Source organism: Carassius auratus, chromosome 34 (assembly GCF_003368295.1).
Source record: "Carassius auratus strain Wakin chromosome 34, ASM336829v1, whole genome shotgun sequence".
Taxonomy (NCBI): domain Eukaryota; kingdom Metazoa; phylum Chordata; class Actinopteri; order Cypriniformes; family Cyprinidae; genus Carassius; species Carassius auratus.
Window position 1 is genome coordinate 716,199 of NC_039276.1, and position 72,089 is coordinate 788,287.

The 72,089-nt window shown below is 39.2% G+C and overlaps 2 protein-coding genes and 2 long non-coding RNA genes across 5 annotated transcripts; 2 read left to right on the plus strand and 2 right to left on the minus strand.

Moving 5' to 3' along the window:
- Positions 1 to 7,446: 7,446 nt before the first annotated feature.
- On the minus strand, positions 7,447 to 28,558 carry LOC113052889 (NACHT, LRR and PYD domains-containing protein 12-like). Of its 2 annotated transcripts, none has more exons than XM_026217342.1 (12): positions 28,537 to 28,558; positions 24,328 to 24,409; positions 24,045 to 24,158; positions 23,672 to 23,785; positions 21,763 to 23,571; positions 21,283 to 21,456; positions 15,854 to 16,024; positions 13,699 to 13,872; positions 10,656 to 10,829; positions 10,180 to 10,353; positions 9,440 to 9,609; positions 7,447 to 7,739 (listed from the first exon to the last, which is right to left on the minus strand). In XM_026217342.1, coding segments are annotated over exons 1-12 (3,165 nt in total). In that variant the 5' UTR covers positions 28,544 to 28,558; the 3' UTR covers positions 7,447 to 7,737. The 2 variants fall into 2 exon arrangements, with proteins under 2 accessions (XP_026073127.1, XP_026073128.1); XM_026217343.1 differs by lacking the exon at positions 28,537 to 28,558 and adding an exon at positions 24,567 to 24,722.
- Positions 28,559 to 39,017: 10,459 nt separating this feature from the next.
- Positions 39,018 to 57,057, minus strand: LOC113052890 (GTPase IMAP family member 8). The gene is made up of 6 exons (XM_026217345.1): positions 56,955 to 57,057; positions 54,667 to 54,713; positions 42,618 to 43,241; positions 41,216 to 41,809; positions 40,406 to 41,023; positions 39,018 to 39,917 (listed from the first exon to the last, which is right to left on the minus strand). Exons 2-6 carry the CDS (start codon positions 54,677 to 54,679, stop codon positions 39,139 to 39,141), a joined length of 2,628 nt encoding a protein of 875 aa, XP_026073130.1. The 5' UTR covers positions 54,680 to 54,713; positions 56,955 to 57,057; the 3' UTR covers positions 39,018 to 39,138.
- Positions 57,058 to 65,759: 8,702 nt separating this feature from the next.
- LOC113053717 (uncharacterized) lies at positions 65,760 to 66,698 on the plus strand. Its single transcript, XR_003277282.1, has 3 exons — positions 65,760 to 65,800; positions 66,506 to 66,573; positions 66,660 to 66,698. It is a non-coding gene; the product is annotated as an uncharacterized LOC113053717 (long non-coding RNA).
- Positions 66,699 to 66,888: 190 nt separating this feature from the next.
- Positions 66,889 to 67,919, plus strand: LOC113053718 (uncharacterized). The gene is made up of 3 exons (XR_003277283.1): positions 66,889 to 66,954; positions 67,057 to 67,269; positions 67,358 to 67,919. It is a non-coding gene; the product is annotated as an uncharacterized LOC113053718 (long non-coding RNA).
- Positions 67,920 to 72,089: the final 4,170 nt, after the last annotated feature.

The window sequence follows — 72,089 nt, forward strand, 5'->3', positions numbered from 1 at the left end:
ATGTGTTTCTCTTGAGGACTCAAACACGACTCAAGAAACAAGGACGACCTCTTCTGCATCAGCTGAGCTTAAAACAACATATGTTAACATCATATCTGACAACCACTGCAGGGAAAAGTGAGGCAAGTTGTCACAATATGTTCCTCATGTGTATATATCTGCAAGCCAATTTCTGCACAGACACAAACCTCAGGGCTGCAAGACCTAAACATCTCCACGGTTCTCCAGCTGGTGACATATACAGCTCATTTACACACTTTGACAGAGGGGCATGTTGTCACACTAGAAATAAAGCAGTGCAACATAAGCAGAAGGCCTAACTGTAATGAATAAATTATAACCATCAAACATGATGATCTCCAAAAGGAAGCAGCTGTCAAGTGCCCCCAAACCCTCTAAAACCATCAAACACACACTTTGGCTGGATTAATGACAACAGCAGTGTGTTCAACTACATATTCAGGTCTACCTTTAAACAGTGAACGTGTTAAACCCTGCAAATGGACTTCTAGAAACACTTTGAATGAATCGAATGAATCGAATGAATCGGCGTCTCGTTTTCACTGAACCGGTTCATCGTCTGTAGAGATTCAATAAAATAAATCAGACTTCAAGAAAGCTCAACAAATCATCACAAGTATAACTAACTCCTCTCGATCACTAGAGGTCAGTGTTTTCATGAATAATACACCACAGACACTAAACCACAAACACCAGTGACTCAGACTGACAGGAAGTTCATGTTGCTTTAAAGAAACAGCTCGTTTCCTGCAAACACATTGAATAGCTTAAATATTTAAACATTAATTTGTTGACAGTGAACACCAACGTTTGCAGAAATCATGATCTACAATAATAAAAAAACATGACCTTTATATTGGATATGTTCTATTATAGCTTCACGAGCACACAAATAAATATGAGTTTAAGAAAAACAAACAAATAAATGCTGACTTGCTAATTAGATGAGAAACATTTAAAGTCAATTGTGTAACTTTTGATTGCACATGTTTGCGCATTGGCAAAAATTAGCACATATATTGTTGAGATTTCTTCTGAAACTCCACAGAAGACACTAGTGCGTTTTTTTCAGAAACATCTCAGAAACCAGAGATTTTAGATGAAGTTGGATCTCCATTAGGTATATTTTGAAGCATGACTGCTGGTTTCAGATGGTCCTTAGCTGGTCATGACCTGGACATATGTTGGTCCTGAGCAAGAGCTAGTTGCTTCGGACCATCTTACAGTTTTTTTCAGTCGCTAACAAGCATTTGTCCAATCAGTTGTCACATTTTCAAAACTCTAAACACAATTAGCACAGCATCTGTCTATTGTGGCCATACCATTCACACATTTCATGTCGTTTTCACACAATATGGAGTCATTGAACACATTTCCACAATACTTACATTTTCTGAACAGACAAGCTATACCTCCCAACAAAATTATGGATCGTTTTTGTAGTATTTACAAATGTTAACACACAACATCACACAATAGCAAAAAAAATGTTCCAAACCTTAGAGACAGTATAAAAACCTCTGCTTCTGCAATGACATCAGTTCAAAAACAATATATTTTAGCTGATTTATGTTGTGTAAATTGGGCCAACCACAGCTGATTCCTATCTGGCTTAGACTCAATGGCAGGGGTTATTTTTTTCTATTACATTGACACTTATACAATAAAAGGAGGACTTTGAAGAGTGATGTTTTTGGAAACAGAAACAGAAAAAGACAAACACTGTAATGTATGGACGAGGAAGAGTAAGAGCAAGGGGCCCAGGGAGAAGAGCAGGAGCAGTGAGAGGAGCAGGAGAAGTGAGAGATGCAGTGAGAGGAGCAGTGAGAGATGCAGTGAGAGGAGCAGGAGCAGTGAGAGGAGCAGGAGCAGGAGCAGTGAGAGATGGAGTGAGAGGAGCAGGAGCAGTGAGAGATGCAGTGAGAGGAGCAGGAGCAGGAGCAGTGAGAGGAGCAGGAGCAGTGAGAGATGCAGTGAGAGGAGCAGGAGCAGTGAGAGGAGCAGGAGCAGTGAGAGATGCAGTGAGAGGAGCAGGAGCAGTGAGAGGAGCAGGAGCAGGAGCAGTGAGAGGAGCAGGAGCAGGAGCAGTGAGAGGAGCAGGAGCAGTGAGAGATGCAGTGAGAGGAGCAGGAGCAGTGAGAGGAGCAGGAGCAGTGAGAGATGCAGTGAGAGGAGCAGGAGCAGTGAGAGGAGCAGGAGCAGGAGCAGTGAGAGGAGCAGGAGCAGGAGCAGTGAGAGATGCAGTGAGAGGAGCAGGAGCAGTGAGAGATGCAGTGAGAGGAGCAGGAGCAGTGAGAGATGCAGTGAGAGGAGCAGGAGCAGTGAGAGGAGCAGGAGCAGTGAGAGATGCAGTGAGAGGAGCAGGAGCAGTGAGAGGAGCAGGAGAAGTGAGAGGAGCAGGAGCAGTGAGAGGAGCAGGAGAAGTGAGAGGAGCAGTGAGAGGAGCAGGAGCAGGAGCAGTGAGAGGAGCAGGAGAAGTGAGAGGAGCAGTGAGAGGAGCAGGAGCAGTGAGAGATGCAGTGAGAGGAGCAGGAGCAGTGAGAGGAGCAGGAGCAGGAGCAGTGAGAGGAGCAGGAGAAGTGAGAGGAGCAGTGAGAGGAGCAGGAGCAGTGAGAGGAGCAGGAGAAGTGAGAGGAGCAGTGAGAGGAGCAGGAGAAGTGAGAGGAGCAGTGAGAGGAGCAGGAGCAGTGAGAGATGCAGTGAGAGGAGCAGGAGCAGTGAGAGGAGCAGGAGCAGTGAGAGGAGCAGGAGCAGGAGCAGTGAGAGGAGCAGGAGAAGTGAGAGGAGCAGTGAGAGGAGCAGGAGCAGTGAGAGATGCAGTGAGAGGAGCAGTGAGAGGAGCAGGAGAAGTGAGAGGAGCAGTGAGAGGAGCAGGAGCAGTGACAGGAGCAGTGAGAGATTGTTTTTATTTTACCTCCCCCCCCCCCTCCTTTTGCTGTTGTTGTTTTTTTGTTCTGAATGCTCTTATGTGTTTCATGGATATTTTGTTCACTGTAGGCAATACTGTCAAACCTTTTCTGTTCTATCATACTGTGTTTCTACTGTACCTCCTGCAGTAAACAGTAAAGGAAAAAAATAACTTTTTTACTGGAATGCTTTTAAATGTGAACATTACTGTACATTTGGACATACAGTTCCTAACCAAGACATTTAGTGGAAAACAGTGAATTGCATGTTTTGCATGCAAATACCTGTAAAACTGAAACATAAAAGTCTATGCAGTTTTTGTAATGTCAACAATAGCCAGTATTTTGAAACCTGGTGTACTTTGATTGACTGCATGTATCTTGTGAGGTGAAAACAAGTGTTATTCTTTGACAGAATAATTTAGTCTTGATAATAATTTAATAAAGTAATAATAAAAAAATAATAAAGTAATAATAATTTAATTTTGAGTCAGATTTCCAGTGTTTTGGTAAAGTTGGTGTGTGCAGAGAAAGATGTGTTCTGTTTTGAAATGAAGATTTATTATATATTTAACAAAATGTGTTTTTGAGAAGAAAATTATCCATTTGGCCAATTGTGTTTTGTAGGTGTTAGTCTGTGTTAAGAGTTTAGAAAAAGTATCTGAAGTATGGTTAAGCGCTTGTTAGCGATTGAAAAAAACTGTAAACAGCTCATGACCAGCTAAGGACCATCTGAAACCAGCAGCCATGCTTCAAAACATAACGCTGAGATGTTTGTCCAGTGCTGAGGCTGTGCTGAAGCTAAGGTGCTGATCCTGGAGCAACACCATCATGGCTTGTGGGGCAGCTGTGGCCTAATAGTTGTTCCCCGGGTGCTGGATATATAGCTTCCCACTGCTCCGGGTGTGTTCACGGTGTGTTCACGTTGTGTTCACTACTCACTGTTGTGTGTGTGTACTTGGATGGGTTAAATCCAGAGCACCAATTCCGAGCATGGGTTACCATACTTGGCAAATGTCATGACTTTCACTTTATCTGATTACAGCAACTATGAAGTTCTTTAAAGCGCCTTTATAATATTTGTCTGATTGTGCACACCTGGCAAATAAAGCTAATTTTGATTCTGATCAAAACAGCTGCAAAAATGAGCTGTTTTTTCCCGTCCTCCACGGTAGAAATGTTTGAGAGTCAGTATTTGTAGTCAAGGTTTCTTAGAGAAATGTTTGTGCAGCAACGGACTATAAATCTGCACAAACTTCACTTTCTTGTAAAATGTTGCCATTTTGAATATAATTTTCTTTTTTTTATTATTAACCCTGCCAATATTTAAAAATATTATATTTAGCTTCCTTGTTAGTGCGTCCGCCTCCCATGCCGAAGACCCGGGTTCGAGCCACGCTCGGAGCGAGTGCGAGGAGCGTCAGAGAGGACCCGGGTGAGAGGGGAAACATTGGTGCCGTGACCCGTACGGGAGTGAGGTTTAGGGGGGTGAGTGTAACGGAGGCCAGCGAGTAGTGCTGTGCAGGTAAACCTCACTCCCCGATCTCAAGAGACGCACTAGCGACAGACGCTAGTGGCTGTAGCCATTTAGCCTCCTTGTTAGTGCGTCCGCCTCCCATGCCGAAGACCCGGGTTCGAGCCCCGCTCGGAGCGAGTGCGAGGAGCGTCAGAGAGGACCCGGGTGAGAGGGGTTACAAAAACAAAAATTAAACAGTTTAAGTGCTGCCTTAAATTTATGTAATCAAACTAGTCAAGGTAATTTTGTGTCATTTCAACTTAAATTACCTATATTAAATTGACTTCAAAAATCAAACTGAATCTTGTATAGGCTAAATTAAACATTAAGCTGAAACAGGTTAAATTATTTTGAGGTGTTAAATTAATGGAAAAACATAAGTTTCTAAGACTTACAATCTCCAACTGGAGTGCCCATGTTCTCTGCTAGAGGGCACTCCATCCCAAACCTATGCCACTCAATCCCAGACTCCATTTCCATAACCATCTGCCTAGGAACTTGTTATCAGACTCCATCCATTCCCAATCAGGAGGTCTATAAATGTTGCATTACACTCTCTCGCTCTCTTTTACAATCGATTCAATGAACACTTCAAATCAAACAGGATTTTTTTTTTCACAAAAGTGACAACCCAAGAAAGCAAAGTAAATGGTCTCTCATTTGTAGGTTGCATTGACACCTAGCGGTGGATGCAAGTAAAACAGTATAACAGTATAATCTCACCTGAAAATCTATATAGCCTGCATCAAAACGAGCTTTGCAATTATGCACCCGAAGACACGGGTTGAAGACCCAGCCAGTGACGTCATGATATGGTAATTTGTTTAAATTCATACCTACGCAATCACAATCACCATCACCATTTTTTTACACTGAAACTTTAAACAATATATATATATATATATATATATATATATATATATATATATATATATATATATATATATATATATATACATATATACATACATACATACATACATACATATATACAGTCTTGTTCAAAATAATAGCAGAACAATGTGACTAACCAGAATAATCAAGGTTTTTAGTATATTTTTTATTGCTACGTGGCAAACAAGTTACCAGTAGGTTCAGTAGATTGTCAGAAAACAAACAAGACCCAGCATTCATGATATGCACGCTCTTAAGGCTGTGCAATTGGGCAATTAGTTGAAAGGGGTGTGTTCAAAAAAATAGCAGTGTCTACCTTTGACTGTACAAACTCAAAACTATTTTGTACAAACATTTTTTTTTCTGGGATTTAGCAATCCTGTGAATCACTAAACTAATATTTAGTTGTATGACCACAGTTTTTTAAAACTGCTTGACATCTGTGTGGCATGGAGTCAACCAACTTGTGGCACCTCTCAGCTGTTATTCCACTCCATGATTCTTTAACAACATTCCACAATTCATTCACATTTCTCGGTTTTGCTTCAGAAACAGCATTTTTGATATCACATCACAAGTTCTCAATTGGATTAAGGTCTGGAGATTGGGCTGGCCACTCCATAACATTAATTTTGTTGGTTTGGAACCAAGACTTTGCCCGTTTACTAGTGTGTTTTGGGTCATTGTCTTGTTGAAACAACCATTTCAAGGGCATGTCCTCTTCAGCATAGGGCAACATGACCTCTTCAAGTATTTTAACATATGCAAACTGATCCATGATCCCTGGTATGCGATAAATAGGCCCAACACCATAGTAGGAGAAACATGCCCATATCATGATGCTTGCACCTCCATGCTTCACTGTCTTCACTGTGTACTGTGGCTTGAATTCAGAGTTTGGGGGTCGTCTCACAAACTGCCTGTGGCCCTTGGACCCAAAAAGAACAATTTTACTCTCATCAGTCCACAAAATGTTCCTCCATTTCTCTTTAGGCCAGTTGATGTGTTCTTTGGCAAATTGTAACCTCTTCTGCACATGCCTTTTTTTAACAGAGGGACTTTGCGGGGGATTCTTGAAAATAAATTAGCTTCACACAGACGTCTTCTAACTGTCACAGTACTTACAGGTAACTCCAGACTGTCTTTGATCATCCTGGAGGTGATCATTGGCTGAGCCTTTGCCATTCTGGTTATTCTTCTATCCATTTTGATGGTTGTCTTCCGTTTTCTTCCACGTCTCTCTGGTTTTGCTCTCCATTTTAAGGCATTGGAGATCATTTTAGCTGAACAGCCTATCATTTTTTGCACCTCTTTATAGGTTTTCCCCTCTCTAATCAACTTTTTAATCAAAGTACGCTGTTCTTCTGAACAATGTCTTGAACGACCCATTTTCCTCAGCTTTCAAATGCATGTTCAACAAGTGTTGGCTTCATACTTAAATAGGGGCCACCTGATTCACACCTGTTTCTTCACAAAATTGATGACCTCAGTGATTGAATGCCACACTGCTATTTTTTTGAACACACCCCTTTCAAATAATTCAACTAATTGCCCAATTGCACAGCCTTAAGAGCGTGCATATCATGAATGCTGGGTCTCATTTGTTTTCTGAGAATCTACTGAACCTACTGGTAACTTGTTTGCCACGTAGCAATAAAAAAATATACGAAAAACCTTGATTATTCTGGTTAGTCACATTGTACTGCTATTATTTTGAACAAGACTGTATATATATATATATATATATATATACATACATACATACATACATACATATATATATATATATATATATATACATATATATATATATATATATATATATATATATATATATATATATATATATATATATATATATATATATATATATATATAGACCTACCTACCAACCTTTTTAAAAAAAAATTGTACTGTTACTTCAAACCAAAATATTTTTAAGGATGGCCTCATTGTGAAGTCTTGTTTGTGTTATGCTGCATTTATGAGAGCTCTCTCTAGTTACCGTTTTATGGTTTTGATATTGTGCCTGGTTTCCTGGATTTCCCTTTTTACCTGTGTATTTGGATCACAATTGCGGATAACCATTATTAAAGCTGTGTTTATTAATTTGGTTTGTAACACAAGTACACTTTATTGTTCAAATCATCACAGGGGCCAGATTGGACATCTGATCTACATTGTAGACAATATCGAGTAAATCCAAAATGATTCTGAACTCAGTTTCATGGGCCATTACCTATAAAACAAGAAAGTGAAAGACAACATTCATGTCAGTACGATGCTGTGTGTCTATGTGTCTTTAATCTCTGGTGATTGTGTGACTGTGATGTGTCTGTAGCGCCTCTTATACACCATCAGCTGATTCTGAGGAAACTGGACTGACGTCTAAACACAGAGTCCTACAATAAAACACACAGACAGTCACATATGAATATGTTGTCACATCACATCAGCAGATAAATTTCAGAAAAAAACACAATATATTTATGACAGCCATTCCACACAGAGACAATGAAATAGATGAAAATACAGTAATCATATATTTATAGATCATCACAGAATTAAACACAGTTTAGAGTACAGAATTGGAGCTGAATTATTAGGGTCCAAGCACAGAAGGATGCTCTTGAGTGATTGGCAGCCCATAGAACCACTTGTGGGACAGTTGTAAATTTGGCTCACTTATAGAGGACAGTCTCAACATTTACCATAGCAAGTTTGGAGTCAGAAAATTCCACTCATGTTTATGCTAATAATGCACAAACAAATTTGGATGAATCTAAAGAAGACAGGTAAGTTAATATGTCTTTTCAGGAAAAACATCTTAGAAACCAGAGATTTCAGATGAAGTTTGATCTCCATTAGGCATGTTTTAAAGCATAACTGCTGCTTTGAGCTGGTTTAAGCTGGTTCTAGAATATATATTAACCCTCTGCCTATATTTAAACATATTATATTTAATATAATTTATGTTACGAGTCGAATGAGACCCAATTTTCCCATGTCAGCCATTTTGGCGATCTGCCATTTTTTTCTCTTTTTTTTGTGAAATGCTATATTTTATTAACACATTGATGTATTATTATGAAACTTATATGCTTTTTCGGCACCATGCCGTAATGGTGAACTGCCTGTCCACTATTTTGATTTATGTTGTAAACCTACTTTTGCTTACTCCTACTTGACTGTTAGTCCGATTTTCATCAATTTTGAATGTTCATCTTAGGACCTTGCTGACCAAAATTATGATTTCGTGTCAATATACAAAACGGTATTAAGTGAATCAACAAATTTGGTGAAAAGATGCCAAACTGCATCTGAGGCTATATCTTTGCAAAGCTTTGAAATATTTACACCAAACTTTGTATGTGCAATTGTCACCTCACACTGACCTCCCCATTTCAATTTTGTAACAGCGCCACCTAATAGCCAAGAATAAGAAACCATTATTTAACCGTTAATTAAACAATTTCAAAAACTGCAAATCACTTTTGATTGCATTAGGCTATTATAATGAAACTGTTCTCAAAACATTCCTTGAGTCATGTTGACAACACACATACCAATTATGCCATAGTAAGAGGAACTTCCTGTTTACCATTTTGATTTATGTTGAAAACCCAATTTTTCAAACTCCTCAAATGTTTGTCCAATTTTCACGAAATGTGATTCAGATCATCTTCAGACCACACTGACAAAAAGTCAAGGATTTCGTGTTGACAGATAAAACCATTTTTGTATAAAAAGCTAATTTGAGGCATGATACCAAATTGACTCTGAGACTGATTCTTTGCAAAGCTGAAACATATTCACACCAAACTTTGTGTGTGCCATTGTCACCACACACAGAACACGTCACATCAATTTGATAACAGCGCCACTTATTGGTCAAAAGTGATAAGCCAATAAATCAAATTAGTAGTGTGTGTATTTATGATATTTCAGCATTTTGACTAAAATCATTTAAAAATGTTTTTAATTACTCATTGTTGCAGTTGGTCTGATGCTTGCTTCTTTAGTGCTTGGGCCCATAATTGCTGCTTGCAGCTATATTTAACTTTAATTCCATTTTTAAATATTTAAATAATAATATACTCACAACAGTATACTGTCTCCAGTTTATAATGTGGATTATCTTTCAGTAACTTCACTCCTGATTCTCCTAGTTTATTCCCAGTCAGATTCAGGTGTCTCAGGAGTGAGGAATTTGATCTCAGAGCAGAAGCCAGAGCAACACAACCTTCATCTGTGATCCCACAATCCCTTAACCTGTAGAGAACAATGACACAGTGTTAATTGTAGTTGAAGTGTGTGTAGTTTGTTATTGACTCTGGTCTCAGAGCAGGAGAGGATATATAATGACAAGCATTGCCACAAACTGCTGCTCACAGAATGAGATTTCTGAATGTTGATGCTCAATATCTGCTTGTTTTTTTATTAAAGAAATTTGACCAGCTAGCATATGCATCTTTATCCAATTTCTATTCTAACTACTTGGTTTATTTAAAAAAGAAAATAGAGCCTTTAACCTAGCATTTTCAATTTTTTCTATTTATTTTATTTTTTATTAAAAAATAACCCTCTAACACTAATATTTTTCTATGCTATCTATTTATTTTCTTTGTATTTATTATTTAAAAAAAACCTTGCTACATATACATATGCAAGAGCAGAGGCTCATGTGATGTCATGGAGATAAATGCAATTAACTTCATATTCAGTCATCAGAGTCAGTTGTGCTGGCATTTAATTTGTTTATTGAACATTTATTTTAAATATTTAGTATTAACATTTACATTAAAGGACAATGACATCAGACTATCAGAGAGAAGATCTTACCACAGTATCTCCAGTTTACAGTGATTACCCTTCAGTCCAGCACAGAGACGCTTTACTCCCAAATCTTCTATTTTATTCCAAGACAGATCCAGGTGTCTCAGGTGAGAGGGGTTTGATCCCAGTGCTGAAGCCAGAGCAGCACAACCTTCATATGTGACGCCACAATCTCTCAACCTGTAGAGAGCAATGACACAATGTGAATTGTAGTTCAAGTGTCTGTAGTTTTTTATTGACTCTGGTTTCAGAGCAGGAGAGGATATATAATGAAAAGCATTGCCAAAAAACTGCTGCTCAGAGAATGAGATTAATGCATGTTGATGCTCAATGCTGCTGTTTGAAACTGTCATGTGCCTCAGTACTGAACAGATATATTTGTGCTGAGATTTTGTGTTTATTGATCATTTATTTCACAAGCGTTAGTCTTAAAATTAACAATAGAGTACAAAGACATGAGAGAATCAGAAAGATTATCTTACTGCAGTTCCTCAAGTTTACAGTGAGGATACTTTAGTCCATCACAGAGAAGTTTCACTCCTAAATCCCCTTTTTTATTCCAAGACAGATCCAGTCGTCTCAGGTGTGAGGGGTTTGATCTCAAAACTGAAGCCAGAGCAGCACAACCTTCATCTGTGATGCCACAATCTCTCAACCTGCAGAGAACAATGACACACTTTTCACTCTCTCAGATCAGATCAGTTTATCTGTGAATCCATTTGCAAAGAGAAAGTACAAATCAATATGTGATAGACTATAGGACTGAGATTTAAAATGTCAAAGTCTCATTAAAGAAAGATAAATATTCATTTTTTACACTGTCAGTATTTTTTAAACAAAATATCTGTCTTATGTATACATTCATTCATATCAATATATTTAAATTACACTATTCATTACACAGCTGTATTTTATCCAGTGCTTTTTACAAAACAGTATGAAATAACACATTCTTTGTATATGATTCTATTAATTATAAACAGATTCTGCCCTAAAGTGTCCTACAATAGTGTCCTTCTTGAAGGTGCAGGAAGACAGTCACAGTTTTGAGTTTGGGAACAATATGAGCTGCATGTGGTTGATTCATCAGCCATCTAATCAACGTGAACACACCACATACAATTTCAATTATGGGCCTGTTAATACCTGTTAGGCATGCTATTTAAATTTTTTTAAGGGATTATGACATGAGAAATCAAGTATTATTATTATTATTATTATTATTATTTGCTTTTTTGGACAGAACAGTTCGTGGACAGGAAGTGAAGTGGGAGAAAGAGATGGGGGATGGGATCAGGAAAGGTCAACAGCCGAGACTCAACAAACTCTCACAACAGACTCAATCAAATTTAATAGCTTAAAATGTCCTCCAGACAGTGCTGTGCATGTGCTAGTAAGTCTGTGTTAACAGAAGTAAAGTTTAATTACTTTAACCAAAGGAAAACCAGTCTCCTCTTGGCTTATATTGAAATCCTCCGACATTTTTCTTTACAAATCCTAATTTTGTACTTCTAATTAGTGACTGTTGTTTTGTTTTGTTTTGATCTCTCCCCGTGCTTCTGCATTCATCACTTCTAAGCAGCTCATGCATAAAGCCAACCTCATACTAACAATGTTAGACAGTTTACAGTGTAATAGCTTGAACAATGTACAGTCTGTGCGAAATATGAGTAGTGCAAACACATTTATGTAAAGTACTGTGAACAGTGCAGTAAGAGAGCAGGTGCAGGTTAGATTGTTGGTGTGGAGTTCAGAAGTGTCACAGCCTCAGTTAAGAAGCTCTTCCTGAGCCTACTAATGTGAGAGCATAGGCTCCTGTAACACCTGCTGGATGGAAAGAGGGTAAATGGTCCATGGTTAGGTTAAGAGGCTTCATTGATGATCTTCCTTGCCCTGCCCAGGCCACGCTTGTGATAAATGTTCTCAGTGGAAGTTAACTGGGCGCTGGTGATCCGTTGAGCAGTTTTCGCCACCTGCTGGAGTGCTCTGTGGTCAGATGAGGAACAATTTCTGTACCTTACTGAGATGCAGTTTGTGAGTATGCTCTCAATTGCACAGTGGTAGCATTCCACAAGGATCTTTGAACTTTCCTAAGGCTCCGTAAGTAAAGGCACAGCTGTGCCTTTTTGACCAGGGTGGAGGTGTTCAGTGTGTTGTGTGCATGACTCCTAGTCTGCCTGAAGTCCACAATGATTTTTGTCTTCTGGTTGTTTAATTCCAGATTGTTGGTGACACACCACACATCCAGGTGCTGCACCTCAACCCTGTAGGATGACTCTTCATCAACGTTGATCAGACCTATCACTGTGGTATCATTTGCGAAATTGATTTTGTTGTTGGAGCCATAAACAGGAATGCATTCATGTGTAAATAAATAGTAGAGAAGAGGCCTCAGTACACAGCCCTGAGGAACACTGGTGTTCAGGTTGATGATGAAGGAGGACAGGTTATCTAACTTAACAGACTGAGGCCTGTTATTCAGAAACTGTAGAATCCAGTTGCAGAGGGATGTGCTGATTCCAAGCTGGCTGAGCTTGGAGGAGATTACAGTGTTAAATATGCAACTGAAATCAGTGAACAGCATTCTCACGTGTATTTTAACTATCCAGATGGGTGAGGGCAGAGTGAAGTGCCATAGAGATGGCGTCTTCTGTTGACCATTTGCGGCGACAGGCAAACTGGTATGGTCTAGTGTAGCAGGGAGACAGGATTTTAAATGGGTTACAACCAGCCTCCCAAAGCACTTGGCAATGATGGGAGTTAGTGGGAGACAGGACGGAAGTCGTCGAGGTAGTGAAATACTTCAGTACTAGCACTATGGTGGAGGTTTTGAAACTAGTGGGGACAGTTGCCTGGGCCAAGGACAGATTGAAAATGTCCTTGATGCCTCACCAGAGCCAATCACCAGCACATCATGTTGCACACTTACCGGCTCACTGATGTTGATAAGATTTACCTCTTATAGGTACTGAAAGTTCAAACGGCACAATTAAATCGGTTCAACACTACAACACTCTATGAACTTCATGTGCTTGTGCCTCTCTGACTGTGTTCAGAAACGTTCTTTCACACAGCGTGTGCAAATAACCAAATAGTTCTCTTTGGTTGATGATTGTGTTTCAACAGCTTTAAATCACTTGATTTTTAACCACAATGCTTAAACGCAGGTAAATGATATGTTTTTGTGACCAGGAACCACAGCAATGTCATGTAAAAGGGACAATAAACGAAAATCTCTAACAGTCGACAAATTTCTATTTCTGTATTTGCATGCCTTAAAATGAACTATATAGCAAAATCTCTAATGGCTTGGTAACAATATATATGATTGTTTGGTGGGTCAAAAACTGGAGCAGCAGCTCATGTGATGTGATGAAGATGGATGAAATGAACTTCATCTTCAGTCTTCAGAATCATTTGTGCTGTGATTTAGTGTGTTTACTGAACATTTATTTAGCAAGCTTTAGTCTCAGATTAAAAGATTAAAGGACAAAAGACAAGAGACTATCAGAGGGATTATATTACCGCAGTATCTCCAGTTCACAGTGAAGATCCTCCAGTCCAGCAGAGAGCAACGTGACTCCAGAATCTCCGATTTTATTCACCGACAGATTCAGTTCTCTCAGGTGTGAGGAATTTGATCTCAGTGCTGAAGCCAAAGCAGCACAACCTTCATCTGTGACGTCACAATCATTCAACCTAGAGAACAATGACACACTCTTCACTCTCAGATCAGGTCAGATTAGCAGTGAATATATTATTAAAATGAAGTACAAACTTAAACCACAAATCAACATGTTTGATGGATCATTGAACTGAGATCTAAAATAAGTTACATAGCACAGAACATGACTATAAAACATCTAATGACTCATTCAAGAAAGATATGTCTAGTAACAATTTGGTATAAGGACCAATTCTCACCATTAACTTGTTGCTTATTAGCATGCCTATTTTTAACATATTGTCAGTGTATTAGTTAGTAATAGTATATTACCTATAAAGCATATACTCTGAAAGAACATATTCCACATCCCTAATCCGACCCAACACTTTATAAACTATTAATAAGCAGCAAATTAGAAGCTTACTGAGGCAAAAGTTGTAGTTAATGGTTTGTTAATAGTGAGAATTGGACCTTAAAATAAAGTGTGAATATATTTCTTTATTGCAATGTACTTTTATGCAGAATGTCTTAAGTAGACTTTTATGCAAATCTGTTTTATTAGACACACTATTTACTACATAAATAAAATTTACAGTACATTCCAAAAGTTTGGAAACATGATTCATACATGTTTTTAATGTAGTCTGCATTTATTATTATTATTATTATTTATTATTATTATTATTATTATTATTATTATTATTATTATTATTATTATTATTATCAGTAAAACAAGCATTGTGAAATATTACAATTTCAAAAGGCTGTTTTCTATGTGACTATCTATTGATCTATTGAGTCGTCTGCTTCCCCCTTCTAATTATCAGCATCTCAGCATCAGCATCTCCCCATGCATGCAAGCTGGTGTCCTCAGGGATCTAGGAAGGGGTAGTAGAGGTACTCCCGCGCCACCAGAGCAATGAGAACCACACATGTTATATGGCTGTCGGGCCAGGATTCTGGGTCTTTTATCCCCAGGAGCGGCCGTGGGAACAGCTTTTATATAAATATAATCTTTTGTAACATTATAAATGATTTAACTATCTCTTTTGATCAATACACAAACACAATATCTTTTTTATTGTAGAAGGTCATGGTTTCTGGGCAGCTCAACTGTTTTCAACATTGATTATAATCAGAAATGTTTCTTGAGCAGCAAATAAGTATATTAGAATGATTTCATGTGACTCTGAAGACTGGAGTAATGGTGCTGAAAATTCAGCTTTGATCACAGCAATCAATTACATTTGAACAGATATTCACATAGAAAACTGGTATTTGAAATTGTCATTAAAAAAAAAAAAAAATTACTGTATTTTTGAACAGCCTTAATCACTGTCACGAATCCGGTCTATAAATGTCAGCCTTCCTCAAAGCACTCTATCTCGGCTTCAGATGGTTCAAAATGCGGCAGCCAGATTGTTGACAGGAACAAAAAAGAGGGAGCATATTACTCCTGTTCTTGCTTCATTGCACTGGCTCCCTATCAAATTCAGAGTTGATTTTAAGGTCCTTATTTTCGTATATAAGGCACTGTACAAGTCAGCCCCGGATTATATCTGTGACCATATCCAGCCATATACAACCTTTAGGTCATTAAGATCTTGTAAATAGCTTCTTTTATCTGTCCCTTGTTCTCGTTGTAAATCCAAAGGTGACTGAGCTTTCACTGTTGCTGCCCCTAAACTCTGGAACAGTTCACCCTTTACTATCAGGGCCTCTCCATCGCTCTGTGTTTTTTAATCAAACTTAATGACTCATTTTTTCACCCTTGCTTTTGAGTGATGCTGTGTATGTAACTTTTGATGTGTTTTTTTTTAATATAAATTTTTACATTTTATTTAATTTTATTTTACATTTTATCTCTTTCCCCTTTAATTTTATATCTCTGTTGCTTTTTAGGTAACATTTTATTGTAATGTACATGTTTTGGGGGGGGGGGGGTTGTTTTTCACTTCACAAATAATTTACAGTGTCATATAATCATATAATCATACAGTCATATAATCTTACCACAGTTTTTCCAGTTTACAGTGAGGATTCTGTAGTACATCAGAGAGCAGATTGACAGAATTTCCCAATTTATTCCCAGTCAGACTCAGGTGTCTCAGGTGTGAGGGGTTTGATCTCAGAGCTGAAGCCAGAGCAGCACAACCTTCATCTGTGATGCCACAATTACTCAACCTGTAGAGAACAATGACACACTCTTCACTCTCTCAGATCAGATCAGTTTATTTGAAAGTAAAAGAGTAGCATACTGTAACTTGAGTGCTAGCTTATTTGAGTTTGATAACTTTTGATATTAATATTCATATTTTTAAGATGAAATTAATAACATTTGATATTTTTTGTGTGTGATGACATCACACAGAAGCAGGACCTACAGTTTGCAATATTGCTTGGAAAGCTGGCTTTGGGAAAGCAACAGCAAGGCAGAAGACTGTGGAAGCTATTAGTGTGCTCACCTAACAATACAGAAGATACGAGAAGCCATGCTGGACAACAGACTCTCCTCACTCAGCACACAATTAACTGACCTCCCAGCTCCCGCAGCAGATGACAGACTCTGCTGTAATATAATGGTCACTTTCATGCAGAAATGTTCCTTTTATATGTGACCGAGTGGATAATAAGGATGACGTATGGGGTGGGGCACATGTATTTATTTTGTCCTATAAATAGAGCAAAGGTTGGCAGGTTGCATAGCTACGAGCTATATCACACAGCGTTTCTATTTCACTCTATCATGCAGCATTTCTGTTCCACTCTATCACACAGAGTTGTCATTCCACTCTTGGATAACAGCAGAGGTATGTCAGTGTGTTACATGGTCAGGTTTGTTTATAGAGATAATACTAATGTAATAATTGGGTGATTTAAAAGAATTGTGTATTTTGAATGTTTATAATGCAGTGCTGGATTTGTGTTGTGTTTTTTTATTTATTTATTTTTTTTTTTGATAGAGTGAGGTGGGGCCAAGAGCCGCTGTTGTAATTTTTTTCCATGGGAAGAAATCCCCGGTGGCATATTAAGAATTAAATGTGATCTTTGGACATTTAAATTTACATTCAGACATTAAACAGACACTTTTATCCAAAGCGACTAACAAATAAGGACAATGGAAGAAATCAAAATCAACAAAAGAGCAATGTTATGCAATAGCTATAACAAGTCTTAGTTAGCTTAATGCAGTACACATAGCAAGGATTTTTGGGAAAGCTAGTGATAGATGCCTTTTTACTTTTGCTCCCGGCTGATGACCCTGTAGCTACCCAAACTGCACTAGCGGAATTGCGTCTGTCAGAAATGCCTAGCGTGGAAGGCTTACCTGTGATTAAACCTAGGTAACCTGGCTTCCATGTTTGTCAGTTGTGATGTTAAATAAAGCTTGCAATATGTCAATATATAATTTACAGCTAATATTCATCTCATGAAGTAAATCACTATATAATATCTTATTCTTTTGTTGGTCAAAATGAGAACACTTTTTATAATTTTCTGAGTCATGAAAGAGTCTGGTTTTGTGATATATTGCCTTCTTTCTTTACTACTTAATTTTTTCTCTGCCTAGATGTGTTTAAATTTGACAGACACACACACTTCAGTACAGACAGAATGTGGGTTATTGCATTTACATGCTGTGCAAAATCAGATAAGAGGCCAAAAAACTAACTGTGTTGACCAGTTTATGTTTACGCTGTTTATGAGCCTACGGGTTACCTCTTTTCCATGATCACATTTTTAGACAACACATTTTCAGGATTTAATACTCTAGATTTAATACTGTCACATGAAATTGATGTAGATAGTGTTGAAATTAAGCAGCCAAGTGATGATATCTCAGATCATTATTTAGTTTTGAGCAAAATTGTAAACAAACTTGTTACAAGTATGGAAGAACCATCACTTCTGCCACAAAAGTTATCTTTCTGATGTATCCAAATTCCTTAGCATATCAAAAACCTCAGAACAACTTGATGATGTAACAGAAACTATATACTCTCTCTTTTCTAGCACTTTAAATACAGTTGCTCCTCTACGCTTATGGAAGGTTAAGGAAAACAGTTTGACACCATGGTATAATGAGCATACTCACAACCTAAAGAGAGCAGCCTGAAAAATGGAGCACAGCTGGAGGAAAAGAAAACTAGAGGTATTTCATATTGCTTGGCGGGAAAGTAACCTATCCTACAGAAAAGCATTAAAAACTGCTAGATCCGATTACTTTTCTTCTCTTTTAGAAGAAAACAAACATAACCCCAGGTATTTATTCAATACAGTGGCTAAATTAATGAAAAATAAAGCCACAACAAGTGATGACATTTCCCAACACCACAGCAGTAATGACTTCTAAAATCGATACTATTAGAGATAACATTGCAACCATTCAGTTGTCAGCTACAGTATCGCTGCCCTATACAATCTAAGCTGCCCTATACAATCTAAGAGTTCTTACCAGAACCAGGAAGTATGACCACATTATCCCAGTCCTGTCAACACTGCACTGGCTTCCTATCAAACATCCAATTTTAAAATATTGCTTATTACTTAATGATTTAAAAATATTGCTTATTACTAAACAATATAAGGAAATCTTCTCTGATCCGTTGAAAATAATGATCAATCAATCGATTAGCAAGGGTATTTTTCCAGCAGCCTTAAAACCTGCGATTGTCACCCCGATATTTAAGTCTGGGAACAAACAAGACATGAACAATTATCGTCCGATAAGCATCCTCCCAGCTGCGTCAAAAGTGCTCGAGAAGATGGTGGCAGAGCAACTTACCACCCACTTTGAATCACAAGCTCTTTTAAATCCAATGCAATTTGGTTTCAGACAGAAATACTCAACAGACTCTGCCTGTTGTTACTTCCTGGAAACTATCAGGGCATATGTGGATCGCGGAAGGGTGGTGGGAGAAGTCTGCCTTGATCTGTGTAAAGCTTTTGATACTGTCAATCACCAGACACTTTACAGTAAATTATATCAATATAGTCTCTCTGAGCACACCCAAAATTGGATTAGATCTTATTTGAGTGACCGACATCAGTGTGTACAAGTGAATAACATCCAATCTGCTTTCAGAGCCACTTCGATGGGAGTGCCGCAAGGGTCTATTTTGGGACCCTTGCTTTTTAGCATCTATATAAATGACCTCCCTACAGTGTGTTCGGACGTTGACATAATCATGTACGCTGATGATACGGTTATCTTCACTTCTGGGGAAAACGAGCTTGAGGTTGCTGACAAATTATCAAAAGAGATTCAAAAAGTTGCAGAATGGTTACATACATCTTGTCTGACCTTAAACGTTGATAAAACGGTCTCAATGTTTTTTTTTTCAAATAAACGTAAATTACAAGTAACTAAAGAAATTCAAGTAAATGGACAAACAATTAAAAATGTAAATGAAACAAAATATTTAGGTATAATACTTGATTCGAACCTTGGTTTTAAAAGTCACATAAAAAATCTTAGTAATAAATTGAAATTTAATTTGATGAACTATAAACATATTAGAAATTCATTAACTACGGAAGCCTCAAATATATACCTCAACACTATGATTGTTCCACATCTTCTGTATTGCATGTCTAGTTGGTCTCAGGCATGTAAAACATTGTTAAAATTACTTTAATCATTATATAAAAGGGCCATAAAATTCCATGATAAAAGCCTCGCCAGTACCATCACTGTAAAGTACAAAGTAAATATAACATTTTGAGTTTTGAAAACCTTAATATAATCACATTTCTGCTTTATTTAAAATTATCCATAACATAGCTGCCCCCCCTTTAAAAAAATTTGTCACATTAAATTCAAAGAGGATTTCTAGAGCCACACGGTTGACAGTCAGAGGCGAGTGCAGCGTTCCAAAACGTAGAACCACACATGGTCAACAATCATTCTTTCATAAAGCAGCAAACCTTTGGAATATTCTTCCAAACAAAATTATCTCATGCACAAACTATAGTACATTTACACGCCTGACCAAACAGTGGTTATTATTAAAGCAAACCTGTACGCACTGAATTGACTGTGATTTGAACGATGTAAATTCTGAGTGAGTGAGTGATAGATTCCTGAAGTGGAGTGTGTTTTTATGATGTGAGTGAAGTAATGATTTTATGTATTATTCTGTACATATTTTATGAACTTTTGTACGTAGGGCCTATAACATCTACCTGTCCAGGGACTGCGGGTGGAAATTAGCATTTTTTAGCTATAACCTGGCACATGACATCTCTTCTTTTTTAGACTAATATTTTTTTTCTGTGCATTGTCCCTGATCAAAAAAATAAATAAAATCAATTACTTATAAAGCCCTGAATGGTTTAGCACCTCAGTATTTGAATGAGCTCCTTTTACATTATAATCCTCTACGTCCGCTATGTTCTCAAAACTCAGGCAATTTGATAATACCTAGAATATCAAAATCAACTGCGGGCGGCAGATCCTTTTCCTATTTGGCGCCTAAACTCTGGAATAACCTACCTAACATTGTTCGGGAGGCAGACACACTCTTGCAGTTTAAATCTAGATTAAAGACCCATCTCTTTAACCTGGCATACACATAACATACTAATATATATTTAATATCCAAATCCGTTAAAGGATTTTTAGGCTGCATTAACTAGGAAAACCGGAACCGGAAACACTTCCCATAACACCCGATGTACTTGCTACATCATTAGAAGAATGGCATCTACGCTAATATTAGTCTGTTTCTCTCTTATTCCGAGGTCACCGTGGCCACCAGATCCAGTCTGTATCCAGATCAGAGGGTCACTGCAGTCACCTGGATCCAGTACGTATCCAGACCAGATGGTGGATTAGCACCTAGAAAGGACCTCTACATCCCTGAAAGACAGCGGAGACCAGGACAACTAGAGCCCCATATACAGATCCCCTGTAAATACCTTGTCTCAGAGGACCACCAGGACAAGACCCCAGGAAACAGATTATTCTTCTGCACAATCTGACTTTGCTGCAGCCTGGAATTGAACTACTGGTTTCGTCTGGTCAGAGGAGAACTGACCCCCCAACTTAGCCTGGTTTCTCCCAAGGTTTTTTTTTCTCCATTCTGTCAACGATGGAGTTTCGGTTCCTTGCTGCTGTCGCCCTCTGGCTTGCTTAGTTGGGGTCACTTAATCTACAGCGATATCGTTGACTTGATTGCAAATAAATGCACACCCACTATTTAAACTGAACAAAGATGACTTAACTGAATTCAATGATGAACTGCCTTTAACTATCATTTTGCATAATTGACACACTGTTTTCTTAATGAATGTTGTTCAGTTGCTTTAATGCAATGTATTTTGTTTAAATGCGCTATACAAATAAAGGTGACTTGACTTGACTTGACCACATGCATTTTTGTCTTAATAAGCACATTCAGATTTAAAAAAAATGTGTCTTACAAGAAACATGATCTTACCACAGTTTCTCCAGTTTACAGTGAGGATTCTCCAGTCCAGCAGACAGCAGCATCACTCCAGAATCTCCTATTTCATTCTTAGACAGATTCAGTTCTCTCAGGTGTGAGGGGTTTGATCTCAGAGCTGAAGCCAGAGCTGCACAACCTTCATCTGTGACGTCACAGTTACTCAACCTGTAGAGAAAAATGGCATACTCTTCACTCTCTCAGATCAGATCGGGTCAGATTTGCAGTGAATATATTATTTAAAATAAAGTACAAACTTAAAACACAAATCAACATGTTTGATTGATCATTTAACTGATATCTAAAATATCAAAGATAAATATTACAAAATATCAGTGGTTTAAAAATTAGAAATATTAAATAAATTTTTTGGACAACTCTGGACAAAATCTGCAGCATTTAATATTTAAGAGCTTTTAACTTTGATTTTCTTAATATTTTAACAGTTAAGTGAACGTTCTCAGTGGTACTTACTGAACTGATCTGGATTCCCTCATCACAGGCACCAACATCTGAAGAACTTTCATATTTTCATGTTTATTTTTTCCTTTAACAAATTTATCAAGACAAAACTCATTCAGGTCCTCTTCTGATGTCAACAACACAAAAACTACAGCTGACCACTGAGATGAGGAGAGTTTGGTTTCCTTTGTTCTTCCAGGTTTCAGATTCTGTTGTATTTCCTCCACTAGTGAATGATCACCTAGTTCATTCAGACAGTGGAACAGATTGATGGATTTCTCTGGAGAGTCAATGGTCCTGATCTTCTTCTTGATGTACTCAACTGTTTTCTCATTGCTTTCAGAGCTGCTTCTTTTCAGTGTCATTATTCGTCGTAGAAGAATCTGATGAGACTCCACTGACAAACCCAGAAGGAACCGCAGGAAAATATCCAGATGTCCATTTTTACCTTGTAGAGCCTCGTCCACAGCTCTCTGATGCAGCTCAGATAATGAAACACGTTCTGATGAATTGTGTTGAAACCAGTACTGAACTTTAGACCGTAAACTCTGTTTGGTGATTGGCTCAAACACATTTCTGTTGTGGTTTGTCCAGGAGAGGTGCACATATAGAGCTGCTAGATGTTCCTGAATGCTCAGATGAACAAAGCAGAAGACTTTCCCCTGATACAAGCCCAACTCCTCTCTGAAGATCTGAGTGCACAATCCTGAGTACACTGATGCTTCTCTCACATCAATGCCACACTCTCTCAGGTCTTCCTCATAAAAGATCAGGTTTCCTTTTACAAGCTGCTCAAAAGCCACTTTCCCCAGTTTGAGGATCATGTCTTCATCTGTCACCTTCTTCTCATAGTCCTTCTCATGTTTGATGTCGGTCTGAAGGATCAGGAAGTGTGTGTACATCTGAGTGAGAGTCTTGGGAATCTCTCCACTCTCTGCTCGACTCAACATCTTCTCCAGAACAGCGGCTGATATCCAGCAGAACACTGGGATGTGGCACATGATGTAGAGGCTCCTTGATGACTTCAGGTGTGAGATGATCCTGTCGGCCAGACTCTGATCACTGATTCTCTTCCTGAAGTATTCCTCCTTCTGTGGCTCAGTGAAGCCTCGTACCTCTGTCACTCGATGGACACACTCAGAGGGGACGAGATCAGCTGCTGCTGGTCTGGAGGTGATCCAGATGAGAGCAGAGGGAAGCAGATTCCCCACAATGAGGTTCATCAGCAGCTCGTCCACTGAGGCTGATTCAGATATATTACACAGTTTCACTTCACTCTTAAAGTCCAGAGACAGACGACACTCATCCAGACCATCAAAGATGAACAACACTTTATATTCATTACTGGATATTTCCATTTCTTTAGTTTCAGGGAAAAACACATGAAGAAGATCTGAAAGACTGAGTGTTTTGTCCTTCATCAGATTGATTTCTCTGAAAGGAAGTGGAAATATGAGCTGGACGTCCTGATTCTCTTTCCCTTCAGCCCAGTTCAGGATCAACTTCTGCACAGAGACTGTTTTTCCAATGCCAGCGACTCCCTTTGTCAGCACAGTTCTGATGGCTTTGTCTTGTCCAGGTAAAGGTCTAAAGATGTCACTGCATTTTATGGCTGTGTCCTCTGTTGCTGCTCTCCTGGATTGTGTCTCAATCTGTCTCACCTCATGCTCATTACTGATCTCTCCACTCTCACTCTCTGTGATGTAGAGCTCTGTGTAGATCTCATTCAGGAGTGTTGGGTTTCCCTGCATCACTGTTCCCTCATACAGACGCTCAAACTTCTTCAGCAGATTTGATCTAAACCTGTTGAGGACTTCATGCCTGGGAAATTTAAATACTGCATTATTAAATAAGCTAATGAGCACAGTTTCGTTTATGTATTCTGTATCATAAACAAATACTATTTTATGGAATATTATACCTGAGGTCAGTCTTTGTGTCTTCATTCTTATTATCTAATGGCTGATTCACAGATGCATCACTCCTCATAGACACACAGCTGCATTCTGCTCCTGATCTATTCTGATGAACTGAACTACAGAGAGAGTAAAGTGAATCCATTAAATTGCCATTTTTAACAACGTACATTTTCATTTATTATTTAAACAATCACTTTAAAAAGCACATGTTAATTAACACTATTTTATTACAAAAGATGAACTTACTGCTTTCACAAATGTGTCTATGTGTAACACTATATATGTTAAAATATCAGATAAAGATACTCAAAGAAAAATATAACACTATTTTGATAACATAAAGTGACATGTAATAACATTTATATACAAATGTACCTGCAATCAGTCTTTGCATCATCACTCTTAAAATCTTTTGGATGTTCCATAGACCAATCACTCCTCATAGACACACGGCTGGACTCTGCTTCTGATCTCTTCTGCTGAAATGGACTATAACACAACAGATTTAATTAAATTAAGTATTCTTAATAAAAAAAACACTCCAAGAGAAGGCTTTTTCAATAAAATCATCATTTTAACTTTAAAACCACCAGACACAAAAGCACGATGGAGGCTCCCATCATTTAAGGTGATTTAATACAATGTTTATTGAAAGTACCTGCATCGTGGAGAAACATCTTCATCTGCGGATGTTTGTGTGTCATCCATGATGAAACAGAATCTGATCTTCAGCACTGACTCTGAATGGAAATGACAAACAAACACAATAATTCAGCTGAACAGATACAGAGAGAAACAGGATATGTATACGCGGTATTCACTCAGATACACAATGTTGGAGGAAATCTGAAAGCGGAAGTCCCCTGTAAAGTAGAAACATGAGCTCTCAGCACTTGCCTTATTCACACACAGATTCACAGAATCACCGCATTTCTATGAAGCAGCTACACGCAAAATCATGGCTTAGCTTTTATAAAGGTTCATATGAAACACTTTGATATTCCGTATAGAATCGACTCTGACTGTTCAAATGGAGAAACATGAATTCTGAACTTTTACTTTCACTTTTATTTGTGACGCGGACAATGATGTGATGGCGAAGTTATTTTCAACTGAAATATTCGCTGGATATTCACTTATAGTGCTTAAGGGAGAGTCTTTAAACTCCACACACAGCAGGAAAATGTTCAAATAAGGTACACGGTTTTGCATACAAAAATCATAAATAAATAAATAAAATAAAGGGGCAGAGTCTATTAAATATTCTTAGTTCCGTATATTTCAGTGCACTGACTTCATCTGACCAGTATAAATACATACTTTGACTGCTTCACTACAACATCCCATACTTTGAATTTCCAAAAACATTCCCTCTTATCTCCTATTCATGAACATCCATCAAAACCAAAATAAGGTTAAACAACAAATGTGCATAAGCAAGGAAAATAAGAAATGTAAAGTATAAAAACATAATAACAGTAATACATCATTCAATGATTAAATAACATTAATGATAAAAAATAATCAAATAATACATTACATAAATGGGTAATGATTATATATAGGTGTATGATTATATGCTTAAACAATAAATGAATAAAACAAGAAAATAAAACAACAGAAATGTATGATTGCTCTTTTAAAGTAAAACACAATTTGCACAATTTGACAGTATATTTGACGAGTATATTGGACAAAAAAAAAAAAAAAAAAAAAAAAAAAAAAAAAAATATATATATATATATATATATATATATATATATATCAAATATATGAGACATTTCTCATTAAATAAAATGATTTATAAAATATTTAATTTACTATAAATTAACATTTAAGATGTTTTATTAGATTAATATAACTAAATTATTTTCTATTAATGCAACCTCCTCATCTACAGGATTCTGTATAAAAGTACATGCCGTTTTTGTCACTTTGACAATATATGTGCAATGAATGAATAAAAATGAAAAAAAAAGATCAAGATACATAAAAAAAAAAAAAAAAAAACCTGAGCCATATTGTCCATATTGTATCTGTGGCTTTACAAACAACCCAACTAAATGTGTTACATTTTTATTTATTTATGTATTTATGCAGGTTGGTCTTCCATATCTGCAGTGTATTTAACCACATATTTAGGCTAACCTTTAGTAAACATTTTAAAAGCTGCGCATGGACTTCTGTGAACACTTTGAATGAATCGAATGAATCGGCATCTCGTTTTCACTGAACCAAATCATCGTCTGTAGAGATTCAATAAAATAAATCAGACGTCAGCAAGCAGTTTCGGCCCAAATCCGGCCCAGATCTGGCCCGCGTGAAGGGCATGTGGACCAGATATGGGCTGAAACTGCTTGCTGTCTGCTTCAAGAAAGCTCTTCAAATCATCACAAGTGTCACTAACTCCTCTCGATCACTAGAGGTCAGTGTTTTCATGACTAATACACCACAGACACTAAAACACCAACAGGAGTCACTCAGACTGACAGGAAGTTAATTTGCTGTAAAGAAACAAGCAAAAAACTGCTAATTTGATCATTAGATGAGAGACCTTTGAGTCCATATTGAGATAATGAGACTTTTGATTGCAGATGTTTGTGTATTGGCAAAAATTAGCACATATATTGTTGATATTCCTTCTGAAACTCTACAGAAGACACTTGTGAGTTTATATGTCATTTCAGGAGAAACATCTGAGAAACCAGAGACTGATCGTGTTGCTTTATCAAATCGAATTAAACGTTCATTATCCAAACATCATAAATTAATCATTCTGACTATGCAAGTAAAAGTATATAGTAGGATCATGTATCCTAAAATGCAGTAGAAATTATAATAATACCAACTTATTTGTCAAGATGCCTCCTTTGTTCCTCAAGACAAAATCTGGTCTGGATGAAGTCTATCAGATTTCCCTGGAGAGAGACTACTGGAATATTACTACATTGAATTATCTACAGGGGCTTGAGAAGGTGGCTAATAACACAAGCTACTTCTTGAGCTGGTGAAGCAGTGAAACGCAGAGATGTTTTGTTAAAGGAATAAACCATGATCCTACACAACATTAGCCAGTCTAATAAGCTCAGAGATGGTTTGGCCTGTTATGGATCACGTTTCAGATAAATTACATCTTTCTTCGACGTCCAGCATTTTTTTTTATATTAAATCCTAATTTGTTCCACTTGAACGGACTAAACAACTCAAACTCAACTTAAATTGTGATTTTTCAATTGAGTGTTCAGCTACTGCAGCGAGTGGCCGTATCCGTCTTCTCTAGAAGAGCTCTTGATTGTCACATCCAGTTATTTAAATGGCCTTCTAGAGGCCAGGAGCTGGAGGGGAATAATATCCTTTGGCTTTGCTTCATGGCTCCAGCGCTTCTCATTTATTTTTATGTGGAGCTGCATTGGCACCTTTCCACCGTGAAGGTAGTCCAGAGGAGCCAGACTCCCGAAGCCGTACAATGAATCAGTGCATTAGAGTTTAATAAAAGTGCTCAATCGCTTCTTTCTGCTCCACTTGGCTGTGACAGCCGATGACGGGGGTAAGTGAGCACCTCTTCAAAGTTAAACAAAGCCGTTTTGTTTAGTCGAGACAATATAGTTAAATAATGAAATGACTTACTTCCAATTACAGCGCGAGAACTTTATTATAACCACAGGTTTGTGTTCACATCCGTGCTTTAAAAGAGTCCCAGAGGGGAAACTCAACTGTAAATGTCTGGACTCCTTTAGTCACACTATATGTTCATGAAATTAGATTTTCAAGTGCATATTGAGTCAAAGTCAAACATTTTCGGCAAAATGCCTCATTCATATAAAACTTCTGTTTGATTATTTCCCCCATTGCCATTTATGTGTTTTGTTTATGTTTATGGTTATTTCTGCATTTTGTTAACTGTTATTATTGTTTATTTTAAATCATTTTTGACAAGTCAACACAATTTGTCACAGTCAGTTTCAAAATGAAAAGGTGCTGCCTTTACTTTTTAAGTACAGTTGAGATCATTTCAACTTAAATTACCTTTAAATTGACTTAAGTTGAATCTCGTGTAATTTAAAAAGTGAAGTTGAAATTAATTAATCTGATGAGTTAAAATAATGGAAAACCACATAATTTTTACAGTGTAGAATGTCGAAATGAAACATTTTGTGGCATGCAACCAGCGACCTGGTGGACACGGCCTTCATTTGTTATTATTACTGATAATCAGTGTTGGTCATCTTACTTTAAAAAAGTAATTAGTTACAGTTACAAATTACTTCTCCTAAAATGTAACTGAGTTAGTAACTCAGTTACCACATTGTAAAAGTAATTAGTTACTCAGTAAAGTATCTGTGACATTATTTTTGTATGTTCTATAATGCTATTAAGTCCTATAACATCTTTAAAAATAAGATGTTTATATTAACTGATTGAAGAATATAAACACTATAAGTATTTTAGAAAATGTATTTATTTGAACTCAATAGATTGCACCCTGCCATATGATATGCATAGAAATAAAACATATACAAAATAAATATTGAAAATAAAATTCAAGTGCAAAATTAAGACAAACAAATTTAAACTTGGGTAAAAAGAAACAAAGGGAAACCTAGCCATTAGAGCAAATCTCTGTAACTGTATATTAGGCCTAAAGTTACTAGTCTTTATAAATAAACCGCATATTCGAGTTTAAAACAACTACATCGCATGAAATACTTTTAAAACTAGATTTATTCGCGCAAATCGCGTCTGGTGTGAACAAAGGATTAAATATTCAATAAAGTAACATGTTAGCATGTATTGATGAGGTGATTCATATGATTAGAGTTGCTTGAGGCAGACTCAATACAATAAAGTATTTTTTTCCTGGACATACCGTGCATGTTACAGAAACATTCTTGCCTTTAATTCCCGGCACTTCCAGTTCGAGAAAGCCATTATCGCTGATGCCGTCTTGTGTTTAGTGGTTATCAGAGCGTGCAGTGAGGCGTGAGCAGGGCACCGCCCACCCAGCCAATCATTATCTTTTTTTGCAACGGTGTCAGGCAGCTGATGTGCAGTCACTAGCTAAAGCATGACACCTCGCGCTTTATTCAACCAAATTGTAGTAACGCGACACTTTACATTCTCAGTAAAGATAACGGCGTTGCAATGATGGGAAAAGTAATTAATTAGATTACTCCGTTACTGAAAATTTTACTCTGTTAGTAACACCATTATACTTAAACGCTGTTACTCCCAACACTGCTGATAATATATACATTCACTACACATGCTAGTTGGGTATACAAATTTATAATTAGATTTTTTTGTAAACCAAAAAATGTTGGTTCATGGTTCATGATGTTGTAGCACATAACACCACTAGGGCAAATCACTATTGTAGCCTTTTGTTTGTAAAACATACTGCAGTGGAGATACTTTACGATGTGATCAACATAGCATGCACTCACACTTTAAAAACAAACAGCTTTTCTATTCATCAACATCGCGAATTCGATCGACAAACTAACCAGATGTGGCATACACGAAAAAATCAATCAAAAATGGCAGCCAATCAGAAAACGTTGTGGGTGGGGCTTTCTCAATGAGGCTCCGCCTTCTTAACAAAATTATAAGAACATAATCTAAATCATAAACCATTTTAACATTATTAAAAATACTGAGTGACTGAAGAAATCTTTGTCATGAAATACACTTGTTTGTTCACAGCAAGTTCTTTCAACATTTAAGCTTCTTTAATGTTCAAGATCTGAGGAGGAAAAGTATCCATTATTGTCACTTTTGGAATAATGGAAAATGTGATTTTGCCATTTCACTTAAATTTTTCCTAGACATAGCAATTTTTTTTATATAAATTGTCCAGAAAACAAGAAAATTTAAGTTTATTGGCCCTCAACTAAGCTGAATGATACTAGTTGAAATAAAATAAGTTTATTTTTTAAAATCATTTAATATTAATTTTATTGCAATTTTTAGTTTACTAACCCTGATATGCACCAATATGGAAATGCATATTAATAAACATCAATTGTTACCTAAAGAGACATTTCTTAATAATCAGTTTTAATAACACAGTTTTTAAAGTGCCACATTGTCACAATGTCTGGGTTGTGTTCCCTGGGTGTCCACTAGGTGTCCTCCGTTCCCACGGTGTTGTCATCTCATCACTTCCTGTTCCCTTATTTGGTCACCTTCCTCCTTGTTTTAGTTAATTGATTGTTCCCCACCTGTCTCCTGTTAACCCATTATCCTTCTGTGTATTTATACCCGGTCTGTTTGAGTCTTTGTCATGGAGTCCTTGTCGGATGGATGTTACTTTCCTGAGTCTGCTTTTCCCGTGTGTTTTGGTTTGTGTTTATGTTTTGGATCTTCTGGTTTTGACCCGGCCTGGACTGTTTATTCTTTTGGATTGCCCCTAATAAACCTGTTTATCCGCATTTGGATCTCTCCCGTGCTTGTATCACCATACGTGACAGAAGGACTCCATCATGCAGAGATCCAGCGGTGTGAGATTTCGAATCTGTTCCCCAGCCACCATGGAGGAACGGAGGGGGAGATTCCGGAAAAAGGGAAGTGAGGTGGGTGGCCTGGCGCAATTGTTTTGGACTTTGGCAGTCGGGTTAGATTACAATGATGAAGCACTAAAAGACTTGTTCAATAATTGCCTGGATGATCCTTTGCCTCAATGGGAGATGAAGGGGTTGGAGATCCTGGACTTTTGGGGGTTTACAGATTACCTGCACCATCGTGCTCCGTGGGATGCAACAACCCCACCTGAGTTTCCAGACAAGACTGCTGCCAGCCCAGCGCCACAGCACAAGATGGCCGCCAGCCCAGCGCCACAGCACAAGATGGCCGCCAGCCCAGCGCCACAGCACAAGATGGCCGATTCAACGCCTGAGTCTCCAGACAAGGGGCCACCGACTCGCCATCATAGAGGGCGGAGGAGGAGGAGACAGGCGTCTACCATTCCTCAAAGCCCGGAGGACGTTCCTGAGCAGCCCACTGTCGTCCAGGAGGACGTTCCCGAGCGGGCCGCTGCCGTCCAGGAGGACGTTCCCGAGCGGGCCGCTGCCGTCCCAGAGGCGCTGACCGATGCTGACCGATGACCTTCCAGAGTCAGGGCTAGTCACCGATGACCTTCCAGAGACAAGGCGGGTCACCATTGAACTTCCAGAGTCAAGTCAAGTCACTGGGTGGTCTGCTGCTCCACCCTGGGGGACTCCGGCCTCAACCACAGGGGCGTGGTGGTCATCTGCTCCACCCTGGTGGACTCTGGCGTTGACCACAAGGACGTGGTGGTCTTCTGCTCCGCCCTGGGGGGCTCCCGCTCTGACCACACGGATATGGTGGTCTTCTGCTCCGCCCTGGGGGGGCTTCATTTTACTGTTTGTTTCTTGTTTTGTGTCTTCACTCCTGTCCCTGTTCCCCTCAGTTATTCTGGCCCTCTGTCCCTCCCTCTGAGCCTCCACCTGTCCGCCTCCCTCCTGGTCTCTGTGTTGTCTATCGTGGAGCGTCTGGAAGCCGCTCTGTAGAGGGGGGGTTCTGTCACAGTGTCTGGGTTGTGTTCCCTGGGTGTCCACTAGGTGTCCTCCGTTCCCACGGTGTCTGTCATCTCATCACTTCCTGTTCCCTTATTTGGTCACCTTCCTCCTTGTTTTAGTTAATTGATTGTTCCCCACCTGTCTCCTGTTTCCCCATTATCCTTCTGTGTATTTATACCCAGTCTGTTTGAGTCTTTGTCATGGAGTCCTTGTCGTATGGATGTTACTTTCCTGAGTCTGCTTTTCCCGTGTGTTTTGGTTTGCGTTTATGTTTTGGATCTTCTGGTTTTGACCCGGCCTGGACTGTTTATTCTTTTGGATTGCCCCTAATGAACCTGTTTACCCGCATTTGGATCTCTCCCGTGCTTATTGTATCACCGTACGTGACACACATGGGCACAAACATCCATTTTTTTTATTACATCACTGACCTTTAAACCAGAGACATAAAGAGAAGAATGTGGTGTTCGTCGTTCCAGATGAACTTGAGGGATTTTGCAGGTGAATCATTGAGTTTGAATCATTGAGTTCATGAAGCAACCAGAGGCTGAACAAACAAGAAGCCAAGCAAGATCCTGATTTATCTGAGATTATGGGCTGTTTGGTGAAGGTAAGATGGACATCTTGGGTTTATGGACATGGAAGTGAAAGCTGTGTGAGCTCAGCTGGATGAAGAGAGACTGGAAGCATCTTTCTCATTCTGTTGCACCATGAAGCTTTACCAGTGACAGGTTCTTTTCTAAGAAGCCAGTGGTTTTAATAAAACATGCTCTAGATCTGATTCATTCAGGAGAATTCTGATTTATTCAAAATCAATAATTCACTAATTAAGTCATTTTCTTTCCTAATAGCTTTTTAAATAGCATATTTAATGCACATCTGATTATCTGTATTTTCAACAAAGTTTGGTAAAAACATTGTAAAAAGTTGTAATTAAGACAAAGCTTATTCTAGTATGATTTACATGAAAATTTTAATGTTTAATTCAATGTATATTCTAATTTTTTTTAAATAATATATTATAATTAATTTTTATAATCTAGTTATTTTTTATCAATATATATATATATATATATATATATATATATATATATATATATATATATATATAATTTAAATATATATATTTTTTAAAAAAATATCCAATTTATATAGCTGAATTAATATACATACATTTGAATTAAAAGGTAATGGGCAACTGGCATAAAAGATGAGTGCTTTATAATATTTCAAGTAAAAATCTGTGTATTTGAGATCCTGTAATTCATCACTGTAGTTATAAAGTTCAGCCAAGTGTTTGATTTCCTCACATTTCTTCACAGTGCCATAAGTTTTCATTATTAATGTGAGAGATGTTTCTTATGAAAGCCTTATGGAAGCAATTACTGTATGACAACAAAAGAAATGACCTTGTTTTGCTCGGATGTTGTCACGGGATGAACGCATTTCTAGAAGCTCATCATCGACTCGTTTGGTCATTTTGATTTGAACAAGCTGCCATTCGCTCACGGCTGACCTGAACACACAGCAGGAAACACACATTATTCTGAGATTATGAGAAGAACAGAGTCTGATCTCTCTGGTTAAAAATAAACCTAAAATTAAAATTAAAATAAATAAATACATCAATCAATAAAACTTAATTTCCTCATTGTTTTCTCTTCATTGGACCAACAATTTGTCGTCTGATAATAGCATGAATGAAAACTCTCTATGTCTCTCTCAGCCAGCCATATGAATGAATGCATGAATGAATAAATAAATACAATTCTTTATGTCTTTATTGTTTCTCTCAGAAATAAATACATAAAAATATTGATACAATTCGGTCTCAATTGCTTCTCTCAACAGCAAATTCTTCTTAAATTATAAATAAAAAAATACAAAAAATAATAATATTATTTGTCTCAACTGTTTATCTTAAACAGCAAACTACTACTACTACTAAAATTTCCTTGTCACAATTATTTCTCTCAAAATGCAAAAAAATTAAAAGACAGCCAAAACAAATTAAATTAAATAAGTAAATAAGTTACAAATAAATAAATAAAAATATTTACCTCAATTGTTTCTCTTAATCAGCAAATAAATAAATAATAACAATAAATAATAAAATAAAATAAACTATTAAAATAAAATAATAATACATGTAAAAATGTAATAATAAAAATGAATATACTTAATAATATTTTTTAGTGCAGCAGGTGAAAATGTATCACTAAAGTAACAGCAACACATGATTTAATGAGTCGTTAATATCAGGATGATGCACTCTCTGAACTGAACTATAAGTGTGAGCGATCACTGATAGATAATTGCAGTAAATGAGTCCAGTTTTTTCTTGACACACAGAGACAGTCCTGAACTCGTGCTGGGTTTTCAGTTTAGACAGAATCTCGTTCGGTCTCATTATCAGGAGATCTGACTCTTGATCTGATCCTTGTTCTGCTCAGAGGTCGACTGAAACACTCTGAGCAAAATGTGCATCAGAGTTTCGATTAATAACAGAGAAAGTCTCCTCTGACTGCCCCATCTGACCCCGAAACTCACTTAGAGCTTCATTTCTACTGTTTTATGAGCTGCGGAATCAATCAGTTAAAGACACGAGAGTCACTCGAATCATCAGAGACTCAGATTCAGTGAAGATCAGCTAATTACAGTCAGAAAACAGAACCGATGAATGTCAGTCTTTCTCTCAGTTTGATCACAGACTTCAGTCAGGGTCAACAGCAGATTTCATTTTTAACCATATAGTAATTTTAAATGATTTTATTTATAAAATTTTTTTTTTTTTAGAATTTCAGGGTCAACAGCATATTTAAATTTATGATGTAAGTTAATTTTATTTTGTTTTATAATATCAGGGTCAACAACAAATTTAATTGTAGACCATATATTTATTTATTTATTATTTTTTATTTTTTTTTATTTTTGAATATTCACAAGCATACCATTTTGGCAGAAGATATGAACTTGTAAGCTTTCAATGCTTATATCTTCTATATACAGATAACCTTAAAGTGATCGTTAACCCAAAAATTTAAATATGAAAATCCGATGTGTATGTGCTTACCCCTGGGGCATCCAAGATGTAGGTGACTTTGTTTTATCAGTAGAACGTTAACTGTGTTATGCAAATCTTGCCACATCATGATGTAGACGTGTGGGGGTGTGTGTGAACAAGCTGGTTTTGGGGGGCATGCACGAGTCTTAACTTTAATAAAGATTGTCTCTTTGGATTTGAGACTTTCAGTTTAGTTTAGGGACATTCACAAACAGCTTGTGACACTCCAAAGAGAAAAGAAACCTTTAAATAGCATCATATGACCCCTCTAATGTATAACGGATACTACTCGTCTCGTCCAGTTCTGTTTGACGCCTCATCATCAGTCACATGACCTCAGCGCTGAATGCTGCAGGTGTCTCTCATATGTTTCTGTGCTTCATGCCTCTTAAAGAGTTGAGAAAGCTCAAGGTTTCCTCGTTCATGCATCCAGATGTGGAGCTCGTCAGCCCATCATTTCTTCTCGTTTATCTCAAACAAATGTCTTGCACATGGGCTGAATGTCTCTGTCCCAGCAACACTCTAAACACATGACACTTCAGTGTGAAGCAGGCCACACGTCAGACTGATTTATTGCTGTTCCCCTGTGATGAGCACAGAGTTTGGAAACATTATTGTTTTTAATGTTTTTGAAAGAAGTTTCTTCTGCTTATCAAGCCTGCATGTATTTGATCAAAAATACAGAAAAAATATTCATTTATTTCTGTGATGCAAAGCTGATTTTTTAAGATCATTTACCATGATCCTTTAGAAATCATTCTAATATGATGATTCATTATCAAAGTTGGAAACAGTTCTGCTGCTTAATATTTTTTCAGAACATATGATACTTTTTTTAGGATACTTTAATGAATAAAAAGTATATATATATATATATATATATATATATATATATATATATATATATATATAAGTATATTCAAACAGAAAACTATTATTTTAAGTTGTATTAATATTTCACAATTTTACAGTTTTATCTGTATTTTTGATCAAATAAATGCAGGCTTGATGAGCAGAAGAAACTTATTTCAAAAACATTAAAAATAGTAATGTATATATATATATATATATATATATATATATATATATATATATATATATATATATACAAATATATATATATATATATATATATATATATATATATATATATATATATATATATATATATATACACAAATGAATAAATTTAAAGAAATTTATACAAATAAAAATAAATTTAAACTATTAATTAAAATTAAAATAAATATCACATTATATGTGACCCTGTCAGTGAAATCCAGTCTAAAGTCTCAAAATCTAATTATGACATAACAAGCATCAAAGTTTAATTTTAACCATTAATTTCACTATAATTAAAATTTTTTGACCTGGCCTTACTCTGTAAATATTAAATATATAAAGGTTATATTTTTCACAGAATGCTCTACATCTTTACAAAGGATGATTTTAAGTAGAATACAGTAAATAAAAAAAGAATAAAAATAAAAAGCTTTAGCTGTGTTTTCACATGCAGGGTCACATGTACAGAAAATACAGTATTGTTCAAAATACAATGTGACTAACCAGAATAATCAAGGTTTTTCGTATATTTTTTTATTGCTACGTGGCAAACAAGTTACCAGTAGGTTCAGTAGATTGTCAGAAAACAAATGAGACCCAGCATTCATGATATGCACGCTCTTAAGGCTGTGCAATTGGGCAATTAGTTGAATTAGTTGAAAGGGGTGTGTTCAAAAAAATAGCAGTGTCTACCTTTGACTGTACAAACTCAAAACTATTTTGTACAAACATTTTTTTTTTTCTGGGATTTAGCAATCCTGTGAATCACTAAACTAATATTTAGTTGTATGACCACAGTTTTTTAAAACTGCTTGACATCTGTGTGGCATGGAGTCAACCAACTTGTGGCACCTCTCAGCTGTTATTCCACTCCATGATTCTTTAACAACATTCCACAATTCATTCACATTTCTTGGTTTTGCTTCAGAAACAGCATTTTTGATATCACCCCACAAGTTCTCAATTGGATTAAGGTCTGGAGATTGGGCTGGCCACTCCATAACATTAATTTTGTTGGTTTGGAACCAAGACTTTGCCCGTTTACTAGTGTGTTTTGGGTCATTGTCTTGTTGAAACAACCATTTCAAGGGCATGTCCTCTTCAGCATAGGGCAACATGACCTCTTCAAGTATTTTAACATATGCAAACTGATCCATGATCCCTGGTATGCGATAAATAGGCCCAACACCATAGTAGGAGAAACATGCCCATATCATGATGCTTGCACCTCCATGCTTCACTGTCTTCACTGTGTACTGTGGCTTGAATTCAGAGTTTGGGGGTCGTCTCACAAACTGCCTGTGGCCCTTGGACCCAAAAAGAACAATTTTACTCTCATCAGTCCACAAAATGTTCCTCCATTTCTCTTTAGGCCAGTTGATGTGTTCTTTGGCAAATTGTAACCTCTTCTGCACATGCCTTTTTTTTAACAGAGGGACTTTGCGGGGGATTCTTGAAAATAGATTAGCTTCACACAGACGTCTTCTAACTGTCACAGTACTTACAGGTAACTCCAGACTGTCTTTGATCATCCTGGAGGTGATCATTGGCTGAGCCTTTGCCATTCTGGTTATTCTTCTATCCATTTTGATGGTTGTCTTCAGTTTTCTTCCACGTCTCTCTGGTTTTGCTCTCCATTTTAAGGCATTGGAGATCATTTTAGCTGAACAGCCTATCATTTTTTGCACCTCTTTATAGGTTTTCCCCTCTCTAATCAACTTTTTAATCAAAGTACGCTGTTCTTCTGAACAATGTCTTGAACAACCCATTTTCCTCAGCTTTCAAATGCATGTTCAACAAGTGTTGGCTTCATCCTTAAATAGGGGCCACCTGATTCACACCTGTTTCTTCACAAAATTGATGACCTCAGTGATTGAATGCCACACTGCTATTTTTTTGAACACACCCCTTTCAACTAATTCAACTAATTGCCCAATTGCACAGCCTTAAGAGCGTGCATATCATGAATGCTGGGTCTTGTTTGTTTTCTGAGAATCTACTGAACCTACTGGTAACTTGTTTGCCACGTAGCAATAAACAAATATACGAAAAACCTTGATTATTCTGGTTAGTCACATTGTACTGCTATTATTTTGAACAATACTGTATAAATAAATAAAAAGGCTAAAAAAAAAAAAAACATAACAAAATGACTAAAACTTTACCCTTAAATTTAAAATAAGAACTATATATCTGTGTGTGTGTGTGTGTGTGTGTGTGTGTGTGTGTGTGTGTGTGAGAGAGAGTGAGTCTGTGTGTGTGTGTGTGTGTGTACTTGTTTTTCTATTCTGGTGGGGACTTAAACCTGAATACACACTGACTCATGGGGACTCGTGTCACGGTGGGGACCTAAATTGAGGTAAACAAGCTAATAAATGACACAGAATGAAGTTTCTTGAAAATCTAAAAATGAAAGTTTCCTGTGAGGGTTAGGGTTAGGTGTAGGGTTGGTGAAGGGTGATAGAAAATACGGTCTGTACAGTATAAAAACCATTACACCTATGGAGAGTCCCCACAAGGATAGCTGACCAGACATGTGTGTGTGTGTGTGTGTGTGTGCGTGCGTGTGTATGTGTGTGCATAAGCAAAAACACAAAAATACAAAAGCTTTACCTAAAATTTTAATTACAAAAGTTATAAAATAAAACTAATTCAAAGTATTAATAAAAAATGAAATACAAATCTGAAACTATATTTAGAAATAATAAAAATAGCAAAAACACACCAAAAAGTGTAACTAAAAGTATAATGAAAAATATAAAATTGATTTGAAATATTAAAAAAATAATAATAATACAAATAATTAGAAATTCTGAATTTTGAAATTGTGAATAAATAATAAAAAAACTAGACTAGACTCTATCGTATGCCAGTTTTATAGTCTGCATGTCTCTGAGTGATGAGTCCTGAATATTTTTTCCATGTTTGTGAAAGTGATTTCAAATGTAGTAAGGTTCGATGAGTCGACTGTATCTCACAGACAAAGATTAAACACTGCTCTTATTTCATGCCGTCTTTAACTCATAACTGAAAGTCTAATCGGTCACGCTTTCCCTGATTTTATCCTGAATTCATATATTTCCTTCATATAAACATGACTCTGAGGCACTGAACTCTCGTATAAATGTTTCCCATGAGGCCTTGCGGCTGGCAGACCGCTCCACGGGACCTGTTAGGGGTTTTGTGAGATCTTGTGAAGTTCAGCGGTTCTTACAGATGTTAAAATCATTACAAATGTGTTGTAAATGTCCAAGTGTGAAGTGTGATCGGGGACAGTAAACACTAATTCATATAAATATGAACGTCTCGAAGGAGTTCAGAGTCACTGACCTTCATCTGAGTGAACTCTGGACGGAGCTTCTGATGGGATTCACTCCTGAGGGTGATCTTTAATGTGTCCCTGAGCACACTTAAAACATCTGTTCTACACCACATGTGTCATTTTTAATACATGTATTTTTTTATTATAATAATAATGAAAAGACATAAATGTCTATAAGGATGCACAAGGGTTAAACTAAGAAAGTCAACTAAAAAAAGTCAACAGATAACAGATTAATGCAAATTGAAATGTAAGCATCTTGGAGGATATATGGAGCACAATTATCAAACTCTTATTTACCTTTGCTATATAATAAACCCAAAATTTACAATCAAGCCAGAATTAGTCATTATTACTCTACTGAAGATTTAAACATGAAATATTTATTACAAGCATTATAAAACATTAAGTAATAATGTGTCATCCATCCATAACCACTTTGATGATTGCAGCAGTCATTCAGAGCAAATTAGCAAACGTTTCCTAATCTTTTTTAGCCATTTTTTTATGGATTGCTAGTCCTCCGACTACTGCTCCTCCAATTACAGCTGCACTTCCTACTCCGATTAATACGGCTGGTGCTGCGACTGCCTCTGCTGCTACCAGAGCTGTTCCTCCTGCTATTATGCCTACTGTTCCTACTGGCCCAGCTACTAATGCAATATTACGTAGTTTACGGATTTGATTCTTAAGAATATCTTCAAACTCTTTATTTGTGTAGTGCACCCATCTGTTTCTTTCTGCAATGTTTTCAATCTTCTCCAGCAGTTCTATGACCTGATTGCGATCACCTCTATCCTGATTGTTGAATGAGTGATATCTGCCACCGCAGCTGTTAACCAGTGACTGAAGAAATCTTCTCTCGCTGATATACTCATCTAATGTTTTCCCCCTCAGATGATCAGCGTGAGTGAACAGAATTATGGTGTGATGTAAAGCATCTTCTCCAATGTTCTTTCGAATCCATCTCTCAGTGTTATTCTCCTCGTCTGTGAATCCCGTGTCCAGTTTGATGATCAGGAGAAACACATGAGGACCAGGATCACACATGAAGACCAGCTTCTCTATTTCATCCTTTATCTTATTTTCAGGTACATCAATCATTCCAGGAGTTTTGATTATTTTCATGTTCATTCCAGCTACAGATGCTTCTTGTTTCTCCCATTTTCCAGTAAAACTCTCTCGGCCCTCAATGGTTTTCGCTGTACTGGTCTTTCCTGATTTAGTTTTACCCAGCAGCACAATCCTTGGTGTCTTAGACCCTGGTAATCAGATTGTCAAATAAAACAGAGTGAATACAAACCAGACATTAGCAAATAATTCTCTAGTTTTCTGCCCATCAAGTCGTGAGTTAATAAAACTTGGCTTGCTATCTTTAATGGGTTTTGATAGGCTACAACATGCTTTTTTGATGGTCACCGTTGTTGTGATTCTCACACTGACTCTTGATGTCTTGTGAGTCTAAGAAAAGTTTTTTGGGTTTTTTTTTTTGTTCCTGCTTCAGTGTTAATTTTTACAAGTGTGGACAGAAATAAACTCCAAGGAGAGCTAATTTAGCAATAGGCTTGTACTAATGATTGACAAGGCTGAATGATTAACCTAATTTGAAACAGTAAATAAGTACATTATGAAGTTATGAACAGTAACTGATGGAGGGGTGATCCTGAGGAACATTTTAATTTCTCACCACTGTTTATATAATGATGGTATTTGTTTAAAGGAAGATACAGAAAGACGCAAACATACTTACAGAAACTTGCTCTGTCTTGACGCTTTCTCTGAGCGATATTGTGCATCTCACTAGTGTAGAACCTCCATTCATTCTCCTCCACCATCATCTCAATCTTCTTCAGCAGTTCGGTGACCTGATTTTTGTTGCTCAGATTATTATTGTTAAAGGAGTGAAATTTGTCACCACATTTATTAACAATAGCTTGGAGTTCTTGACTTTCACTGATATACAGATTTAATGGTGTTCCCTTTAGTACATCATCATGAGTGAACAGAATGATGGTGTGTCGAGTAGCTTCTTCTCCAAAGTTCTTCTGAATCCATTTCACTGTGTTTTTTTCTTCATATGTGTATCTTCTGTCTAGTTTGATGACCAGCAGAAACACATAAGGACCAGGAGCAGATGCCGAGACGAGACGATTTATTTCATCATTCAGTGTCTCTTCTGGTGCATCAGTCAGTCCTGGAGTGTCAATTATTATCATGTTCTTTCCATCTACTTCTAGCTCACAGGTCACAGTAACAGAATCTGGTAAATGTCCCCTCTCTAGACTCTGTTGAACCACAATGGTGTTTCTTGTACTGGTCTTTCCTGATTTAGTTTTACCCAGCAGCACAATTCGAGGTTTCTTTGACCCTGGCAATCAGAACATCAAATAAAACTGAGCAACTGCATTTAAATATATCAATACAATAAATAAAACCAACAGTGACTGATTCTAGACTTATCAAGACAAAATGAGAGGAACCTGGATATATTTTATATTTACTCTACTGTTTATTTCATATCATGGTGATAATATTTCTTTAAAAACACAAACACACTTACAGAACTGATATTTCATCTGAGCTTTTTTGAACATCTCAACAGTGTAGTTCTCTGGTCCACTGTCCACCACCATCTTCTCAATCTTTTTCATCAGTTCTGAGACCTGACATTGGTTCCTTGTTCCAGTATTGTTGAATGAGTGAAATCTGCCATGGCACTTATTAACCAAAGCCCGCAGATCATTGCATTCTCTGATATACTCATCTAATGGTGTCTCTGCATCAGCATGAGTGAACAGAATGATGGTGTATCGAGTAGCTTCTTCTCCAAAGTTTTCCTGAATCCATTTCACTGCTGTCCTCTCTTCATCTGTGAATCTTTCATCCAGTCTGATGACGAGCAGAAACACATAAGGACCAGGAGCAGACATGCAAACAAATTTAACTATTTCATCCTTCATCTTCTCTTTATCAATCAGTTCTGGAGTGTCAATTATTTTCACGCTCTTTCCATCCACATGCACCTCTTCTAGCTCACAGGTTTCAGTGGCAGAATATGTTAAATTTAGACTCTCAGGACCCACAATGGTGTTTCTTGCACTGGTCTTTCCTGATTTAGTTTTACCCAGCAGCACAATTCGAGGTGTCTCTGACCCTGGCAATCAGAACGTCAAATAAAACTGCATTAAATATATCAATACAATATAAATGGAAACAAATAGTGACTTATTCTAGATTTATAGAATCAGTCACTGAGTAAGTTTACATGGACAACAAGATTCTGATATTAACACAATGAAGATAATACTCTGATTAAGAATCTGCAATGTAAAGAGAGATGTTTCATTACCTTAGTAAACACAAATCGAATTCAGACGTGGAGGATTCCTATTTTAGTCACATTATTGAAGTGCACTATAAACATTTACACACCTCAATCACATTATTACCATCGAGTAGGACTTTTCACCACATTTTGCAACAAGATACACACACAGCTGTGGTCAACCGTTTGACGGCATACAAAAGAGCATGGCTAAGCAAGAAGGCACATTTTTAGCTGTTGTTGTCTGTTTGCATGCATAGAATGACAAATGATTAACTTAACTTGAAGCTTTCTTTAAATTTTAAAATAGACACCCTAAACTGTATATGGTACTGCGGAAAAACTGTAGGTAGATACATGAAATTCTGGAGGGAACGTTAGATGGCGTTGCGTGGGGACGTAATGATGGGTGCCATTAATCAATCTATGTACCATGTAAAACAGGAACATGAAAGGAATATTTTAAAAGCAACTCATGTAAACACCTTCATCGTACTATTGTCTTATTCAGAATAAGGTGAATAATTAGATTAGTGATGTCTATGTAAACTTACTCATTGACTTCTAGACATTATACTTGCTCTGCTGTTCTTTATATCATGGTGATAATATGTTTTAAATACACAAACACACTTACAGAATTGATTTTTTCTCTGAGCTTCCTTATACATCTCATTAGTGTAGTGCTCTCCTCCATTGTCAGCCACCATCTTCTCAATCTTCCTCAACAGTTCAGTGACCTGAGAGCGATTGTTCATGTTCTTGTTGTTGAATGAGTGAACTCTGCCACTGCAATCATCAACCAGAGCCTTCAGATCATTGCTTTCACTGATATAATTATCTAATGGTAGCTCCTCTAGTTCATCAGCGTTAGTGAACAGAATGATGGTGTATTGTCCAGCTTCTTCTCCAAAGTTTTCCTGAATCCATTTGACTGTTTTCTTCTCTTCTTCTGTGAATCTCCCCACTCTGATGACCAGAAGAAACACATGGGGGCCAGGAACAGACATGTTTACACAATTCACTATTTCCGACTTTAAATCTTCTTCTGTCATTCTCGTTTCAAACAGGCCTGGAGTGTCGATGACTGCGATGAGTCGATCACCAATCATTTCTTCTCCTCTCTCACAGGTTTCAGTAACTGACTCTGGTGAAACAGCTTTCTTAAAATACTCTCTGCCCAGGATGGTGTTTCCTGCTGAACTCTTTCCTGATCCAGTCTTACCCAGCAGAACAATCCTGAGTTCAGATGAAGCTGATCCTGTGAATGAAAGAGTAGTATATGGAGTTAAACCATTTTAACAACATTTAAAATGTATCAAACTTTATTTACATGATTGTTAACTTACCTTTAAACTCTTAAATGCCAAATGAAACAGTACAGAATGGTGCACAAATGTAATGTATACAAGTAATGAAAAACATTAATAGAAGAAAAAGCTAATTTTCATTATAAAAACTTTTTTTATAGAATGGTACACATCACATTTCAGCCTTTAAATCAATTTTTTTTTTTTTTTTATAAAAAAAGTTGAGTCAAAATGATACATTATAGGCTACCTTATTATCCAAAGTTTTAAGATTTTTTATCAATCCAATGTCTGGCAGCAGGTGGTGCTTATGGAACCCCAGAAATAGAACTGTTTCCACAGTAATTTCTGTGCACAAAGCAGCATCTTTAAAAAGGGATAGTTCACCCTCAAGCAATCCAAAAAGGTGTATATGACTTTCCTCTTCCAGACAAATACAAAGTTATATTAAATAATGTCCAGGCTAATCCATGATTTGCGTCCACGCGCAGCAGCTTCTCTCTGTCCCGACAGAACAGTATTTTCGTATTTTTGTACATTGTCATCGCGTGTACCTGTCTTTAAAGCTGCAGTAGGTAACTTTTGTAAAAAAATATTTTTTACATATTTGTTAAACCTGTCATTATGTCCTGACAGTAGAATATGAGACAGATAATCTGTGAAAAAATCAAGCTCCTCTGGCTCCTCCCAGTGTCCTATTGCCATTTGCAGAAACTCCATCGCTCCCGGTAAGAAACAACCAATCAGAGCTGGGGTCCATAACTTTGTTTGTGTTCAAAATGTAGAAAAATGTATATAATAAGCGAGTACACCATGAATCCATTTTCCAAACCGTGTTTTTAGCTTGTCCTGAATCACTAGGGTACATCTATAATAAGTGTTTATATTCGGACTATTTTAGATTGCTTCGGGGATACCGCGGCGGAGTAACCCAGTACCTTTGTGATTCTTCATAGACATAAACAGAGAGAAGTAGATCCGGCTACGATGTTCTTCCGCAAGACGCAAGCAGTTCTGTTTATTAACTGCTAGAGTGTCAAAAGTTACATACTGCAGCTTTAAGTGCGAATACAGTCGTGAGTTTCTGCTGGATGTCGGCAGAACCGCACTTTTAGAGTTAAACTCTGCGCATGCAGAACAGCTGCGGGTCTCGGTCTGCTCCGAAGACCTTCACCATCACTGACCCTCACTGCTGCATCTCACCCACAGCTGAAGCGACACAAGTGGTGTGAGAGGAAACAGAAGAGAGGTTAACACGGAAGTATCTGGGATAGGCTAATGGCTAACTCACACAAGCCATCTATCTCCACCATCGTAACATATGTTCTTTGGACAATAAACTGGACTACATCCTATTATTACATTCAACTAAGAAGACTGTAAGAGACTGTTGTGTTTTTGTGTTAAGAGAAAATGGCTTAGCAGCAACGTTCCAGACTGCACTATTCAGCTCAACCAGCTGATGTGCTATCGAGCGGACAGGGCTCTCATCTCATCAGTCAGTGTAAATAAAATAACTGCTCTTGATCCTTTTGTCACTTTAATCAGATTGAATAAGTTTTTTTTTTTGCACTAAAAATCTTTTTATATGCACTGTTTGTTCACTGTTTGCACTCTGTCTGTGATGTCTCATCACTATGTGCCTTGTGCTGCTTTATTTAATGTAATTTTTATTTGTATTATATGTTCAGTGATTTTTTACATTCCCTTATTCTATATGATATATTTTATATTTGATCTAGAATTTTTAGGCTCTACTTTTAGTGTTATCTGTATGAACCAGCGGTCTGAGAGTAACACAATTTCGATTATCTGTATGTATGTACTGTACATGTGGAAGAATTGACAACAAAGCAGACTTGACTTGACTTAATGGGAGTGGAAGGTAGCCCAAATTCTTAGTTCCAAAAAATTGCACCATCAATTATAATAGAATTCCACATGGCCCTGAGGGGTTGATAAAAGCCTTCTGAACCAATACGATGCATTTGTGTAAGAAAAAAAAATCCATACTTACAGCTTTTTTGAACCTTAATCTTTAGCTTCTACTAACTGTCGTACATATGTTTACTAGAGAGTGGCATTTATATAATGTGGGGTTATAGCAACAACAATGTGATAAACAGTAGTAAAATAGTAAAAAAAAACAAAAAAAAAAAAAACAGTAGACTAAATAAAAATAGCTGACAAAATTAAATAAAATATTTGTTTTTTAGTCTAATAAAATTATATATATTGGACAAGTCAATGTCTGTTTCTTTTACTTAATATGACCATGCAACACAGATATTTAATAAAAACATTAAAACAAGCAGGGCTGTAAAATAAAACAATAAAAAACGCATGCCAGGTCTACACCGGACACGAGTGGAACGATCCAACAAAAGACAACAGAACACAGTGATGGATACACTGGACACGATCCCCATCAGTGAACTGATGCTCGTTCTGTTTATGATTAAATGTTCTGACACTGTGTTCAGATGATTTGACACTATAGTGTGATGTCATCAAGTTTAGACACACTTTTCGCTGTGGGGCACAGATGACAACTTTCGCGTCCGGTGTAGACACAGACAGTGACTGCTCTATTTACAAATAATTTATATAAGAAAAAAAAAAAAAAAAAAAAATCTAAACCAGCGGCATAACGAGATGGAAATATAAACTAGAAAAAATATTAACAGGTCCTCCAACCATGACACTGACTCACTGCTGAGCTGCCAGTTTTAATCTGAACAGCTCTTAAAGCTGAGTGGATGGTTAAATGCATGATGGGCTAGTATTAAAGAAAAAAAATAGCATCTTTCCAGCATTAAGGTAATAACAGTTGTCAGGATTTTGGTAGGGAGGAACTCAGGTGCAGACAGGGAATCACAAAACAAGGGGTTTATTTACAAAAAGGGGAAAAACAAAAACCCACGAGGGGGAAAACAGGACTAGGGCAGATACAACAATAACTAAACAGGACTGATTAATCTAGATAAACAAAGACTCAAAACAGGAGAACACTAACTACAAATAACACTCACGGTTATACAGGATACAATATCTCAATCACAGGTGAGGAACACACAAATCACATAAGAGGTACAATGAACCGACGAAAGACAACGCACACTAGGAGATCTAAATAGGGGCAACAATCAAGACACGACAGGTGGCACAGATGGGACAATCAAGACACGACTAGGTTAACAAGGGGGGCGGGGCAAGGGAACGAGACAACACAAACACGGGTCTGTCATGATCCTGCCTCAAGACTAGGAAAAATCAAGGACACGAGGGCAGAATCATGACAGAACCCCTCCCTTAAGGAGCGGCTTCCAGACGCTCCTCAAGGGAACATCATACACGGGACATGACTGACTGGACGGACTGGGACACCGACACAAACCAACAAGACATGACAAATAATAACAACGGCAAACATGAATACACAATGGCAGGGTTGGGGTGACAAATAAAAAAAAACAAACAGGGAAGGGGAGGGGGCGGGACCACAAAGTTCATGGGGGACAGACCAGGGCGGGTGGGAGGGGTAGGAATCTTAGGAGGACAGGATGAAGGCTGACGACGGGGGGTACGGGCAGGTCTGGGTGGTGAGGGGCGGGGAGGGTTCTCGGGACAACTGACAGGGGACATGACAGGAGCAGACAAGGGACGCGGGGCAACACTTACGGGACGCGGGGCAAGACTTACGGGACGCGGGGAGACGACATCTACTGGACACGGGGGGACAACATCTACTGGACACGGGGGGACCACAGGACACGGGGGGACATTAACGGGACACGGGGCCACATCAACGGGACACATGACTACATCAACAGGACACGGGGCCACATCAACAGGACACGGGGGCACATCAACAGGACACGGGGAGACAACGGCTGGACACTTGGGACTTCTGGGGACAGGGTCAGGGGACAAGACAGGACTGACGGGGATTTCTAAAATTTGGACAAGACGGGACAAATAATCAGAAAAGGCTTTAGCAGCTAGGACAATTGGCATCTCCTTATGAGAGGAGACCGACTGTACAAGAGTCTTTGCTGCAGAGTCGGCCGCGGCTCTCTCCTCCGCTCTCACGACTGCCGACTTGAATACGGCTTTCTTTGCCGCCTCGGGCACGCTCACCGCTGCTGGCTCGGGCACGTTCACCGCTGCTGGCTCGGGCACGCTCACCGCTGCTGGCTCGGGCACGCTCACCGCTGCTGGCTCGGGCACGCCAGCGCTCTTCGCTGCTGGCTCGAGCACGCTCACCGCTGCTGGCTCGGGCATGCCAACGCTCACCGCTGCTGGCTCGGGCATGCCAACGCTCACCGCTGCTGGCTCGGGCACGCCAGCGCTCACCGCTGCTGGCTCGGGCACGCCAGCGCTCTTCGCTGCTGGCTCGGGCATGCCAACGCTCACCGCTGCTGGCTCGGGCACGCCAGCGCTCACCGCTGCTGGCTCGGGCACGCCAGCGCTCACTGCTGCTGGCTCGGGCACGCCAGCGCTCTCCGCTGCTGGCTCGGGCACGCCAGCGCTCTCCGCTGCTGGCTCGGGCACGCTCACCGCTGCTGGCTCGGGCACGCCAGCGCTCTTCGCTGCTGGCTCGAGCACGCTCACCGCTGCTGGCTCGGACACGCTCACCGCTGCTGGCTCGGGCACGCTCACCGCTGCTGGCTCGGGCACGCCAGCGCTCTCCGCTGCTGGCACGGGAGGAGACAGGGTCACAGGACCGGCAGGCCCCTTCTTCCTCCTCTTCCTCCTCGGGCGCGGTGCAGAGGCTACAGCTGGGTCAGAGGCGGGTTGGGGGAGTTTGGTCTCGGGCAGGGCAGCCTCGGACGCCGAAGACTCTGAAGCTGACTCCCATGAAAGCCGTCTCCCTCGCTTGTTGGGGAGACTTAAGGTAGTGGGAGGTACCTCAGGATCTTGGGGGGGACCTAACTGATCCCCCAGGGTTGCCACGGCCAGGACACGACCCTCCGGGATCGCCGGCAGCTGGGTAGGTGGGGACCTCTGGGGCTCCTCCTCTCGCCCGCTCGCTCCGGAACGACCTCCCCTGGTCCCCCGGAACACCACAAGGCGAGAGCCCTCAAAACAACCTCGCTGGCTGGCTGATGCCATCCAGCATTGCCTCCTGTCTGCTGAGTTCCTTCGGGGTCGGTTCATTCTGTCAGGATTTTGGTAGGGAGGAACTCAGGTGCAGACAGGGAATCACAAAACAAGGGGTTTATTTACAAAAAGGGGAAAAACAAAAACCCACGAGGGGGAAAACAGGACTAGGGCAGATACAACAATAACTAAACAGGACTGATTAATCTAGATAAACAAAGACTCAAAACAGGAGAACACTAACTACAAATAACACTCACGGTTATACAGGATACAATATCTCAATCACAGGTGAGGAACACACAAATCACATAAGAGGTACAATGAACCGACGAAAGACAACGCACACTAGGAGATCTAAATAGGGGCAACAATCAAGACACGACAGGTGGCATAGATGGGACAATCAAGACACGACTAGGTTAACAAGGGGGGCGGGGCAAGGGAACGAGACAACACAAACACGGGTCTGTCATGATCCTGCCTCAAGACTAGGAAAAATCAAGGACACGAGGGCAGAATCATGACAGAACCCCTCCCTTAAGGAGCGGCTTCCAGACGCTCCTCAAGGGAACATCATACACGGGACATGACTGACTGGACGGACTGGGACACCGACACAAACCAACAAGACATGACAAATAATAACAACGGCAAACATGAATACACAATGGCAGGGTTGGGGTGACAAATAAAAAAAAACAAACAGGGAAGGGGAGGGGGCGGGACCACAAAGTTCATGGGGGACAGACCAGGGCGGGTGGGAGGGGTAGGAATCTTAGGAGGACAGGATGAAGGCTGACGACGGGGGGTACGGGCAGGTCTGGGTGGTGAGGGGCGGGGAGGGTTCTCGGGACAACTGACAGGGGACATGACAGGAGCAGACAAGGGACGCGGGGCAACACTTACGGGACGCGGGGCAAGACTTACGGGACGCGGGGAGACGACATCTACTGGACACGGGGGGACAACATCTACTGGACACGGGGGGACCACAGGACACGGGGGGACATTAACGGGACACGGGGCCACATCAACGGGACACATGACTACATCAACAGGACACGGGGCCACATCAACAGGACACGGGGGCACATCAACAGGACACGGGGAGACAACGGCTGGACACTTGGGACTTCTGGGGACAGGGTCAGGGGACAAGACAGGACTGACGGGGATTTCTAAAATTTGGACAAGACGGGACAAATAATCAGAAAAGGCTTTAGCAGCTAGGACAATTGGCATCTCCTTATGAGAGGAGACCGACTGTACAAGAGTCTTTGCTGCAGAGTCGGCCGCGGCTCTCTCCTCCGCTCTCACGACTGCCGACTTGAATACGGCTTTCTTTGCCGCCTCGGGCACGCTCACCGCTGCTGGCTCGGGCACGTTCACCGCTGCTGGCTCGGGCACGCTCACCGCTGCTGGCTCGGGCACGCTCACCGCTGCTGGCTCGGGCACGCCAGCGCTCTTCGCTGCTGGCTCGAGCACGCTCACCGCTGCTGGCTCGGGCATGCCAACGCTCACCGCTGCTGGCTCGGGCATGCCAACGCTCACCGCTGCTGGCTCGGGCACGCCAGCGCTCACCGCTGCTGGCTCGGGCACGCCAGCGCTCTTCGCTGCTGGCTCGGGCATGCCAACGCTCACCGCTGCTGGCTCGGGCACGCCAGCGCTCACCGCTGCTGGCTCGGGCACGCCAGCGCTCACTGCTGCTGGCTCGGGCACGCCAGCGCTCTCCGCTGCTGGCTCGGGCACGCCAGCGCTCTCCGCTGCTGGCTCGGGCACGCTCACCGCTGCTGGCTCGGGCACGCCAGCGCTCTTCGCTGCTGGCTCGAGCACGCTCACCGCTGCTGGCTCGGACACGCTCACCGCTGCTGGCTCGGGCACGCTCACCGCTGCTGGCTCGGGCACGCCAGCTCTCTCCGCTGCTGGCACGGGCACGCCAGCGCTCTCCGCTGCTGGCACGGGAGGAGACAGGGTCACAGGACCGGCAGGCCCCTTCTTCCTCCTCTTCCTCCTCGGGCGCGGTGCAGAGGCTACAGCTGGGTCAGAGGCGGGTTGGGGGAGTTTGGTCTCGGGCAGGGCAGCCTCGGACGCCGAAGACTCTGAAGCTGACTCCCATGAAAGCCGTCTCCCTCGCTTGTTGGGGAGACTTAAGGTAGTGGGAGGTACCTCAGGATCTTGGGGGGACCTAACTGATCCCCCAGGGTTGCCACGGCCAGGACACGACCCTCCGGGATCGCCGGCAGCTGGGTAGGTGGGGACCTCTGGGGCTCCTCCTCTCGCCCGCTCGCTCCGGAACGACCTCCCCTGGTCCCCCGGAACACCACAAGGCGAGAGCCCTCAAAACAACCTCGCTGGCTGGCTGATGCCATCCAGCATTGCCTCCTGTCTGCTGAGTTCCTTCGGGGTCGGTTCATTCTGTCAGGATTTTGGTAGGGAGGAACTCAGGTGCAGACAGGGAATCACAAAACAAGGGGTTTATTTACAAAAAGGGGAAAAACAAAAACCCACGAGGGGGAAAACAGGACTAGGGCAGATACAACAATAACTAAACAGGACTGATTAATCTAGATAAACAAAGACTCAAAACAGGAGAACACTAACTACAAATAACACTCACGGTTATACAGGATACAATATCTCAATCACAGGTGAGGAACACACAAATCACATAAGAGGTACAATGAACCGACGAAAGACAACGCACACTAGGAGATCTAAATAGGGGCAACAATCAAGACACGACAGGTGGCATAGATGGGACAATCAAGACACGACTAGGTTAACAAGGGGGGCGGGGCAAGGGAACGAGACAACACAAACACGGGTCTGTCATGATCCTGCCTCAAGACTAGGAAAAATCAAGGACACGAGGGCAGAATCATGACAGAACCCCTCCCTTAAGGAGCGGCTTCCAGACGCTCCTCAAGGGAACATCATACACGGGACATGACTGACTGGACGGACTGGGACACCGACACAAACCAACAAGACATGACAAATAATAACAACGGCAAACATGAATACACAATGGCAGGGTTGGGGTGACAAATAAAAAAAAACAAACAGGGAAGGGGAGGGGGCGGGACCACAAAGTTCATGGGGGACAGACCAGGGCGGGTGGGAGGGGTAGGAATCTTAGGAGGACAGGATGAAGGCTGACGACGGGGGGTACGGGCAGGTCTGGGTGGTGAGGGGCGGGGAGGGTTCTCGGGACAACTGACAGGGGACATGACAGGAGCAGACAAGGGACGCGGGGCAACACTTACGGGACGCGGGGCAAGACTTACGGGACGCGGGGAGACGACATCTACTGGACACGGGGGGGCAACATCTACTGGACACGGGGGGACCACAGGACACGGGGGGACATTAACGGGACACGGGGCCACATCAACGGGACACATGACTACATCAACAGGACACGGGGCCACATCAACAGGACACGGGGGCACATCAACAGGACACGGGGAGACAACGGCTGGACACTTGGGACTTCTGGGGACAGGGTCAGGGGACAAGACAGGACTGACGGGGATTTCTAAAATTTGGACAAGACGGGACAAATAATCAGAAAAGGCTTTAGCAGCTAGGACAATTGGCATCTCCTTATGAGAGGAGACCGACTGTACAAGAGTCTTTGCTGCAGAGTCGGCCGCGGCTCTCTCCTCCGCTCTCACGACTGCCGACTTGAATACGGCTTTCTTTGCCGCCTCGGGCACGCTCACCGCTGCTGGCTCGGGCACGTTCACCGCTGCTGGCTCGGGCACGCTCACCGCTGCTGGCTCGGGCACGCTCACCGCTGCTGGCTCGGGCACGCTCACCGCTGCTGGCTCGGGCACGCCAGCGCTCTTCGCTGCTGGCTCGAGCACGCTCACCGCTGCTGGCTCGGGCATGCCAACGCTCACCGCTGCTGGCTCGGGCACGCCAGCGCTCACCGCTGCTGGCTCGGGCACGCCAGCGCTCTTCGCTGCTGGCTCGGGCATGCCAACGCTCACCGCTGCTGGCTCGGGCACGCCAGCGCTCACCGCTGCTGGCTCGGGCACGCCAGCGCTCACTGCTGCTGGCTCGGGCACGCCAGCGCTCTCCGCTGCTGGCTCGGGCACGCCAGCGCTCTCCGCTGCTGGCTCGGGCACGCTCACCGCTGCTGGCTCGGGCACGCCAGCGCTCTTCGCTGCTGGCTCGAGCACGCTCACCGCTGCTGGCTCGGACACGCTCACCGCTGCTGGCTCGGGCACGCTCACCGCTGCTGGCTCGGGCACGCCAGCTCTCTCCGCTGCTGGCACGGGCACGCCAGCGCTCTCCGCTGCTGGCACGGGAGGAGACAGGGTCACAGGACCGGCAGGCCCCTTCTTCCTCCTCTTCCTCCTCGGGCGCGGTGCAGAGGCTACAGCTGGGTCAGAGGCGGGTTGGGGGAGTTTGGTCTCGGGCAGGGCAGCCTCGGACGCCGAAGACTCTGAAGCTGACTCCCATGAAAGCCGTCTCCCTCGCTTGTTGGGGAGACTTAAGGTAGTGGGAGGTACCTCAGGATCTTGGGGGGACCTAACTGATCCCCCAGGGTTGCCACGGCCAGGACACGACCCTCCGGGATCGCCGGCAGCTGGGTAGGTGGGGACCTCTGGGGCTCCTCCTCTCGCCCGCTCGCTCCGGAACGACCTCCCCTGGTCCCCCGGAACACCACAAGGCGAGAGCCCTCAAAACAACCTCGCTGGCTGGCTGATGCCATCCAGCATTGCCTCCTGTCTGCTGAGTTCCTTCGGGGTCGGTTCATTCTGTCAGGATTTTGGTAGGGAGGAACTCAGGTGCAGACAGGGAATCACAAAACAAGGGGTTTATTTACAAAAAGGGGAAAAACAAAAACCCACGAGGGGGAAAACAGGACTAGGGCAGATACAACAATAACTAAACAGGACTGATTAATCTAGATAAACAAAGACTCAAAACAGGAGAACACTAACTACAAATAACACTCACGGTTATACAGGATACAATATCTCAATCACAGGTGAGGAACACACAAATCACATAAGAGGTACAATGAACCGACGAAAGACAACGCACACTAGGAGATCTAAATAGGGGCAACAATCAAGACACGACAGGTGGCATAGATGGGACAATCAAGACACGACTAGGTTAACAAGGGGGGCGGGGCAAGGGAACGAGACAACACAAACACGGGTCTGTCATGATCCTGCCTCAAGACTAGGAAAAATCAAGGACACGAGGGCAGAATCATGACAACAGTACTGTTTTTTTTTTTTTTATCATTTTGTTGCAGTATTTTTTACATCGTGTGAATGTTGTTGATTATAATGAGAGAACTTGAGTTTAATCCTGAGGACGTTTTATTAATTCTTTAGAGTTTCAAAGATTTAATGGTGCCCGTTTAATTTTATTCGTTTCTTGTTTTAGGCAAATTTGGCCTAAATAATGGGAACAAAATTATACAGTGCTTCACATATAAACATGCAACAATTTCTTAATCAGTTTACAGACAAATGTCTTTTTCCCAATAAGTTATGTCAAAATAAAGGAAAGTTAATGAATAACAAAAATGCATCTTGTTTTATTAAAGGAAAAAATATATTTACATTTAAAATATAAATTAAAATACAGGCATAAATATATCAAAATATTGACATTTTGCATTTTAATCCATGTAGCCTACCCCCCTAAAATAGGCTTCCACTTTTAATGCTCGGATGCAAAGTAAACCACAATTTATTTTGAATAATGTAACGCATAATTAATATAATATAAATAATACTGCACACCTATTAAATGTGTCCAATCTAAAATATGGTTTAATACCATGTAACTTAGAAAATATAAGCAACGACTCTTTCTCTTTCTCGTTCTAAGAAATGCACATAACTTCATAAATACCAAACTTTCATCTGTGAATATTAAATATTAAACATATTAAATATTTAAACTATAGTGTTTTTCTTTCATTTTCCGTGACTGAAGCAGTCAAATGCAACACATCAGCAAGGCAAAACTGATGTCTATTTGCGAAAATGTGCTTTGATGCGCTTGTTTGATAACTTGTGGTTAAAGCGCCCCTCAGCGGTCAAAAGCTGCAAATGCACTTTATACCGCCACCGCCGCGGTACCCATGGCGGTAAAAGAGGCGTTTTCGACGTTTAGTTAGTATATATATATATATATATATATATATATATATATATATATATATATATATATATATACAGTTGCTTCCCAAAAAATAAGAATGTCAATGATATCTAGGATTATAAATGTACTCACCTGTGTCATTCATTTTCTTTGTTTGGTGTTGAATACTTCTGTGGAAGCTGAAAATGATTAAATCACTTTTGTTATTATAAATTAAGCACACAGAGTCTGTTTAAACATGCAATAACCTAAACACACTCAAAAAAAAAAAAAAAAATTGCTGTCTAAATTTACATTTTATGTAATTCAATTGCATAACAGTTTTCTATCCATTTAGATTACATAGTTTTTACATAAATCAATAAACTTAATGTGATTAATATCCATCAGTAATATGTGAGTGAAACATGTAAGATTTATGTAATAGTTTACAGCAAAGTCCCCACACTGCTGAGTGTTCATGTGTTTCCACACTACAGAGTGTTAAAGAAGCATTGAAGCAGTGCTGGAGTTAAGAAGATAATTATGTAATGATTGAGCTTTAGTGATGAAGAGCTGCTGTTAACAAGCAGAATCACTGAAGGAAAGAGAAACACAAGAACTACATCTGACTTCAGCCACAGACGAAGATGATTGAAACGAAATATATATATATACTCTAAAGTTTTTCATCTTCGTGTTTCCACACTCTGTAGTGCTTGTTAACAGCAGCTCTTCATCACTAAAGCTCAATCATCACATAATTATCTTCTTAACTCCAGCATTTCTTCAATGCTCCTTTAGCACTCTGTAGTGTGGAAACACATGAACACTCAGCAGTGTGGGGACTTTGTCATCAACTATTGCACAAAACTTTTATTCATGGTCGCCGTGATTTTGCCAAGTAAGACATTCCTGGATCAACATTATTGTCCAAAAATAAGTGAAGTGACATACAGCCAAGTATGGTGACCCATACCCTAACCATAATGTATTCATTAAATCAGTGGGAAACGATGGCTAATTAACAAGGGTATAGAATCATCTGAAAAGTTATATCTCAATTCTGATTGGTTGATTGAAATGTTGTTCCAGGATCAACAAGGATGTTGATCCAGGATCATGTTGGTGAAATCACACTCACCTTGATGGACATAAATCACATTAAGTTTATTGATTTATGTTAAAACTACGTAATCTAAATGGATGGAAAATTGTTATACAGTCACTGAGTCACTTCAAACTGAAGTGAAACCTTTATGTGATGTTCTTGAGCTTATCCAATCTTGCACGTCACACAAGCACCTTAACAATTCAGAACATGACACCATAAAAATTGTACTACCTTGTGGTCTGCTGAGATATTTTTAGCAGCTTGCTGATGTTCAGAGTTGATCTGTTTATTTGAATATGATGTTTGTCACTGTTGTTTAGGTATATGAATAAATAATAATATTATTATTAATAATAATAATAATAATAATAACAATAACAATATATACATATTTGCGGGTATATGAAAATGTTGGGGGCGTAACTATTTATGATCCTGACTGTAATGTCACAGTCGGTGTCATGTTCTGATTTAACAATTTTTCAGTTGTCTTTTGCATGCAAGATATTTACATAAGGAGGAGGAAACAATGGTGTTTGAGGCTCACGATATGTCATTTCCATTTACAGAATTGTTATTATTCAGCTATGCCATGATAAATACAGTTTTCTATTCTTTGGCACCTTTATTGACCGTTTTTGTAGTAACACTTTTCCGGTTTTGCACTTCGCAGACGGTCCCTTCGAATCGTCTCTCAGCTGTCTGCCCATAGAGATCAATGCATTTTTTACACTGCTGAGTAAAGCTGGTTTAGAGGACAATTAGGTTGTAGCTGTTTAGCTACGCTTCTACCATTGAAAAGAGGTGTTATTTGTGTAGAGTTTAGCTCACGAGTTATTGGTCCCGGAAATTCAAACTTTACTTAAGTATTATACTTTTGGGTGCCATTTTAATTACATTGAAATGACATTAAACTGAAACATAATTATTTGGCTTTAAATACATGGAAGTTACATTTCTGTGAGCACGATTGATTGTCTATTTAGTCACTTTAGGGTGTGTAAGGATCCGGACACTTAAATTTCCGGTTTTATTAGATCTCGATTATAAATCCAAATTAACATCAAATTATAATGCTTGGCCTAGAAGCAAGTATAATTACTAAATACTTCACATTTTCCTACAGTCGATAACAGTTATAAGTAAATATCACTTAAAAAGCCCTTTTCATCATCATCAACGTTTCTGCCATTTCCGTCAGATATTGCCACATTAAACTGTCAGAATAAAATGATCCGAGTTTGAAATTCCATGCAAAAGGAAAATATAAACAGCAGCTTATTTTATATACCTACATGGTCTTATGAAGAAAATGCTTTAAACTTACCGCAAAATACCCTTCTTTTAAGCAACCTGTAGTCTTAAAGGCTCGAAATAGCGTGTATTCGTTCTCTTTTACTTTCGATTCTGGGAACCTGTACAAATAAGTCTTTGTCTTCCCTCTAGTGGAGCAGAGCAGAATCACATTCTCAGGTTCATAACATTATGCTTACATACTGTAGTAGTCCAGATTGCAGTCTGGGTTACTCAACATGCTTACAAAGATTGAAGGTGTTCTGTCTTCAGTTCACATTACACACAAAAGTCAATCTTGTTTTTGACTAATGGCGCAGGACCCGATGTTCACCCCCGCCACCGCCTTTTTCTTCAGTGTACCCTTCCTGAGCAATCCCAAATGTGAACATGCCTCCGCTAATGGCACAGGCCCCTACGCCCACCATCCCCCCCATCTTTCTTCCACTCCCGGAGCCGTCCCAAGCGTGAACACGCCTCTGCAGACTGTTCTGGCAGCTATTTTTCCTCCTCCTCGTATGCTTGCCCTCCCTTCTCTCCATCTTCAACCACACCCCTACCCTTTCTTCTGAACAAGCTTACCCTCATCAGCTAACCCCTTTAACGCCAGTCCATCCCTGTTCACTCTAACTCCTGACCCACCATAGCTTACCCCCTTTAACATCATTTAATCCATCTATACCGGCCCATCCCCACTTCAGCCATCCTAGCAGCATCCAACAGGAGCTTTATCTAATTCCCACACTGCCACAGCAGTCACCCCTCCGGCAGGAGACTTTTCTGTATTTCCCTACTGCCGCAGCAGTGTCCGCACCAGCAGGAGTTTTCCCACACTTCCCCACTGCCCCAGCTGCCCCCGCAGGCGCTTTTCCCTATTTTCCCCACTGCCGCTGCAGTGTCTGCTCCCGCAGGAACCTTTTCTGTCTTTCCCTACTGCTGCAACAGTAGCCGCTCCCCCAGGAGCCTCTGTCTATATCTCTCCACTCCGCAGCAGAAGCAGGAGCTTTTCCATACTTCCCCACTGCCCCAGCTGCCCCTGCTCCCGCAGGAGTTTTTCCTTGTTTTTCCCACTGGCCCAGCAGCTCCCCACTGCCTCAGCAGCCCCCGCTCCTGCAAGAGCTTTTCCCTATTTTCCCCAATGCTGCTGCAGTCTCTGCTCTCGCAGAAGCCTTTTCTGTCTTTCCCCACTTCCGCTGCAGTTCTCGCTCCTGAAAGAGCCTCTATCTGTATTTCTTCATTGCTGCAGCAGTGAAAGTTTCCACAGAAGCCAAATTCTCTTCCTAGATACCGGCGTAACAAACGTAAACCAAAGGACGTCCAGCATCCCTCTAATTAGGGTGACCACCTGCTATTAAAGGGTTAGTTCACCCAAAAATGAAAAATATGTCATTAATAACTCACCCTTATGCTGTTCCAAACATGTAAGACCTCCTTTTATCTTCAGAACACAGTTTAAGATATTTTAGATGTAGTCCGAGAGCTCTCAGTCCCTCCATTGAAGCTGTGTGTACGGTCTACTGTCCATGTCCAGAAAGGTAAGAAAAACATCATCAAAGTAGTCCATGTGACATCAGAGGGTCCGTTGGAATTTTTTGAAGCATCGAAAATACATTTTGGTCCAAAAATAGCAAAAACGACGACTTTATTCTTCTCTTCCGTGTCTGTTGTGACAGCACACCAGACACGGACAGCACACCAAATATGCATAACCCTTTAATCAGTTTATTATATGTGAGTGTAAATGCGTAAAGTGACATTTCAGGAGGACCATGCACAGATAATTAACGCGGCCAATTAATCATCATTAATCACATCCATCGATCCAATCAGTGCAAGAGAGAATCCCTATAAATAATCAAAGTGGTCCTACCTTTGTTATTTGTAGTCTTTCAGCATCCCTCCACCACCCTGACTCCTCACCTTCAGCCTGTTCCTAACCCAGCACAGGGAAGAACACTTGGGGGGTGCGCTTGGGTACGGGCTAAACACCGAGCTCGGACCCCTCTCCCCGGACAGCACGCCAAATACGCATAACCCTTTATTCACTTTATTCACCATGTTTCCTTCTGTATTTAACTTTGAGCAAAGTGACCACTAAACACACAGCCAGCTGGACCAAACCCACAAAAACCGCAGCTGTCACAGGAAAGCCACAATTTATAAGATACATTATTCGAATGTTTGGCGTAAGAGATGTGTTTTTAATCTAGATTATTAATGTCACAGACATTGACATTGTCCCCGGTCTTAAAACGCCAAAGCCCAGTGCCCTTAACACACACTGAATCCACACTAAACCATTAGACAGTCAATACTGATAATATTGTGTCTTAAAGTCATCTAATAATAACAACTATGTGTTTACTTATTATTTCTGCAAACGTGCCGCTGATAAACAGAAACACAATACTCTTGCTGTGTGGAATTGCTTATAAATATTAAAAACGAGTCATTCAACAGAGGCATTTTTTGTGCATTGTATCATAGATTTTTGGGGTAATTATATTCATTTTGTTGGATTTTTTTGCCTTAAGCTCCTGTTAATTTCTAACCCTGGGGAGGTCCTCAGCACAAGTGGAGGCCCCTTCTGTTGCAAGAGCCATTTGAAGATAAAACGGGTGAAACATTATTGGTTTGTTTCCTGTGGTCTGTGTTTCAAAGCTGGTGTTCATCATCACACACATCCGACTGACACTGCAGAATTCACCACAGCATGCTGCTTTAAAGAGACAGTACACCAAAAAATTATCCAAATGTAAGAAAGAAAAGGACATTATCCATTAAGTTTACAGACATTTCCTTTAACCCTAAAACACTAAACAATACGTGATTTAAAATACAAGGAAAATGTATTGTTATTAACACAATGCATTATATGTATTTCTTGGTGTTCTGTCATCGTTTATTGTTTATTGAGCCTCATGTTGCTCAAAATCTGTATTTTTTTTTTTTTTTAGTGGAGCACAGAATATATTTTGACAAATGTTGGTCACCAAGCTGACGGACCTGTTGCTATGACAGCAACTCCGGGATGAGCTTCGAAGAACCAAATAATCCAAGATCACGCCAAATCGTCAACATTCAAATCCAGCTAACTGAGTTAGCGACGTACGAAGAACAGGCCTCTAAACTGGGTCTGTGTACGTTTTAATCATTTAATTTCCTATTTAGAATTAAATAACAAGAAATGGAAAAAATGGCTCGTTTATAAGTTTTTCCGTTTAGTTTAACAAACGGAATATGGAAAATGTTCAGTCTATTATGGATTTTTATATCCACTTCACTTTTCAAGGAGACAGGACTATTTACACTGTATTTATCAGCGGGACAATATTCATACAATACTGTAACCTAAAAATAATTTAAAAGGGTCACTTGCAGGTCGCAGCAGCACGAATTATGTGCCCAGCAACATCGGATTTTAATATTATGCTAATTAACAGTGAATGGTGGTTTCAGACATTATAGTACTGACTCTTATTCTGTCTGAAAGAATGAAAAGGTTGTGCTGAAGGCGGAGCGATTCGACCAATCAGATGAAAGCAGCGTTTAAGTTCTTTACTTTAACTAAAATTCAAATTAGAAACCAAATCAAACGATTCATAAAAACCGAAGAAAAAAATACAAGTTCATCTCAATATTTGAAAAACAATTAAAAATAAATAAATAAATAAATATTAGAATCTTAAATTCTAAAATGTAAATCAATAATAACAAATATAGTATCTCAATGATAATAAATGTGTAAAATGTGTGAATGTGTAACACAATGTGTTACACATTTCAATGTGTAACAAATAAAATAATGTAGTTACTTGTTAAGATGATTAAGTTGTGTTCATTCAAGTCCGTCATGAGCAGCAGGAGCCATGGAGTAGAAAGAGAAAGAAACAGATTGTTTGTAAATCATAAAACTTCCCATAAATGAAGAAAATAACATTGTGTTAAAGGGGGGGTGAAATGCTCGTTTTCACTCAATATCTTGTTAATCTTGAGTACCTATAGAGTAGTACTGCATCCTTCATAACTCCAAAAAGTCTTTAGTTTTATTATATTCATAAGAGAAAGATAGTCTGTACCGATTTTTCCCAGAAAAACACGAGCGCCTAGAGGCGTGACGTGTGGGCGGAGCTAAAGAATCACGAGAGCCAGTAGGCTTTTGCGTTGAGAGCGTCTGGAAGCTGTGACACAGATCCAGAGGCTGAAATTTAACAAGAGCAGCATCAGCATAGGCTTCTCTATGTGGTATGTACTGAAACTGTATATATTTGCTTAGCGATTTTGGAAAATGACTAAGTTCCACTTTTTTTTTTTTTTTAAGCTGTACATGTGGAAAGTGCAGTTTGAGGACAACATCGCATGTTGTTTACTTGATGTGCTTATGCGCTGATAGCTAAGTTAACAACACAGAGATATTTGAAGCAGTTTTACTCACCGCCTGTGGTTCCAACACACGATCGTGACCCTTTTTCGTTGGGATTGCATTATCCTTAAGAAATAAACGATGTGCAAATCCGGCGTCAAACTGGGCCTTGTTTGTAAAACAAGCATCTTCGAAATGCAGGGAACAAACACAAACACTTGCACAACTCCGTTGATGCTCTGTGAAAAATAAACTCCATCCACTGGTCCCTTAATGCTGTTTCTCTTTTGGTAATCTGTGCAGGGTTGTCTTGCCCTGGCAACCAAAAACACACTTCTTTTGTGACATTTCGCTCTCGCTCTGATCAGTGAAGTCTGTTGTGCTCTCAGTGCTCTGCTATACGGGAGCGCGCTCTTCCGGCAGAAGTGCCTCAGGACCCATTTAAGGAAATTCTGCTCCATCTAACGTCACACAGAGCCATACTCGAAAAAAAACTTTCCGAAACTTGTGACAAACCGGAAGGAGTATTTTTGGAACAGAAATACTCCTTCAAACGTACAACTTAATTTTTGAAACTTTGTCCATGTTTAGCATGGGAATCCAACTCTTTAACGGTGTAAAAAACTCAGTGTGCATGAAATAGCATTTCACCCCCCCTTTAAGAAAACAGACACATCTCTGAATGTTCGCAAATAGAACTAAAGTTTTACAATCACTTCCGAGTCTGGTTCCAGGAAAACTTTTATTAGATTTTTCCGGCTGTCAGTTTTCCTCCAGAAACTCATTTGATATTTCATAAAGTGTGTGGACATCAGCAGTCACTGGCAGCAGCAGCAAACACGACTGACTCTTAAAGCTGGAGCAGATCATCTGGGAATGTCGGATCCGTTCCACGGCGTTCCCAGTGGCTCCTTTACAGGCTCAGCAGGAAACATAAAAACATGGACAGAGAGACAGAGCTTTACAGCACAAACTCCATCAGCCAGATTATGATTAACACTCCTGTGCTATTAACAAACCTCCTTCTGTTGAGATGAGACTGATATCCATCACCTGGAGCGCAAGAAAACACGGAAAAACGGAGCAACCTTGGAAACGGTTCATGTGCATCAGTTCACAGTGGATTTGTCTCAAATGACAACATTAAATAAGCTCTAAAGTTCACATCCTGGACATTTCAATGCATCTGACACTTATCAGTGTCTCATAATTAGCCAAATTAATACAGCTTATGAAAGTACTGTCTATATTTTTTCATTGTCTGACTCTCAAACTGTGTGAACTTTTTAGTTGTTGTTTTTTTTCCAGTGACTTCATTCATTTAATATCACTAATCTGCTAATGTGCATTTTATATATATTATTAATCCATACAATAATAAAACAATGCACAATAAAATGAAAAGGGCATCATAAGAATTAAATAATGTCAGTGCATTTACCCATTAATTTGAGTATTTTAATTCTTTTTAAACTCAAGTGTTTTTTTTTTATTTACACCGACTTCATTTAATATTAGTAATCTGCACATTAGCATTTGATATTTGTTAATATTTAATATAATTTAATATTTAATTTTTAGCATTTAATATTTAATTGCACATGAAACATATTTTTTTTTGTTTAATTTGACAGTTAAAAGTTAAATGACACAAAGTAAAATAAATAAAGGGAAATTGAAGTATTGAAGAATTAATTAACTTAATATTGGTAATCCACTAATTAGCATTTCATATATGTTTTTAAATGCACATGAAAAACTATTTCACACTTTTGCCTTATTTGATATTTAATATGAAAATGGCACAAAACAAAATAAATATATGGCATCAAGAATGATATTCATGTTACAAAATCATTATTTAATTAAGTAACATAAATTTTTTTTTCATGTATTTATGACATGCTGATTAGCAGCTTACTGATATTCAAAAGCATACTGTAGTGTATAATTCATAATCAAAAATAAATTCATTCATAATGAATCGTCTGATAATTTCTGATGCCGAAACTGCCATTTCCATGCACTATTTAAATTATTTTAGTATGTTGTGGGATATATATACAAATACACACACACACACACACACACACACACACACACACACACACACACACATATATATATATATATATATATATATATATATATATATATATATGTGTGTGTGTGTGTGTGTGTGTGTGTGTGTGTTCAACCAGCTTGCTTTACATTTCATACATTCAATGCATAAACAGAATGAAAAAAAATAAAAAATTGCAGATTCCATAAAATAAAAATATTCTTTTCGAAGCGAATTAAAGGGCATGATTAAGAAATGACATACATTTTACAAAATCACCCCCCAAAATATATATAGATTCTAACCCTCATGATGAATGAACCCCAGGTTAACTCTTTCTAGCCCTGCGTTGTGTTTCAACATCAGACTGAGTGCTGCGGTGAGGGACTGTTTCCATCCGGTCCTCTGTTTAAGTGCTTCTCTGTTACACTGGAAAGAGCATTTATCATGTGTCACTCAGTCCGGTCTGAGACAAACATTCATTGTTCAATGCATCACACAGCAAACGGCCACAGCAGCTCTAGAAGATCTGGAGAACATCAGCAACATTCACATAATCCTAAAGGCATGAGGAAAAACAGCTGAGAGAGGAACATCAGTGTACTGACCGTACTGACCGTCTCTGAGGAGAAACACTCTTCACCAGTGCTGAGTGCTCTGATTGGTTCTGACGCTCCTGTCAATCACACCAGCAGCCAGTGATTGAAGCTCTCTATATGAATCTGAGCAGATCCAGTGTTGAGCTGTGGGACATTCATTTACGTAGCTTGATTTGCCCAACATTTACAAAAAATAAGAGCATTAAATATATAATATATATATATATATCAACCCGTTCTCATCAGTCTGCGTATAAATAACACGACTTTACACTTTCTATTTGCGTGTAATGCATACGCCAAATGCCATTTTTGCGTGCATATGATACGCCAATCCTTCCCATTAATTTCGGTGGAGAGCAGATGCGTCCAAATAACACGCATCATCTTCAGCGGCAGTGACGTCACCAGCGAGGCTCGTTCAGTTCACCTGATGCGCGTACACCTTCAAACAGGTAAGCAAGGGTAAATATATTTTTTTCTTCTTCTTTTTGTAATGATATCACGTGGTTAAGCGTATTGTTTTAATTATTTCAGTATTTCTGCATCACGTTAGACAGGGCCGTGTTTTTAAAGGGCAGTTTATGCTCAAATTATGGGTCAGTGGGCTGCTCAGCTAGCCTACCATTGTCATTAGCCTAAGCTAACCTGTACTGTTTATAGACCTGTTGCAGTTTTAAATAAATTTATGATGGGTCTTCAGCTTTTAGACATGACTAATACAAGCACAACAAAGCACCCAACCCAATATCGCGTGATAATCGTGATCGTGTAAAAAGTCCACACATTTAGCATATTTTTACAATACTAGCCTAACTTTGCTTGACCACGTCATGTGTAGCCAATAGACACACAGTAACTACAGCATATTTACCATGCTTCTCCTACTGTAACCGTAGTTTTACTCTGGACTTTGTAACGCACATAACCACGACATTTACTATGGGTTTACCATAGTAACCATAGTTTTACTCTGGTATTTGTAGTTACTAACACACAATAACCACGACATTTACTATGGGTTTACCATAGTAACCATAGTTTTACTCTGGTATTTGTAGTTACTAACACACAATAACCACGACATTTACTATGGGTTTACCATAGTAACCATAGTTTTACTCTGGTATTTGTATTTACTAACACACAATAACCACGACATTTACTATGGGTTTACCATAGTAACCATAGTTTTACTCTGGTATTTGTAGTTACTAACACACAATAACCACGACATTTACTATGGGTTTACCATAGTAACCATAGTTTTACTCTGGTATTTGTATTTACTAACACACAATAACCACAACACTTACCAGGATTTTACCACAGTAACTGTGTTTTTACTCTACACTATTTGTAAAGCACAGTAACCACTAAGTTTGCCATGCCTTTAATATCTTTTTGTGATGTAATTGTAATTCAGTGTTTTTTCTGTCTTTCAGTTACGTCGGATTACATACTCCACAACAACCTGTAATCCAGCAGATCTTTAAAGAAGCCATCTCTTGTAAAATCTCTCTCTCTCTCTCTCTCTCTCGCTCTGCTAGAATTAACAGGGAACTTCAACTCCACGCTCCCAATGCTGATACTGAAGAAGCTGTCAAGGGGGCTGAACAAGTCCTTCAAAGGATCAACCCTTCACAGGTAATGTTGAAGACTCTTAGTTATAACTGATTTGCTTTAATGAACGCATCCTTATATTATGTGTTAATCAAATATTTTGGTCACAGATCATTTTAACACACTGTCTCAACATGTTTATATTTCAGGAAGGCCTGTCATGAGATTTGAATTTGACCATCTTGTGCATTTATGAAGAAGACCAAAAGCTGCAAAGGCAAACACTTCCAATGGTACGTCAGATACATTTTTCTCAGCATTTGATGTTTCTTAAATTTTGGTTCACTTAGCCCATCAGGAAGAACACTCAACAAAGAGCATGTTGTAGTAGTAATAATTCATCCAATAATCATATTATATTGCACAAGCGTACTTGTACAAAATTCTACAACTTTTACTCCTACTGCTGTTATTGGCCATTACCACAGCTCCCATCAGATTGTGCCCATTGTAAGAGTGTTTATATCATGAAGTTTAAATGAAGTCCATTGTATTCTTTATTAATCTTTACAAATTGGTGCCGCCTCTTCCTGTTTCAACAGTACATGATATCTGTCCACACCTCATAGTCTGCCTTTCTTTCTATGGTGATGTTACTGAACACATCTGTCTTAGAAGCAAGAGAATGGAAATCCTAGTTTAACTTTTCAAGTGCTACAAATCAGATCTTCAATGAATTTGGGCAATCAGATCACTTAAAGTTGTTCACACAAAGACCAATAACTATAATGAGAAGTATTTTAGCATCCACACCAACAGACAATACTGTTCTCTTAAATCTCTTAAATGTTCCCCTCATTCTGTTAAATTTATACACAAAATTCTGCCTTTCTCTGCCTTTTTCACTTCATCTTCATGCTGTACTCCCTCACTCACACATTCTTTTATGCTCTGTTGTAAGGCAGAAACTGAGAGTTTGCATGATGGTATTTTCTCAGACGCTGAATCTGATGTGAACAGATGAACTCAGGAGCCTACTAGAGTTGCCAAGGAACTTGTGCTTGAAGTATATAATTATATCTGCTTTATTTATATTTTTAAACAACAATAATGATTAAACATGGGGTCAATAAATATTTTCTTGTTTTACAGCTGAAGACCAGAAACGCAAAGAAAATCAGTCAAACCAGTCCTAAAGAAATGAGGAATGAACATGGACTTCTTGTGCCCCAAAAGAAAAGACAGAAAGGTGAAAAGTTTCACATTTCCATTTGTATGTCTGAATTCAATGCAGTTATGTGTGGTACAACATTGATGTTGATCTCTCAAAAGACTTTTCAAGTCCGCAGTTATAGTTTTTCACATATACATCTTTTTTATAGCTCCTAAAATGAGCAAATAAGCTGTGCATCATCTCTGTGATTTGGGAAGGAAATGACTGAATATGGTGAGTACTGACACCTGCAACTGTATTCACCAACACTATTACTCTAGAATGGTTATTGCTGTTATTGCTGACTTATTGTTTTGTCTGTTTGTTTGAATTAAGATGAAGCCAGTTGATGAAGATATCAATTGAATGGCCACCGAGTGCATCACTGCTACCTGAACCCATCAGTTATCTTCTGTGAAGACTGCATTCACAAACCGCTCTACTGCGACAGCTCAGATGTTACGGCCTGTAAAAGTAAACATCACAGCTAAACAACGAGAGCTAGTTGTGGTGGGATTCTTTTGGCCAATATCCCCAACAAGAATCAATGTTAAGTCCAGTGCAACAATTATAAATAAAAATACTATATATTGTTTATTGATTTACCATAACCTAAATACATGTTTTGGCCCTCCAGGACATCTAGACCAGGTGGAGTGTGAGGAGGACCGTCAGAGACTCCAGCCAGCCGAGCCATGGATTGCTCTCACTGTTACCATCAGGCATGCGTTATCACAGAACCTACACCAGCAGACAGTGAGACAAGTTCCTTTCACAGGCAATCAGACTGAACTGAACTCATACCAGTAAAACCATACACACCCCACCAACCTCATATGCCCTGCACTCTTATCAGTTATGCTGACTGGACTCAATATTATTATGCACCCTGACATTCTGTTTGCACTAATTCATACCGTGCTGCACTGCAGAGATGTATGTGTACTGTGATTATTATTGTTTTCAATTCATGCTCTTTGTATAGCATAATTTTTAACATATATTGTTCTCTACCTGAATTGAGTCCCTTATATATGTGTGTTGCATATATATATATTCAGAATTTGTATTTCATATATATTCATGAATTAATTCATTTGTCATCCATACTGTCACGCTGCAGTCTGCTCCCAAGACTTTCATCACCTGTATACTTGTGTTCATTGTATTGTGACAATAAAGATATTTGATTTAAATTAGTTACATGTCTTTTGTTCATCAGTTGTGCTGTAGGGTGCTGCATAACAACTGCAAAAAAAAATTTATGACATGGAAGATTATGATATGTCCAGGACATGGACAAGCAAGAAGAGGAAGAAAAGCAGGAGAGCTCTAAAAACTTGATGTGATTCTTTGGGGCTCAAGACATTTCACCATGCATGCATTTGCATGGCTTCATCTGATTAGAAAAACATGGTGTTAACATAACCCATTTTTAATATTGTTAAAAATTGTATATCATTTGTCTTAATACACTACTTTAGTTGTCTTTATGTTGTATCCTCCAGTAAAGTACTGCACATGGTGTTGGATAATAAAGTAGGGTGAATATTCTATATTAAGAATGGTGTTTGGTAAATACACCATTTAATTTTGTAAACAATAGATAAATGTGTTTTAATTAAGAAATGAACATTTGGTTACATTAATGACATTCAGTTAGATGAAGGGCAGGCTGAAAGCTGCATTAGAAGATACTGCATGGACTATAATGCTGCAGGAATTTCATGCACAACTGAAGGTGATGGACAAGGGAAAGATCAACATGAATCCAGTACTGTATAATAAGCAAGATGAGCATGCACATTACTGATGTTTAGTACCCGAGGAGGACAGATATGAGGAGTATTTTACACAGAGACACAAATTAGCTCTTAATATTATGATTCTTTGCATTGCATGAATTGTATGGCTTTGCACTATAAACTACACACTCTCTGTACCTTGTCTTACTGAATGACACATTGACACTGTAAAAGTACAATGAAGTGTCACAGTATGTATTGGTTGTTTAAATTGGTGTCTTTGTTTACTTTCAATACTGTATCCTTGCACCTGATATAATTCAATATTTGGAGCCTATTCCAAATAGGCACTGATGTATATTTTTATGGTTCTATTCTTATTCTAAGATAAACATGACTTACAACTTACATATTGGCAATTTGTTGAAAAGAAAAACTTAAAAATTATGACTCAGCACAGTCTGTTGTCCATGATAAGAAAAGGTATGTGTATGTTTTACTGCCCTTCCATCTTCAAGGGCCCAGTAGAGTCCCTTAGAAGAGCAAAAAAATGTAAATTTCAAATGGCTGTAAATCAAAGTCTGATTATAGTGTCAAAGAAAAAATTGGCAGGACAACTACTTATGCTATGCTAATTAAATAATGTTGGACAGAGTTTTCAAACATATATGGAAAGGTGGTATAAAAGTGTTTAAAAAAGTGCACTTAGTAAAATATCGAATTTCAGCCTGCCTCTTAAATATGTCATTAATGTTTACACAATGAACATGTTTAGATGACCCTTTGTTAAAAAAGATTGCATTTTCCCATTTTTTAAATTATTAAACATTTTAAACTACATTACCCATAAGCCTCTGCCATTCTATCGTTTGAACGCGAGTAATATTAGCGCTGGTATTTGGAGTTTATTGGACTTGTGCTTAGGGTTAGGGTTACGATTTCGGTAAAGAGGTAATTTCTCACGACATAGCAACACTGCATTGTTAACTGAAGGTGTTACTGACGTAATAATTACAGTCAAACGGACTTTGCAACATTAAGCGGTTTATAATTTGGGTTAAAAGATAGTCCAATCACAGCGAGTTCTGCGAGAGCCAAGGGAACGTCAAAGCCAATGGCAACCCAGTTGAGCAGAGGCGTCACACTAACTTGTACATATATGGTCAATTATGCCGGGAGCTTCCGGGTTCCTGTAGTGAATGGACAGAAGCTGCAGTTACCCTGATGCAGCAAGAAATACGTTGATTAAAGGTGTTTTTTTTGTTTTGTGTTTTAACGAAGGTATAATGATTCCCATTGTATTGAATAGGCTACATTGTTTACACTAATATTAGTGTACAGTACTTAAACTCAAAAGTTTGCATATACTGTGTGAAAAATAAATGTCAAAATGTTTCATTTGCTCAAAAAAAAAACACCTCTGAAGATTATTTAAACACAATATTTTTCTACTACTCAATTTTCCTTCTGTAATATTTACAATGTATTTATAGTGTATTAAAGGTAAACAATTTATCACATCTACGTTTCATGGAAATGGACCCTAAAAACTTGCCATTCTTAGATCCACCAGTTGAACTATAGGAATAGAAAACAAACAAACAAACATCATGACATCAATCACTCATTGTCTAGTCATTTTACAGTGTTTATTGATATGTCAAACTTTTCGCAGATAAACATAGTGCCCAGAACAGTCTCTCTCCAGTTTATTCCACTATGAAAAAAAGAAAAGTTGATAAAAAAAAATGCATAGAGGTAACTAAGTGAAAACAAACAAACACAATTGCAACAGAAACTCCCTTCAAAAAACATAAGTTTAATATTCAAAAATAAAAAGGGAATTTGTTTACAGAAATCCTGACAAAAGATGCCAAAGAATAATCAAGGCTACAGTTGAAAATATATTGTTTTCTTCCCTTTATCAACCAAATAGGCAAAAATGATTAAGAACAATGCTCCAATATTTTACAATTATCACCTTTAAAAACATATATCCTGTAATCATTGTTTGCTTCTATTGTGAATAAATGCAAAACAAATAAATGGTTAATAATAATAATTATTATTATGTGTATATATATATATATATATATACAGGAGTGCTTATAGTAGAGATTGGAGTGATGAATGTAGAGGTTGGCAGTAAAGGACTGAGAGCAGATGTGTCACACAAGAGAGGAAGATCTGGAAGCTTTTGAATGGGCTGATATTGTGAAGAGCTGATGAAGAATGATTAAGTAATCTGTGAGAAATCCTGCAAGAAGAAACAAAGATAATTTATCACATTATGAACAACAAAAACACTGACAACAACAAATGGCAGAATACAACATACTGTAACTGCAGTGTGCATAGCAGTAATTGTACAGTACTGTCTGTTGGTGTGGATGCTAAAATACTTCTCATTATAGTTATTGGTCTTTGTGTGAACAACTTTAAGTGATCTGATTGCCCAAATTCATTGAAGATCTGATTTGTAGCACTTGAAAAGTTAAACTAGGATTTCCATTCTCTTGCTTCTAAGACAGATGTGTTCAGTAACATCACCATAGAAAGAAAGGCAGACTATGAGGTGTGGACAGATATCATGTACTGTTGAAACAGGAAGAGACGGCACCAATTTGTAAAGATTAATAAAGAATACAATGGACTTCATTTAAACTTCATGATATAAACACTCTTACAATGGGCACAATCTGATGGGAGCTGTGGTAATGGCCAATAACAGCAGTAGGAGTAAAAGTTGTAGAATTTTGTACAAGTACGCTTGTGCAATATAATATGATTATTGGATGAATTATTACTACTACAACATGCTCTTTGTTGAGTGTTCTTCCTGATGGGCTAAGTGAACCAAAATTTAAGAAACATCAAATGCTGAGAAAAATGTATCTGACGTACCATTGGAAGTGTTTGCCTTTGCAGCTTTTGGTCTTCTTCATAAATGCACAAGATGGTCAAATTCAAATCTCATGACAGGCCTTCCTGAAATATAAACATGTTGAGACAGTGTGTTAAAATGATCTGTGACCAAAATATTTGATTAACACATAATATAAGGATGCGTTCATTAAAGCAAATCAGTTATAACTAAGAGTCTTCAACATTACCTGTGAAGGGTTGATCCTTTGAAGGACTTGTTCAGCCCCCTTGACAGCTTCTTCAGTATCAGCATTGGGAGCGTGGAGTTGAAGTTCCCTGTTAATTCTAGCAGAGCGAGAGAGAGAGAGAGAGAGAGAGATTTTACAAGAGATGGCTTCTTTAAAGATCTGCTGGATTACAGGTTGTTGTGGAGTATGTAATCCGACGTAACTGAAAGACAGAAAAAACACTGAATTACAATTACATCACAAAAAGATATTAAAGGCATGGCAAACTTAGTGGTTACTGTGCTTTACAAATAGTGTAGAGTAAAAACACAGTTACTGTGGTAAAATCCTGGTAAGTGTTGTGGTTATTGTGTGTTAGTAAATACAAATACCAGAGTAAAACTATGGTTACTATGGTAAACCCATAGTAAATGTCGTGGTTATTGTGTGTTAGTAACTACAAATACCAGAGTAAAACTATGGTTACTATGGTAAACCCATAGTAAATGTCGTGGTTATTGTGTGTTAGTAA

Coding starts and splice junctions, on each gene's coding strand:
- LOC113052889 (XM_026217342.1), bottom strand. Junction 24,159..24,327: donor GATGTTTCTCCACGATGCAG/GTACTTTCAATA, acceptor GTTGTGTTATAG/TCCATTTCAGCAGAAGAGAT. Junction 23,572..23,671: donor GACACAAAGACTGACCTCAG/GTATAATATTCC, acceptor TAAATTTCCCAG/GCATGAAGTCCTCAACAGGT.
- LOC113052890 (XM_026217345.1), bottom strand. Junction 41,810..42,617: donor TCAGAGAAAAAATCAATTCT/GTAAGTGTGTTT, acceptor TCTGATTGCCAG/GGTCAGAGACACCTCGAATT. Junction 39,918..40,405: donor TCAAGACAGAGCAAGTTTCT/GTAAGTATGTTT, acceptor TCTGATTACCAG/GGTCTAAGACACCAAGGATT.